Raw genomic sequence first — 70,993 nt, 5'->3', positions numbered from 1 at the left:
CTTCAACTGAGCATTCGAGAAACGTCGTTCGCTGTGGTGACATTACCGGAACTTTGTTCGGTGGCTGACAGGCACAAAGGACCCGGTCTGAGTCTCTCAGACCTGGTCATTTGCATAGAGCTTTGTTTGCGATAAAATCTCAAAGTGACTAGACAAAGCATCGCCGCGAGGTTTCTAGAACAGCGTTTTTCCGCCGGAACCCGAAGCGCTGTCAAGACGTAGTCACATTTCATTATACGCGCGTGTTCACGTGCCCGGTCATTGATCGGCCAGTCTGGCCGATGTATACACGACCACAGCTGAACGGGATTCGATAAACTACCCCAACTCCGCACTCGATGTCCCTGTTTCTGTGTTTTACGGCACATTTCTTTCCTCTCGTTCCCCTGTCAGCCACTCCAGGGCATAGCTGTGACCTCTTGCTGGGTGCCGAAAACAGGTAGCATGTATAAACAAAACACGTGTGTGCAGCGCAAAACAAATTAAAACGTATGTAGGGCAAGCAATCTAGCCAGAGACCTTTTTACAGTTTACAAAATCCCAGCCCAGCGTGCGATCTTCACAGCCCAGCACGTGCGTGTTCGTCGCTTCGGCAAGCGAGCAAAGCACGCGCTATACGCCCGAACACTAGGGATGGCACCGGCCACGAGCTCTTTTTTGGAAAGGTCTATACACCCATCCCAAAAATACGCCCTCTTCTGGCAGAGTTTGAAATACTGCACAGCTGCGTGTGCAAAAGACACCATAAAAATGGAAAGCCGATCGTTTATATATAGTTCACTTAAGAACAGCTATATACAAGTAATAGCTTTGCCACATTAATGGTATCTTTTGCGAACGTCACTGTGCAGAGTTTTCATTTCTGCCTGAAGAGGGAGTATTGGGATGGGTCTATTGCAAGTATCTCGTGTTCAGAAAAGGCTGCACGAAGAGCTCGGTCAATATTCAAAGGTCGAGTTAGGAACCGGTTCGAACCGGTTCGCACTTATTAAAACCGGTAACCGGAGTGTGCGCTACCCTAAACCGGAACTGAACCGGAACAAAATACAATGCTACTGAACCCGAACACGAACCGAACCGAAATAATGACCGGTTCGGCACTCAGATTTTAAGACAACTCCCAGTCCGAGTCGTCGTTTTACAGTGGAGTGGAATCTACGTGACGGCTGAACCAATGAACCATCGGTCTTGTTCCACGTGACTACACTGCTCGCCCGTGTAGCGTCGACTAGTGAAAGTAACTCTGCCACAGTGTTACGCTGCCGCAAGACCGACGGTTTGTGGGCCCTGCAAGCACTTAGCTTCCGCTTCACTAAACAAATTATACTTGACATATAACGCACCTAAAGGTCCTAAACTGAAGCTACAATTAAAAAGACTAAACGTGTTTTTTTTTTGTTTGTTTTTTTTAATAAAGAGGAGCTTCAATTGGGGGATATGTGGCAGGCAAATGCACAAGCTGATCACCACATTCGCAGCTGCAAGGTCCTTATTTTGTTGTCGGGTTAGTTGGAACGCCTTTAGCGTGAACAGCGCACACTGTAGCAGATAAGAGCCACTAAAGTGAGATGGGAGGGCATGCACCTGCGCCGTCTAGCGAGCCCGCCGCCGACTCCGCGTTGTTTTTGCGCCGGTGCAGAAAGTCACAAGAAGCGATTCCTTTGTATGTTCTCTTCCCCGACAGGGCGGAGATTGTGCTTGGCAAGGTGCTCAGGAAGAAGCGCTGGAGGTAGGTTTCTTGTTTTGTGTGTGTTTTGTTTGCGGCTGTCTGTCTGCCTTGAGCTCGCTCTCCCGCCCCGCTCGCCACCTCCTCGCGGTGGGCCTGGCCTCGTTCCAGGTCTTTATGCAAGCGGGAAAGTGAGGGCAACACGTTGTTCGGTGTTGGCTGAACGGAGCTGCGTCACGCTCGTTTGACGGAACGCTTTCCTCCGAAGGACGACCTCCGTGAAACGAGCGCCGGTGCGGTACATACGCGAGTGCCGTTGTTGTCTGGCGCGTAACGCTGAATCGTCTCTATTTCCGCCTCTTCGTCCGCGCAATTAGCGCGCCCGATAAAGCTCGGCCGGCTAATAAACTAAGGTGGTTAGGGGACGCACCAGTCCGTCAAATTGTTTCGAAAGACAAACAATAGACAACGGCAACGCAATACTGACGACGCATACCGTGGTTCGGGACCGAGAAGATGCGAACTATACGCGTTTGATTATGTTTACCCCCGCAAAATAGCTTCCGTTACTAGCTTCCTCGATGCCAAATGTGTCTAGCGTTTATGGTTCTGCCATTATGAAATATGATCACTCGCTCAGTGACAAAAGATTGGGCTTGCGAGATTTCCTTAGCATCGAGCAATTGCGTTGTAATAGTTACCTTACACTTATTCATTGTCAAGAATATGCTCTATCGTTTACTTGTTGCGTTTTTGACCAGGTGACTGCAATAGACCTTTGCATCGCTTATCACTCGGGCGAAAAATACTGAGTCACTGAGCTGCGGACGTATACGCATCATCTTATGTACAGGACAGCAGAGCAACAGCGCATGCGCAGAAGGCGCTCCACGGCCCAGCAGAGAAAGATGGCACCGCGCAGAAGGCGATTTTTGCGAAGGTCAATAGCAGACAGCTTTTTGTGTGTGTGTCTGTGTTTTCCTAGTTCCTCTGCATATGTTTGTATCATACTGGCCTCCCCTATGCTTAATGATTTTAGAAAGTTACAAAGCAAATTTTCCACGAGGAAGTCGAAAAAAAATTCAATCACCTAAAAACACACTATTACAAACAAAAATGCGACCAAACAAACAAAAAAAAAGATTTCATGTATAAGTGTATGTCCGTTGACGCAGACTTTTGGATAAGGGTATATTGTGCCTTTTTCGAAAACCGCGCCAATGCGTGTCCGTCTTTGCTTAATCACGTATTTAAAACATGCATTGGACACGAGGCCTGCGTCAGCGTTCGGCGATGGCTCGGATCCAATGACGCGCTTCGTGCCCAATGAATGGATGGATGGGTGCTAACGGCTGTACCCTTTATATCGGGCGGCAGCTTGCGCCATCTAGCCTAGTTTAGCGTCAACAATGTCGACTGCCAATGTTGCTCGATGCACTTTCGAAAAGAGTCTATTAATAAGGTTTCACGAAGCCTACATTTCCTCAACCGCAGACGATCTTCTTACGTAGTCACGACCAAGTTCTTCTGGGGAAACAAGTAAGTAAACTCGACCAAATCCTGGCACGCAGGCAATTGCCTAAATTAACTTATATATATATATATATATTTGCTAAATGTTCGCACATTAGGCGCAAAATCTCGCTTACACCTATAGGGAGTATTCACTGGCGGCCATAGCTGTGTGCGCGATTGCTGAGCGCGTGCTGACGGCGAGCTTCCACAGTTCTTTTTCAGCGTGCATTTTGCACCATCAAGATTGCCGGTCTTAGCAGTCTATTAATGTGACCTCGCTTTGAGCATGCGCTTTAAAGAGCACCCACAAATATGGCGTCCAGTGAATACTCCCTATACTGGTCGAAGCGAGGTCTAACAAAAATTCGTATTTATTTTATGCCAGTTACGTCGAGCACCCCAATGCGCGTACCCAAACGTTTATCTTGAAACCAGTGCATCGAATAGCGATCGTGGTGAGTGTATAGAGTCTAGACTGTATAGCTTTATTCTTCCAAGGTCCGACCCAGAACGAGGACTCTCAAGAAAAGTCATCATAGAAGGTGAGTCATTCTTTCTCAGATCCGCTGAAGACTTAAGGTCACACTGCTGATACAACAAACAAAAGACAGTTTGCAGTCATTGTCGAGTGCTGCCACACTGATCACAAAGAAACTGTCTTTAGACAGGAGCAAACACGTATTGCTTCAAACGTCCTTGGGGCGTGTCGGCAGATCTTCCTCTCATCATGTCTTCGGCGAACATAGTGTATTTTGTATGAGGTATGAACGGTTTGGCTGCGAGTTTCTAGCTTCGTTCGGACGGCTGCCTTATCGCGTTCAGAGGGAACCGAAACGGGAGCGAGGACGATGAAGTCACCCGGACAACTGCTATCGCAAAAATGAGCGTCGTCACTTTTGTTTTTGGTTGATGGAGACGCAGCCGAGGCAAATCTGTCAACTAGCCTTGTAAGGTGAAAAGGGGACGACGACTATTTATGACGCGAATCTCGAGCGTGCCTGCAGCACGACACGAGAAAAGAACGAGACTGAATGGGATAATAGCTTCCAAGACGGTCATTCGGTCGCCCGGTTTAATGTCCTTCTTCGTGACCAACGTCTTTTGTGGTGTCCTCTTGGGCAGACATTCAATCTTGGAGTTTGTTCTTAAGCTCGCCCCAGGTCACGGTGTAAGATAATACTCTTCAGGTGAGGACAGCGCGCTCCTCGCGCAGTGCAGATAAAGTTCGCTTTTCACTCTCTCTCTTTCTCTCTCTCACTATGGTTTCAAGCGGCGCCGGCACATGACTCGTCGACCCGCGGGCACGGCAAAGACGGCTCGTGCCGCCTCATGCTTCACACGCGCCGAGCTCCAGCGAGGTTGTCGCTCGTGCAGAAAGACCCCGGTGTACCCGGGTGTCCATGGCAATGAGATCATTTTTTTCGCTCTCACACAGTTTCGCCGTTTGGCTGCCGGCGACAGTGTCAGCCGCGGGCACGATGGCCGCGGAATAATTCAGTCTTCCGGATGCCCGTCGAACGAACACTATGTGATTCCTCGCGCCCCGCGTTCAGCCCCGCCGTGTCCACACCTAAAGAGTGTATCTTACACCGTGCTCCAGATGAATTATATGCTTTAATTCGCTTCATTTTAAAATTTCTGTTAATTTCGGGATGAAGAGGTATCAACACTCTGTCAAATAACTATTTTCTTTAAAATGTCCAGCCTTCTCATTTTGGTTACAGTGTTCTAGAGGGTGTAGGGGCAAGAGCGGCGCCCGCTTACAATAGGCCGCGTGAAGACGGTCGACGTAGATGGCCACGAGTGGCGCTGGAGTTCCGAGGCCACACGAACAATTTCTGGCAGAAGCCCTCGGCTTCCGAGTTGGGGACACAGGCAGGGATGCTGTGTGCTGGCCCAGTGCGGACTTAAATCGCGCTGCAGTGGCACTGCAGCCCAGCTGGAAGTGCAGCGACGCAGCCGAGAGGACTAAAAGGAGGCTGGAGGACTGGTGGCGAAGAATGCAACAGTAGTGTAATTTTTTTTCTCTCCGTTTTTATTCGGCTAGGTCTGATTTCTATTCAAACCACCCGCTTCAAAGGGAACAGCCATAAAATCATCATCATCATCATCATCATCTAGGAGAATTGGTGGCATATGGCAGATGTGCGATGAGCGAAGAAGAAGGCGAGGCTGAGGCGGTACGCTTCTCCCGAATGTAGCATTGTAGCAGTTTTCTTTGCGGTGTAGGGGTGGGGAGTTTTCACCGTTCCGTTGCCGTCTCGGTCAGGAATGCAAGGGAAAAAACGGACACACGCTGCTTTGCGCCGAGATGCAAGTCGGGCTGCCCCACTGATCTCAGAGGTCAGTGGGCTACCCGGACAACAAGGGCAGCCGGAGCACCAGCGATCGTAAGCCGTCGCTGTTTCGTGTGCCAAAGGAGAAGCCGCCCAGACTGCTGTGGGAACAAATTCTTAAACGAGAAGATAAACGCCTCGCCGAGACATGAGCGGTGTGCGCGAGACATTTGTCCATGGTACGGGCTGTTCCCTTTCCGCGGTGCCACGGCTCTCCTGAGCCAATAAAGATTACGATTACGATTACGATTTTGAACCGCTCCTTATCCTTCGAGACTCTCTGCACATCGTCAATGGCGAAGAGGTTAGGATTCTGCGTCGCAATATATTACGACTTTTTTGTAGTCCTTTTGCGTAGTATGTTGCTGGGTGTCTGTCACGTGCTTGCTGTGTAAGTCAATGAAATGTATTACCACTTTTGAGAGGTCATAAACCAGTGTGTTGAGAATAATATTTTTTTTTTCATGTTAGGGGTTGTTGAAGTTTGTGTTGATTATGTATTTTAATACTTCATATATTCCCAATCGAGGTATTTTTGTTCATAAACTGCCTTCTACAAGAGACAATTTGCTATATGCTCGCCAGTTGCAGTAGCACCTTGGCCGTTCCCAAACGCGCTCGGCCTTGCACCTTCCACAACGCTGGTCCCCGCATCAGCAACACGATGATAAAAAACAATAGACCAGTTTATTGTTCCGCTCACCATTAAAAAAGTGCGAAAGTTTTTTAGATTTATTAGTATATTTTTCCTAGCTATATGAGTGTCTTGTGGTTTCTTTCGCAGCTATTAATCCTGCAGCCCAAGTGATAGTGTTGCTGAACGATCTGTCAGTACTGGGGGGGGGTGAAGGGGAGGGGGAGGAGTGGATCATAATTAAATGATCTCCCTCAAAACATGCGAATATTTCAAGTAGAGGATGGCACACACTCTAGAGGCATTAGTCCAAAGGCAGAACTACAATTTTTGTACATTCGCAATTGTTTCGCGTCGCGAAAAGCTTTAGTCGAACCACAGTAGTGGTTCGACTGGAGCTTTTGGAGCTTTTGATTTCGTTGTGGCTGGAGCCACAACGTAATCAAAACCTCGTCTTTTGGTGAAGGTGCATTTTAATTTAGGTCACACCTACAGCTGGCCGGCGCCAAAGCAGAATAAACTATTTTCAAAAGCGCCATCCAATTATGAAATCAAAAATGTGGGCTCGCATACCGTTCTAGGAAATATCAAAATAATTCCGTGGCAGTTGGATTCTATTAGCTGTAAAACTGATCTGTCGAGTCGATTTCTTCGGAAATGTATTGAAGTTGAGTCCGGATTCTGGTAAACGCAAAACGCAGGGTCGGATCCAAGGGGGGGGGGGGGGGGGGGGGGGGGGGCGACGGGGGCGGCCGCCCCCCTTCAAACAAAGTCGACCCCCCCCCCCCTCCCCCCTTCTCGAAGGGCAATTTGCCGTGGGTGGACCTCCCGGTGCACAAGAAAGAATGGGAGAATAGTATCCTTACAAATTTTCCGCCCCCCCCCCCCCCCAAAAAAAAAAAAAAAAAACGAAGTTCTGGATCCGCCCCTGGCAGAACGTTCACATTAACAGGAGTGTTCCTTCGCAATGGGCGCTCAGGTCTGCAGGCGTCGCTTGAGAGACTACAATTGAGCCACGTGGACGTTCTCCTCATCAACAAAGCCGACCCAATGTGCCCCATGGAAGGTGCGCTCATTTCCCCTTTATATACAGTATATATTTTTTTTAATTGTTTTTGTTGTGTGCGGCAATTATTGTCGCGCCCAAACTTGAAAGGGTACGCGTGTCGCTCACGCATGCTTGAACAAAACTGGAGATTGTGGTTGTTCTTCGCACAAGATAGCCGATTTCGATGGGCTCAGCTGCACGCCCACGTTTAGAAACTAGCACGGTCCGAACTTATATCCACAAAAGTGCTATCGGAGGAAACGCGCTCGAGATGAATGTTAGGTTTTTTTTAAAATACAAATGATCTTGTATCTAACGATCACAACAAAACATATTCGATAGATCGTGATAATTTTAGGGAGCCGTGTTTCAAAAACTGCGGAACCACTTTTTTTTTTTTTTTTTTCAGAGCAAACAAAATGGCGGCCTAATTGTGGCTTGTTATGATTCGATATACATGACAAAAAACTCTAGTCCCATTTTTAAGTAATAATTACTATGAAAGCAAAAATCTTTTCTGGCTAAGGGACTGCAATGTAGTTGGTTCGGGATGAAACACAAATAGCTGCGGCAACTAAAATAACATGATGTGATCTTGTGTCCTACTCTCGCAGAAGTCGTGCGGGCGTGCACCCATTGCATCAATCAAGGCTGGGCCATGTACTGGGGCACCTGCCGATGGAGCAGCGTCGAAATAACGGCAAGGATTTACATTATTAAGGCGAAAGCCTTACTTGTCCCATTACGCGAAAAGGCGTCGGCGTTGTCCCCGAAAGATGGCCATAAAAATACGTCATCAATCCGTCGAGAAGCCGTCGTTGTTCGCCGCGCGTGCGCAGTGGGGGAGCGTGATACGTCACCGCCGCAGCGCCATGTGCGAAAGAAGGACGTGGCGCGCTGCTTGCAAGCAGTGTCTTTGGCGAGTTTTTGACTAAATGAACTGAAAAGCCCGCAAAGGGCGGTTAGCGTAAGTTTAAAGAATAAACAAACAAGGTGCTTAATTTTATGCCTTACTTGTTTAAGGTGGTGAACTGGGCCAGTTGGTTGACGTTATACATGATGGGGACAACAGCTCAGTAAGCGCGGACTACGAAGAAGAATAAACAGGACAGGACAACGCTGTTCATCATTGTCTTGTCGTGTTTATTCTTCTTCGTAGTACGCCGTTTTGTGAGCTGTTCTCCCTACCTTGCTTGTTTGTTTATTTTTTCTAGATATTTTAACCTTTTTGTTGTTGTTGTCCTTTAAGACATCGTGAACGGACCACGGGCATATCAGTGTCTAAAAGTCTACTTTATACTCTGGGACAACGTCGCACTAAAAGGTGCCGGAACTTTAGTTTCAAATTAGTGACTTTTTCTGCGTTTACATTTTTTTCTCACAAGGCAAAATCTGCAATCAGTCCGCAATAAACTCACGTGCCTGTCCCGTCACTTGATTTCCCCTGTGGAGATTCGAGTTCTAATGGCCCGAGATCATTTAACAGTTTACACACTTTGAATTAGTTCGAATTCGTAGCATTGGTATTCAGTTGCTGAGAAGACTCTATTATACGCTTATGTTTTCTCTGCAGTTATCGAGATACCTATAACTCAACCAGCAATTAGGTGTAATAAAATGACTGCAGTGTCTTTCAAAATAAAGGATTGGTTTTTCGCCCTTATATCCTACTGGGAAAAACACGTCAGCTCGGCTTCTGGTGGCTCTACAAGTTGCCTCGTCTGGCCCAAAGGAAGCAGTTTCAGAAGCATATCGGGCTTGCACGCTTCACGGGTGGCCATAACGGTTGTTCACGCAACTGGTCGTATTCAGCCAACGATAGGTTCAATGACGCTTTGAGCCGCCGGAAGGTCACAATGCCAACAACGTTGGCGTCATGTAATTTTATCTTGATTATAATCTCACAACTTCCGCTCACGTTTATCCTCCTTAGGAAGCGTACACTGTGGCGAGACAGTGCCACCTGGTGCCCCCCATTGTGGAGCAGACAGAGTACCACATGTTCCAGAGGGATAAGGTAGAGCTACAACTGCCCGAGCTCTACCATAAAATCGGTAAGTTCAGCCGCGTGTGACGTCATTGGTGCGCAATCACCTGCAGTGAATCCGCCATTATTACCCTAAGTTTTTTTTTTTCTTTTTTTTTCTTTTTTGCGCGTGTTTAACTTGGCTGGGGACAGCAAACGCACAAAGTCGACGGGCACAGCAACGATCTACGGTTGTCAGCGTTCAGACTGGTCTTGAAATTAGAACTGCCGAGAGACCAGCTCAGATTACTGATAGTGAAATCAAATGGCATGCCTACTCACCCGCTGATAAAGTACAGGGTGTCACAAAAGAAAATTTACACGGTCTTTTTTACCGCAAAAATAAACTAGGCATCGCCGAACGCTTATTCTCTGCCCAAAGGTAGAGCTAGAGGTCACAACCAGATGCCAAAGTTTCAGTCCGATCCGATAACTTAATCAAAAGTTATAAGTGATTTTCTAAAAATTTTAATGGGAAAATGGAGCCCATTTTAGCCAGTTTTCGGTTTCTGGTGCCATAGAGCCCCATGTGTTCGAAAACTCCGTCGGCCGCCATTTTCCCATTGAAATTTTCCGAAAATTACTTATAACTTTTGATTAAGTTATCGGATCGGGCTGAAACTTTGGCATCTAGTTGTGGCCTCTAGCTCTTCCTTTGGGCGGAGAATGAGCGTTCGGCGATGCCTAGTTTATTTTTGCGGTGAAAAAGACCGTGTAAATTTTCTTTTGTGACACCCTATATAATGAAAATAATCCAGAAAACCTAAGATTGAAAAATCGAAGCATTAAAACGACCACTCTGATCATGATTGTTGATGCTTGGAACTTGAAAAAAAGAGCCGCTACCAGATACCTGATTTGTTTTCAAAATACCCAGGACGTTTTGGCGAATGAAGCGATCATATAGCAGGCGGTAGGCAAATAGACAGCGTTGAAAAATATTTATTCCACCGATTGTTATGAGGGCCGATCGTGTCGGTGTCGCAGTTTCGAAGCACTGTCAGTTCAGCTCAACACCACGCTACAAAAGACGCTTTGGGGTACTGCCGGTGCTAAGTCAATTTTACAGTAGAAATAGGAATTGCATGAAGGAAAGAACCGGACAGAGACACTTGATAGAGTGGCGTAAATCCCAAACATACATCAGCGATGTCACTTTTCTCGGTTAGGGCTATCTGATTTGTCAGCGAATGAAGAACATTTTGAGAAAATAAAGAGCGGAAAATACTCCCCGTGTCAGGTTTTCTAATCACTGTCACTGGTCGATGTCGTACCGTGGTAATTTCCGGCCCTTCGAACGCACTAGCACTTTGTAGAGTCCCATTTCCAGCGATTCCGCGCCGCACACGAACAAAGGTAAACAATCAAGATGGGAGTTGTTCCCCGTGTTGTCCCCGCCGTCAGCGCGGTGTGACAGGGTTGTCGGTCAACAAATCGGGCAACACAGTTTCCGGGCGACAGCAACATGTTCCCCGACTGTCGTTGTTGCCTCGATGTGACAGGGTCGCCGGCAACACGATTTCCCCGTGTTGTCGGATAGAGTTGTCCAACTGTTGCCTCAGTGTGACAGGGCCTTTAACAATGCTGGGTTGGCCTTGTCCGATCGAATCCGCGGTCGTGTGCGTTCACGCCCGGCTTTCAGCTTTCAATCAACGCCGATAAGGCTGACGGGCCCCTTTCCCCCGCAGGGCTGGGGACAATGACGTGGTCGCCGCAGGCCTTCGGCGTCCTAACGGGGAAGTTTGACGAAGGCGTCAACCTTCTCTCCAGAGGTTCGTTTAGGGTAAGTTCGTTATTAGTTTATTACCGACGTGCCGTGAGCGGGGAAAGGCTGCAGCAAGGGTTTGTTGGCGGTGGTGCTGTTGAGCCAACTTATTCGCGATTATACTTCGTCTTACCTTAGCATGGACTATCGTTAGCCGCACATGCTGAAAGCGCGAGCTAGTTTCTTTGGATGAAGCCTCGGCGGCTGCCCGAACGCTCGCTCAGCGAGTAATCCAGTTGAGGCTAGCCACTCGCGCTTGCACAGCCTTCGCAGTTAGTCCATGCTAAGGGGAGACGAAGTAGAACCAGATAATCGCGTCTGAGGGAGGTCCATACTATTTTTCTTCTGTCATGCAACACTACGCCTTTTGTTATTATTAGTTCTTATTTCGGACGTGATTGGATGCGTGTACGTGAGCTCAGGCGCCCTCTGTGCTGTCCAGGTAGACAGGCAACGTGCGTGATCTGTATTCACATACCACTGCGCTGCGCCATCAAGCACAGCGAGATATTTATGGAGCATGGTAGTTGATTGATTGTGACGATGGAGGCAATCCAATTGACGGTACAAAATCACTACAGAATAGCGTCAGGAAAACTACTATTCACAGGTCACGTGTTGCCTGACGTGTTTTAAAAATGTTCAGTCCACCTACGAAATGAAAACCGGTATACGCACTCTTCTCTCAAAGGGAGGTATCATCTAAAGCATTACCTCCCCCACTAATGTATCACATTTGTACATGGCGTCATGCGGTGATGAACCGCTATGCACAAGGCGCGACACTTACAGGCTATAGCGCATGCGGGATTTCGGCGCCATTTCGCAATTTACTTTGAAATCTTACTGGCAGACAATCAAAATTTACCGCTTAGGTTAGTACCCCAAATAAGCACTTTCCACCACTGATGTAGTTTCGATGGGAGTCCTTTTCAATATTGAGAAACAAACAACCAGCGGTGGCTTGTTCGTGTCGAGCAGTGCACAACAAGCTGTGTGGTATTCTTTCAACATGGTGTAACGCGCCAAAACAACAGGGACAAAAAACGAAGGGAGAACTAGACAGGACGCGGCATAACTCTAAATAACAACGAAACATATTTGTTAAATTTGGCTTGTTATAAATACGATATAACTGATCAGTTCAAATGGCTAAAGAAAAATCGCTCGACGATTAGTTGTTATGTCTCACGCGTATGACTCCTGCCTAATTATGTCCAGTTCTTGTTCTTCAGCAATATATCTCGGCGGTTACCGACAAAGTGGACATACCGGAAAAGGCGGTCTGTGAGCATGGAGGCCGGGTTCCCCGGTACCAGTCCAAGCTCCAGGAGCTGTCGTACATCGCCGACAGGCTGGGCTGTACCTGCAACCAGCTCACTATAGGTGAGAAACAGTTGACTAGACGCTAATTGGGACCAAAAGCTCGTAGCGCGTACGGTAAAGGCGACCGAAATTATGCTTTTCGTAGCATGGTGCCTCAAGTGCGAGAACGTCCATACTGTCCTGGTGGGAGCGTCTTCGGTGGATCAGCTCTACGACCACCTTGCTGCCCTGCAGGTAAGCACTGTGGACCTTCGTTGTCTAGTTTGGAAATAAATGACCACTGGTCTCCAAAAACATGTCCGTTCTTGAACGGCAACTTTTCCCAAACTATGACCGAAGTCCGCGACGATGGTCAGAGACGTCCGCGCTGATTCTGAAATTGCTTTTCTGAAGATGGGCCAGACAGTGACGACAATCCACTGGATCAAAGCAGATATATTGACGACTGGTGCTCTGGGTGCCAGTTCGCTAATTTTTGCCTGAAAATGCGTTGTGAAGATATTTGTCTCCGACGTAACTTCAACTAGTTTTTTTTTTTTTTTTTTTTTTTTTTTTTTTTTTTTTGCAACATTACGTTTTCTGCGCTCGTTTCCATTAAGTCAGAGGCTAGTAACAGGGTTGTTTTTGAATCAAACTTGCGACTTAAACTTTCGTCCGTTAACTAGAACGTTAGTGGCATCATGTTCAACATGCAGACCTCAGCCTTCACACTGATCGCAAATCGCGGGTTCCAGTGATAAACATAAAACGATGTAAAATCGATGAAGATACGAACACAGACTTGTGTGGTGCCTTTGAAACTTGTACATTTGTTTGTGGTTGACACAAACATGTCAACGATGAACATACTGTTGACATAATTGTGGCGATGCACAAGAATTACTTGGCAGGGCGTGTACATGTATACTGCGTGTTAAAGAAAGTCTTATGTACTACCGCATAATCAATAGAAACAAAAGTGAAGCGAGTCTTTAGCACTGAACATGTAATGGGCACGTGTTTGGTCTTGTCTAACCAGGTGGTACCAAAGCTGACGTCTTTAGTGATGAGCGAGATCGAGAAAGTCCTGGACAACAAGCCCCGAGCCCTGCTGCCCAGGTGACAATTGCAGGAGCCCTGGCTGGGCCGGCCCATCCCCGAAAGTCCACGGACCATGTCCGAGCAACACATCGCCCTCGAATGCGACGACGTCGTCGTCGTTGCTCCGGAGGACTCCCGGACCGGAGTGCAGCGGTTCTTCAGCAGCGTCATGCGTGCCTGTGTCATCCAGTAGCCTCTGCATTGATTCGAGGAATGGTGGCCGTGCTCCAGCCGCGGCTTGGGTCTTCTTCTTGGAACTCGCAATTCGAGCCCTCGAGCTCAGTTGCAAGCGCTTATTTGGGGCCATTTCACGTGTAGTCAGAAAACATGCTACCTATTCCATTGCTGCTGTCGGAATGGTAACGTCGAGCGCGATCCCGTCTTGTTCGTGAAGCATCCATCCGCGGAAAGTTGAGGCGGTTTCGAATCAGTTCCCCAGTCGACTCGAGCCACCGCTTTATCTATAAGGCTGGTTCGCCCATTTACGTTTGGGTGCGATCAAGTGCGTTGTAACTGCTTATGACGAGTAGAGAGCCTAGATTTAAGAGAGGGAGCAACTCAAACCGTGGAGAGAGTTTGCAATTTAATGGCAACCCCGAAAGCGGACGGAGAGGCGGAGAATCTTGCAGACGATCAACGCTTTCGTCAACTCCTGGCACCTCGTATTGAAAGCGCTTCGCATAAACTACGTGACCCCAATCGAGCGCTTGGAAACACTCTGAAATCTGGGCACACTACCCAGGAGAGGACACACTGGCGCCATCTCTGGGGTAGTCCTGGGATTTTTCCCATCGGCGCATATTTCCTTTTCTTACCCACCATTCCTTCACCGTGAGCTTGAAATGAGTCTGCCAACGTTATAAGCGACCATTTCTCGTGGATAGCGCGTAGGTTTTATCTCGCAAGTGCTGCAAAACCTTCAGTCTAGTTTAAAAACATACGCAAATCGGGAGTATACCACAGGGCTACCCCATAGATGGCGCCAGTGTGTTCTCTCGACAAAAGCAGTCGCAATCGCAAATGTGTGAACGAGCCTGTAGCGTGCAAGGCCGCGTTATGGAACCGTACGACATGCGACGTAAAGTTAGCCTACCAGTACTACAGGTACTTGGTGAGCTGCGTGCGAGCACTTCTACTGCGGTGTTCCTATAATTCCCCTCCAGAGCCAACTTCGCGAGCGTTACGAAGTTCTACCCCGAAGTTTTTGTTCTTTGAGGCACTGGAGGAACCTCCCCTTGTCGTAAACGGATGACCGTTGAGAAACAACTGATTGATATTGACTGCGCAGATTAACAGCACGCAGAGATCCGACAGTCATACAGCAATCGTTCGTGTCTTAGGTCGAGAAACGAGTTTGCCGGTTATAATTTTTTTTTTTTTTATGGAGGCAATATCGAACTACGAATAAGAAAGAAACCGATTATTCCCGGAAACGCTACCGTTTGCCCGCAGGTCGGGAAAAAGGGAGTTCATAATGAAGAACAGTAAGAAGCGGAACGGCCTTGTGTGTTCAGTCTAGTTCTCTTTTACGTTTCCACCCTGGATCGGGATTTCGATCGATCATCGGGAAATTACACGATACCTGTAATACGTAGTTATATATCGTTCTGTGTAACTGAAAAGCAGCATCACTGCTGAAGTGACAGATGTATTTGTTACAAAATCCGGAGCAGAAGGCGTCACAGGCAGCGGGAGTAAGGAAGTTCAGAGCATTGGACGTTGCAGCCGCAGTTGCGATCCCTGTGGCACCGGAGTCAAGCATCAATCGAGCAATTACCGTGGGATGAAATCTTAACGTACACACCCAAAACCTCATTGAGCCATGTTCCTCTGAGAGTACCGACCAAATGGGACCGTCTTTTTGGCGGACTTGAGCAGCCATAATAGAATCAAAGTCAATCGACACTTCGTTTTTATTCAAATCGAGGCGGCACATAGCTATAAACTGCTTTCAAAGCTGGTGATTTTGGGAGTTGCATAGCTCCGCAGCTAGGTTGCACGCCCGCTAGAGCCCGGATGAAACATACGATGCAGAACACACGCGCTGAGCAGCAAAGCCATTACAATATCCACTGATGTTTCGTCAGTTTCAAGCCACGCGTTAGTACACGCAACTGTTGTGTATTACATTGCCGAAAACCGAGGGTTCCGATGTACGAGACGGTGAATAAGCCACGACAGTCAGAAAACTCGTACGTTTTATTTGGATTATCCATTGGCGCTTTCGTTAAATTCCCTTCTGGACGTCGTATATAATTATACCACCACCCACTTTCTGTCGTTTTAGCGTGCATTATGCTTGAGCGTGAGCATTTGAGGCTAGTGGTCGAGCTAATTGCGGCCATGAACAAACGGTTGCTGCCACGTGCGAGGCTACGACAGAGCGCTGACAAAAGTCGACAGCAAGAAAGGATGCGGATCATTAGGGAAAATAAATATTCACAGCGTACGCATTAACGACTTAGGCCTGGAACCTGTCCGAATTCTGGTGTCTGGTTCGGTGCAAGGTTTACAGAATGCTGAGTCTGTTGCGAGTGTTACAGTCAACGTTCAAGCCCAGTTCTTCATCACGAAGGGGAGAAAAAAACAACGAAGAAACGAACTTGCCCCAAAAGCGTCTAAACTATATGTTTCAGTCTATGCCCACATCCAGTTTTAAAGGGGCGGTGCAATGATTTTAACGCAGAACGAATGTGCAGCTTGTATTTTTTATATTGTTTACTTCGGCATAAGTAAGAGAAAAAGTGCCACCATACCCCAAAATACCTCTATTTCGCTGCGTAATCGTAAAATAAAAAACGCTTTTTTTTCCCAACCTGCGGCCACATGGTGGCCGCAGATGGAACCTGTGGTGTGACGTCATTCGGAGTGGTTTTTGTAAGTCATAGTGTTAGGCAATTGTAAGCTTGATTTAAGGTTAAGTTTTAAAAAATCTTGTTGTTTAGGCATGCAGAAACGCTTCAAAAGCCTAATATTGCCGCTAAAAGGGTATGAATTATTTATGGCGCCATCTACCGCAAGTCAACCAAACCTGCCGTCGCCGTCATCCGTCGACGCCCGAGGCGCCTACGGCGGCTACACGAGCAACCCGGACGTTTTGTCTTTCCCTCGCTCGACGGAGTGCGTTGGTCGTGGTCCGTAGTATCGTGGTATCGTTATTGTTCCTGGTGTCTCGACCTCGACTTCGACTGCCCGCCGCGTCGCAAGCATCTTGCGTTCGACGTCGCTCAGGCCGTCCGCCCATGCCGCCATGTTGGTCGGGAATCGGCGGGAGAGCGGCGAGCCTGGCGAGCCGGCGATTGCTGGGGAAACGGAAGCCAGAAGCACCCAACCGGAAACCAACGCCACTCCGAATGACGTCACAGGCGAAGCTGGTGCCGCTTCAATGTTGAGTTGAGGGGTGCCAGAGATATCAATTTTTTTCATTTTTTTTTGATGAAAACTAGGGCTAGTAGGAAACAATGGTTTTCGGTCCTTCGTTTCATATGTGGCCGGGATCAATTCCCGCAATTAATTAGCCAAAGTCCGAAAATTGTTGCACCGCCCCTTTAAACCATAATTTCTTCGCTATGCGCTTGCAAGACTTTGCAAAAAAAAAAAATATATTGTTTACCACAGTTTGATGCTCGAGAGCTTTCGGTTATGTTTATCATGCAATTAAATGCAAAGGTTATAAGGTTATACGATGCAGTGACAGAACTTCCATTCCTCGAGCGTTCCAATGAATATTATGTCGAGAATGGCAATACCATGCCTGGAAGCTCGATTGTAGAAGGTTTCAATTTTTTTTCTTCCTTGTATGTCCTGATATCTGGCAGAGACGGATTCATGTATACTTGACACATTGTCTATTACATTTTCTATTTATTGAGCAGGCATGTCAGCCCCAAGAAAGTGCGACCACACTTCAGCTAAACTTGAATCAACCGTTCATAATGATGAGTGTGTCGTTATCTGTTTGTATGAATTAACTTGAGGGCTATACAGCTGATTATGCTGTATAGCAATAGAACTGTAATGTAGGATTATCGCGATATAGATGAATTCATATGACATTGTCAAGGAAGCTATATATTTATTTTTTTGCTACAATACAATTTTTTTTTTAGAGCGCAGCTCTTAGGGGCTTGTTTCCGGCTTGAGCGGCGTCGGCGTCGCCGTCGGCGTAACCGCGCGGTGCATTATGGGTAAATTTGCCCGCTAAATCTAGCGGAAAAATTTCCCCGCTAGATTTAGCGGAAAAATTTCTCCGCTAAATCTAGCGTAAAAATTTTCCCCGCTAGATTTAGCGGAAAAAATTCCCCGCTAAATCTAGCGGAAAAAATTCCCCGCTAAATCTAGCGGGAAAAATTTCTCCGCTAAATCTAGCGGAAAAATTTCTCCGCTAAATCTAGCGGAAAAATCTAGCGGGAAAAATTCCCCGCTAAATCTAGCGGAAAAATTTCCCCGCTAAATCTAGCGGAAAATATTCCCCGCTAAATCTAGCGGAAAAATTCCCCCGCTAAATCTAGCGGAAAACTTTCCCCGCTAAATTTAGCGGAAAAATTTCCCCGCTAGATTTAGCGGAAAAAATTTCCCGCTAAATCTAGCGGAAAAATTAACCCGCTAAATCTAGCGGAAAATTTTCCCCGCTAAATCTAGCGGAAAAAATTCCGCGCTAAATCTAGCGGAAAAATTTCCCCGCTAGATTTAGCGGAAAAAATTCCCCGCGAAGTCTAGCAGAAAATTTTTCCCGTTAAACCTAGCGGAAAAATTTCCCCGCTAAATCTAGCGGAAAAATTTTTCTGGGGGGTCACGTGACCCTCCAAGGTCACATGACCCCCCCCCCCCCCCCCCCCGCCCCGAGAACAGGTAACCCTCAGTACCCTTCCCTCCTCCTCCTCAAGAGCTGCGCTCTAATGCGGTGTTACAGGGAGTTGTAAACGGCTTTTTTTCTATCTGACACTTTTTTAAGTACTAGTACGGCTCATCGAGCACTTACGTGAACCTTCCGGAGGGTAGGACAGTTCAAGCTCACGCACCGCAAGCGCCCGAGATGGGAATGTTCTACTTGTCTATATAGTAAAACACTCAAATCACAAATGTAGAAACACATTAACCTTTCTTCAAGTAATGCAAACAGAAACTTTTCATGAGAGTTATCCCATTTTCCCCTAGATCAGCTCTCCTTCCGGCCATAAGACATGTCTTCTCCTCCATCTCCGTTTAAAAATACGCATACCATCCCGAATTAAACTGCGGTTTGAACTCAATATAAGCATGATAACTACCCGCGGTAAGCGTTGAGTTCCAATATATTAAAGCACCTGGTGGTTTTCCCCAATCACGCACTGTGCGTCATGCGCAGACTGTAGCATAGCGTAGTAGTACACAATAAGGGATAGTGTATCTCACGCCGCTTACTCACTCGAGAGAGACGCTGATAATGCAGTGCGCAACATGACGTTTGCAGCACAATTATTTCCCGGCAAATGCAAAGCGAGACTATAGTATATAACGAAGAAGCACAAAACAGCTCTTAGCGCAACCCGAATGTTCGAGCAGCTGATACTCTCAGATTTTCCTAACCACAGACCCAGTGTCTCAAGAGGCGTATCTCTATAGCTCGTATACATAGTGTCGAGAGCCCGGCTGAGACTCTGCACGGGCACAACAGTTTCGTAAATCTTCCATGCTTCTGCCGTTATCAACTCGCGAACATATATAAGTAAAAGTGCCTTCCCGTAGTCATGCTTAGCTTATCCCGCCTTTTTCGAGGACCATTCCAACGCTCGCGTATCTCCGGCTTTTAGATTCAGATTATCTAACTCTCTTGCCAAAGCACTTTGGATATGGTAGATATCTCCTTCGAAGAACACGGTATGTCGGATCGGAATTATCGGCGCTTGCAAAGGGTATTTTGTCACTCACAGAGCATGCGTACGAATTCCTTATGAGATGGAAGCGAAAGTCTGCAGGATAAGTGTGCAACAAAACGAGAGTACAACTCTTCAATAATTCACGCGCTAAAAAAAGGGGGGTTTTGTTTATGCATGGTGGACAACTTGAGCTTGCACACCGCCATACTAATTAGAGCCTTTACACACAAAAATGAAATAAAAGAAGTACTGTACTATGCTTAAATGTTTATACTACAAAGTGAGTTTGAAAATCGTCTGATAAGTTCCCAATCTTGTTCTTGCGTTTCACGTGGCTTGCGCATGTTCGCCGGTTCCTTAATCGTCTTGGAAATATCCCTTTTGCAACTCTTTGATCGCGTGAAAATGATAAAGTGAAGTGCAGCTAACGGTTTTCAAGCAGAATGGCACAGTGAAATCGCTAAGGTATTAAGGCTGGACTTTGTGAAGTGTATACGTAAAGCATAGCAGTGGTCACGCATATTTATGTGAGCCTAAAATTTGATATACGGGAAGACAAAAAACACAAATAGCCGTACACTCGCGCAAAACATCTACGAGCGTACAAAACACGAAGATATGGCAAAAGTGCTTGCCGTTTGCTCTATTTAAATGTCATATGACTGTCCAACTCGTTCTGCGCGTAATCTCCTTTCTCCTTCCGTGCTTATTTGTTCTATATACATTACGTATGACCTAGTACATACCGGAAACGTCTTAAAGCCAAGCCGAGTCTTGAAGATTTTTTTTTTTTTTTAATTTAATCATCGGTGTTTTAAAGTCGGTTTGTTTCATTTTCTTAGCAATCGGCTACAGTGGTACGTGCCTTTGCGGGCAATATCTTCTTCATATAGAGCGTGTTTATCAGCTGTAGCTATACTTCGTCTCACCCTACGATGGACTAAAGGCAAAAGCTACGGACCTCCAGATCCAATCCCGAGCCACTTAGATACTAAAGTTGAGGCTTGGGCGAGTTGGTACATACTTCGGAAATTAAAAACAGCGCGGAAAGACGAGGACCAGACAAAGAAGTGACACGGACATAGCGCTGACTTACAACTGAGTTTATTGAACGCAAACTCGCAATATTTATTTGCTGGATTGAATGGGCTGAATTTTTTATGTTCTTTTGTTCGTGACACCGCAAATAAATATTGCGAGTTTGCGTTCAATAAACTCAGTTGTAAGTCAGCGCTACGTCCGTGTCACTTCTTTGTCTGGTCCTCGTCTTTCCGCGCTGTTTTTAATTTCCACTTAGATATTTCGTGCATTGCGGTTTGATGCACGTATCAGTGCCCGCGTCTCAGATCACTCATGGGGATGGGCGGACAGTGGTTAGAATTGAATAGCAGTGAATGACTCAACAATGTTAAAAAAAAGCCACGACGTACAGGCTGTTTGCAGTAGTTTGCAGTTTCGAAGCTGTAGAAATGACGCAGTGCTTTTGGATTCGGAGCATTATTCGTCCACCCCTTATCAATGTTAAGGGTGTCATAGTTTAGCGTGGAACGTGATTGGAGCTGGCGGCCCATGGCTTTGGCCTTTAGTCCATCGTAGGGTGAGACGAAGTATAGGCGGCTTTCAGATCCGCCTCATCACGCCGTGTATTCCAAACCTGGCACCTGGATGGTCTTCCGATGTTGCCTCGCCACCTTCCTCTAGGTAGTTAACCGAGGCCGTGCTGACCGTGTCCCTTTTGACACCGCACGGGGGCTGGTTCATGCACTTGCTTCTGACTACGACCGACCACGCTACAACCAGTTCTTGAGCCGTTTGTGACTGCTTACGACCGACTCAGCAGCAGCGCAGCCGGTCGCTAGCAGTGAGAAGTAGGTGAACGAGCCTTTAGTCTTAGAGACCTGCTACGGAACAATAATGTCATCAAAAGTGCTAGGCGATCGATGCTGCTCATAGCTCGTCCCTTTGGAAGCAGTACCACAAGTGCTTTTTTTTTTTTTTTTCTGTTTTGTTTTTTGTCGGTGCGTGCTGTGAACAGTATACGCCAGGAACATTCGCTGCATCATGAAAGAGTGTGCTTCGCCGCAGCGTCTGAATCATTGCAACATGTTTATTAAAAGTTAACATATCATGCCATGGATCTGATTCTGATTGTTTTATATCACGGGAGGTCAACGACCTCTGGCACGAGCTACGCACACTGATGGAGACAGAGGTAGCGTACGCACACCGAGTTCTGTAGGAGATATCCATATGGTAAACAGCTCGAGCTGAAGCAAAGTAACCTATCGTTTGCCGAATGACACCTACGAGTGGCCAGGGCGCGGCACAGTGGACACGAGGGCTGCGTAAGCGTTTTAAAGGTACATGTCTGTCTCCCTTTGTGTGCAAACAAAGCCGAAGCTACAAGCACGAGCTTGTTGCCCCGAACGATCGGTGGCAATCAGTTTGTCGTATACGTTTCATCGAGATGCTTTTACAGCGGAGCTGTTAAAGGCTATAGTTTCCCCAGTTTCGTGTCCGTGGTCAAATAAATCTCAACACAATGCTCTGGACAGCTACCGCCATCTATAAGCGACGATGGCAACCAGACAACCGGATTGCCGGTTGTCTGGTTGCCGCCGTCGCTCGTAGATGGCGGCGCATCTCCGCTGCTCGTCCTTCTTCACCAGAGTGGGAAAGCTGAAAGTTTTTCGACACTGCGACGTTTCATCGACAGGTCGTGTCACCGAAAGGTTCCCACATTCGTTTCATCGTCACCAAGCATTCATTGAAACCATCTTTGCGCGCTTCATCTCGATCGCCGGCATCCGGATGGTATAGCGTATAGCTTGCCCAACTCTTGGCGGTTTTGATAAGGCTTGGTGCAAGTTCGGGTACCGCCATAACCGACCTTCAGTGTTTGTTTCCTCGTATTACGTTTACTTTACTTCATCATCACCGCAGCAGGGCAGAGTATTGCCATCTACTTCTCATCTGGGTAAGACGAAGGTCAGCAATAGGGGCTGTAATCTGGTGCGTATTGGCACAGCGCGTAACCAATACCACGTAGGAGCACAAGGCCTGCACGTTTCCCCCTTTAAACGTCATCACTGTCGGGACTCTACTAACGTTGACGTGATGCGCAGGCTTTGTCTTCTAGGGGGTATTGCCATAGCGCGGTCTGTTAGGAATCTTAGGATTAGAGCTCGCGAATTTGTTTTTGCCCCGGAGCCGCCTGGGGTGAGTTCGCTCTAGTACCAGTGTGCTTCCAGCAAACTAAATGAAGCCAGTAATCCAATCAAAATCACTTAGAAAAAGGGAATGATGCCGAAATCGCGTGTGCGCTACGCTGATTCCTCGACGAAATGCGTTACCATTCACAGCAGGGGTTCGACTCGGCGAAGGATGGAAATATCCAACCTCGCAACGCAACGGAGTGTCTGTTCTCCCGGGCGTCGGAGGTTCTGGAGGCAGCCACCGCAGATTCCCTGTAGGGAAGCAGCGCTGGCAACAGTCTGCGGGCCGTAGGCGGCGATCGAGGCCTCGATCGGCTCCTACGGTCCGCAGACTGTTGCCTTCAAAGAGTAAATCTTTTCTCCCGGGAGTCGGCGGTTTCACGCAAACGACGTCGTCGGTGCGCTTCGGTTTTCCTTCCTCTCCCGCGGCTCGTCTTCGGAAGCGTGCGAGTAGACTCTTTCCCTCTTCCAGGGAAAATGGTCGCAACGGCCCAAGGTAGAGTTCCCTACGGGAGCCAGAGTTGCGCATTTGTTTTCCCCGCGCCGCCACGCCGCTATTCGCCGAGATCCATCACGTGAGGAGCAAAGCATCCCTTGGCGTGCAAGAAAGCCACCTTTACGGTCGCTCCGCCGACGTTTCTCTTGCCCCGGCTAGGGAGCCTTCATGTGCGCTTTGCTAGGGTGGTGCCACCCTTTGTAATACCACTCGCCGACAAACCAGCAGCCATTTTGGTCTCGGCGATAATCCGTAGGGCTTATAACCCTCCCGGAAACAAGGACCTTATCTCACAAGTTCGGAGCACCGTTGTGGAACCCACGGAGGGAGGATTAGCATTTGAACCTTCGGATGGGGGGACCGATGGACACAAAGGCCACTTTCCGGCGGACGGGAAACGCACGGTGAAACAATGAGGAACAAAATGGCGGCGGGGGAAAGGGAAACAGGCAGTTGGCATCACTCTATGCGAAGCGCACATGAAGGCACCCTAGCCCCGGCGTATGATTCCCTGCTTTCCGCCTCCTTTTCCTCCTCTCCTGTTTTCCATCCGCGGCGGTGCGCGCGGCGCCGCTATTCGCCAAATTTAGTCACGTGAGGAGCAAAGCATCCAGCTCGTGCGGGAAAGCCGGCGCTACGGCCACGCGCCGAGGCTGAATGCGCAAGTCTGCTACCGTAGGTAGCTATACAGGAACTCTAGCCCAAGGTGGGTTTAAGTTTTTTTATAATGAGCCATCCCCGGACTCCCACGACGCGGCCTGACCGGGGGGGGTGGGGCCGGGGTGGATTGACACGCACCCGTTATACACCTGCCGTCCCCCACTGCGCGGCGCCGAAATTGGCGAAGGGAGAAGTCTCCAAACACAGCTAGGTGACTGGTGCGCGACCGAAAAAATCCGCCTGGTCCGGGTATCGAACCCGGGACCTCTCCATTACAGGTGGAGCGCTCTACCAATTGAGCTAATCAGGGGTTAGACATCAGCAGAGCAAACGGGCTTTATCAGCCGCCACCAGTCTAACACCAACACGGGTGAAGCTTGCAATTTAAGGTAATGATTAAAATGCAATTAAATGCAAAGGCGCAAGCGAGCTGGACAAGAATGACGAAAAGTCGTTGGCAATCTTCGGTTGCTAGGCGTTAGGTTACGTGGGGCTGTGGCGCCATCTGTGGCGACGTTGCAAACTTTGAATACGTGTTCTCCAGTGTTGCGGAGTTGCCACTCCGGAGTTGGAATGATTCCGGAATCATTCCGAATTTTCGCGACCGTGGAATGGAATGGGAATGGAATGGCGGCAGCGTTGAAAGGAATGGGATGGGAATGGAATTAGATGCCTTTTGCCCAGAATGGAATGGGAATGGAATGGGGCTCAGTTCTTCTATTTTTTTTTTTTTTTTTTTTTTTAGTGTTTATGGTCAGCGAATTTGAGCTAGTCAGCGAGCCAGTTGCTCAGAAATAAAATGAGCGGGTGGGAAACAGCGTACCCGCGTGGAGCTCTAACAGAGTTGTACGCAAAAAATTGCAATACAAAAAAGAAGCGTCAAAGCAAAGAGCAGAGGGGGGAGGGAAGGGGGGGGGGGGGGGGGGGTGGCGCCTTTCGCGCAGGCGACGGGCTTTACTGGCGTTACAGTTCGAGGAGCGTTGTTTAGCAGGCGGCCAAACCTGCTGCCTTCCACGTTAATTTGCGCGCACTCCTTTGAAGTGAGAACTGTGGGTTTGCTTCGGCAATAAAACAAAGCAAGATTCACTTCTCTCTTCTCCTCTTGCGTTTTTTTTTTTTTTTTTGTTTTGTTTTGTTTTTTTGCTTTGACACTTGTTTCATTATTCTGCATTTTTACGTGTAAGTCCGCCTGTTACTTAGTCTTTTTTCCGATGCTTGTTTTCTGTGTTACATGTTTTACATGGGAGGCACTCACTTGATCGAATGACGTTTTAGCGAACGCCCACGTTTCATCGAACGACGCTTTAGCGAATAGTCGGACGCCGCGAAGCGGCGTTTTCGGGTGGGCCAAGTGAGTTCATATTTTTGTAATGAGTTGCCGCAGACTGTCGCCGCGAAGCGGCGTAAAGCGCAGCGCGACGGATGGGTTAACGCGCGCCCCCGTTATAGGTGGTATTCACTGAGCCTGCAGGTTCGATTTTGCCAGGGAGCGCCACCGTCGATCCGCCATCTTCGAGGTCGCGGTTTGACTGGCTGGGGTACGCTACGCGGTCGTCCGCTGCTAGTGTGTGCTAATTTCATATCGTTGAAGCTTCGTTGAACATAAGAGAGAAGAAAAGTTGGTCTCGGGGGCGGGCCGTTTTTCTTGTTGCCGCCGAGTACCGTGTGTAAAGGCTGAACCGCATGTAAGCAATTTGGCGAGCGACGGGACGAGACGAGCGACAGCGACGAGACAAGCGACGACGACCCGCTTCGCTGTCGCTCGGTCACTCGCGCGACGTGGCAAACCGCATGAAAGCGACGGGAGCAAGCGACCAAGGCGATAAGCGACCCTTTCTAGAAATCCAAAAACTGAGCGACGCGACGACCGACCGCGAGAAATCTCCGTCGCTCGTCGCCAACTCCCGTCGCTGTCGCCATCGCTCGCTAAATCGCTTACATGCGGTTCACCCTTCACTGTCACTCGTCGCGTAGCTCGGTTTTGGGATTTCTAGAAAACTAAGCGCTCATCGCCTTGGTCGAGTGCTCCCGTCGCTTTCATGCGGTTTGCCTCGTCGCGCGAGTGACCGAGCGGCAGCGAAGCGGGTCGCCGTCGCTTGTCTTCCCGCTCGCCAAATCGCTTACATGCGGTTTTTAAATCGCTTGGGCTAATGAAAAATGCGCCGCATTTTTCATAAGCTGCGCACTCTGTGAGCCGCACGGTATGTTTCTGCACAGGAACGAACACCGAAGGCACGACGTATGTACGACACAGCGGCGATGGAGCAACACGGTTACACGGCCGTAGTACAGAAAATCCGCTAAAGAAAAACGATAAAGAAACTAGCAAAAAAAAAGAGTAATCACACCGTGCTACAAAAGCACCAAAGTAGAAAAATTAGTTCTTGCAAGAGCTACCGCCGTCGGCACGGCGGGCGACACGGAGCGCTTTATGGAGCCGAGGGAGCAACGCGGCCGCGGTAAACGAGTCCGATAGCGACGAAAACGAACTAAAACACACAAAAAATACTCCCACGGCGCTTCAAAAGCACCAAAGTATAAGAATAACCCCTAGTTTCGATCAAAAAGACCCTTTAAAGTTGTAAAATCCTGCTAAACCACGCTCAAAAGGTCCGGCCAGATGGCATTCGCGATAGCAAGAGACCTCGAAGATGGCGACCGTGGTGGGCGATGCCAGCGAACCTAGCGAGTGACGTCAAGTGAATGTCACCTATTCGCTAAAACGACCATTCGCTCAAATGTCGCCGTTCGCTAAAATGTCATTCGCTCTTGTGACATGGACCCGTTTTACATTCAAGTGGGTTAGGGTTACAGCCAAGCTAGCGGATTCCCGCTCATTTCCTTCGTTTTAGACTGCCTACTTTGTTTCACCTTGTGATGGACCGCTGTGGACGCTACGAGTAACCGCAGGCAATCCAGCACCTTGGGGGGGACTACACGCACGGCGCGTTGCTGCACTCCAGGGTCACGCGACACTCAGAAGGCACTGGATTGGTTTCGATGGCTCTCGTGCTGTCTGCTGCGGTTCATCGTAAAGTGAAGTAGATTGTCGTCACAGCTCTTGTCGCGTGACCGAACTGACTAGACCTGCAGAAAGACTCTTTTGTGACATGGTCTCTCGTGCTGCGCCGTTGAGGTTGCACTCTGTCAGAGGATGTGTTCCTGCCACTGTGCATGGAGTCACTTCCAGCAGCATACTAGCCGTATTGCTGTGCAGGTATTTAAAGAATACAGAACTTAATATAGCTTATTTCTGCGCCACGCACAAACTTCTTATCAAACAAACACGCTGGCCGCGTACGTATGTCCTAGAAGACAAATGCAAAAAAAGTTTGCCCCAAAAAATTAGTGGATTTACGTTTTGGTGATTGTTGCGAGCCACGTTATCGAAAGACCGATGTTTTGAACAAGCATCGACATATCAAGGGGCTTTCTCGATGTTTACAGTATTATGTAAACAAACACTTTGTGCCACCAGCGCTCCGCGTAGTAAAATCAGTGCTTTTTTTAGGCATTTTGTATTTTGTTCCAATTGTCTATGTGTTTGATAATGTCAGCTTTATGGTGCTTATGCCAGCAACACAATGTAGCTGTCAAGAGCCAATTTTTACGTCTAGGAATTAGAGGAATGGAGTGGAACGATTCAGTCATTCCAGGAGTGGGAATGGGCCCAGTGTCCCCATTCCTAGGAGTTGAAAGGAATTGAATTATGGCAACCCCAATTCCCCGGAATGGAATTGGAATGGAATGGAGGTGCCCATTCCGCAACACTGGCTGTTCTCCAACCAGTCCATGGTCAGTGCATGTACCAGGGCACTAATGCTATCGCATTAAAAAGATGTCGTGGAAACATTGCATGAGCACGTGTCCACGGGACGAGTTTCCACGAAACGTGTCAATGAAAAGTTGTCCCCAAAACGTGTTTCAACAAAACCTTACGGACACCTGAAAGATGCATCCACTGCACGAGTGAAAAGTACAAGTCTTACGAATTTGTCAATACTGTCAAACTAAGTAAACCATACCGCACATGAAACATTCATGGGGACCAACACACTGTTGTGCTAAATTGGAAGTGTGGTGATGGCTCACACAGACAAAAACACTAAGCAAAAGTGCTCACCCTGGTTCGTAGGATGTAGCGAATGCTATATGGGCTCTACAAATGCTTTGTTATATTGCGGCAGAGGCATACTCAAAAGGTGGTAAACTACAGACAGGGTGGTGAGATATAAAAGATTCATCCCCAGTCATCTGTTGCATTGGGCCAAGCATTTGTATGGTATTTTCACTTGGAACCAGGGCAATCCAGACAATTTTGCTTGGATAATCCTCAGGCCACTCCACCGATGCCACCAAAACTAATTTGGGTTATTCAAGTTCCACCTCTGTGTAATAATTTGGGTATGTGCATCAAAACAGGATACTTGTCTATGGATGCTTGTTGTCTGCACCGTATTCACCACTTTGTTTTAAATGCTCAAAGAAGTCACTCCCACATTGTTCAAACCATTTAATGGAACTCAACAACATTAAGGTCTAACAGAACTCTCAGTGGAGTAGTTAGTATCAGTTAGTTGCTTGATCATTACATTACAGTGATGCAACCACAAAGTTGCGATGTCATGGGCAATGCAAAGACTGCATGCTACACAGCACCTCAGGGTCCTTCAAAAGAGGTAACTCTTGACAGAAGAGAGCTGGATACGTAAAAATCCACAATATGGGATAAACAGTGATGGCAAAGAGCAACATACTTGTCACTAGGCCTTTGCTACACAGTCAGTGCAAAGTCGTTAATGCGTCTTGCGCGCTTCAGCATAAACTCCAGATAGTATGCACTCTGAAGCAAAATATGAGTGCAGAAAGTTTTAAGGCATGACAACAATCCAGTCTTAGCTTTCACCCGAAAACTTCCCACTACAACTGACAAAACCAAACCCTCTATTAAAAAAATACACAATTAAAGTTACACATAAAAAATTGAGGGACGCTTAAGCTTTGCCTTTAAGAGATACGCGATAGCGTTGTCTGGCCCGCTCGCAAAACTTTCTCATTAAACCCGCTCTTGTTCCCAAGCTGTGCAAGCATGTGAGCATAGCCTAGCCATTAGCATCATGTGTTGTCACATGACATCATCTGTTTTCACTGGAATTTTCCTAGCAAATTTGGCAGAAAAATTTTACGACAAATTTAGCGGGTCACAATGTCACAGCCACGTCACACATGGCTGTGCACGTTGCATTATGGGATTTTTTGGCCCCACTGACGCCGACGCCAGATTTTTTGCAACAAGAGCTCCTAAATGCTATTGCGTCAAAATACAGAATGTGGCCCAAAGCCCTTAGCAGGTCATGAATGGTATACAAGAAACACAACTTGGAATAAAATATGTTTACTTGAAAAAAAAAAAGCCTACATGAGTGTGAACAAACTCTAGAGTAAATTCTAGTCCCATAACATCTAAAAAAAGAAGTCTGCTTGAAGCAGCAAGTGTAGATTTTTAAGCTGTTGGCCTACCTGAACTACTAGTATTCTTTTTTTTTTCTACCAAAAACATAAAAACTTGCACACCACACAAAGCCGCACCGCAACATTTCCAAATTGGGCAAACTGAACACGTGCAGTAAACATCTCGATACATGACACCAAGTTATTGAAGACAACAACACTCAAAATGAAATGGCAGTCAGAATACGGGCATAGGAAGTTATTGAAGACAACGACACTCAAAATGAAATGGAGGTTGGGATATGGGCTTGCAATACATCAAGAGTGCTTTCAACTATGCAAGGCTAACACCGACCACCCAACCTTCAGCAGTTTAAAGGGAAGAGAAAGAAGAAATAATTCCTTTCAGACAGGCCAAAATGCATCCCACGAAGAAAAAGGTGGAAAGTTCGAAACCAGGACGAAGCAAGAGAAATACCTCCAAGACATCTCTTTGTACCGTACACCAGGATCCAATTGTACGGTCTCGAGAGAGCCCGCAATACAGGTACAGAAACAACACGTCGTTGTCACCGATGGCATAGTCTCGTAGATGCCGCTGCCAGAACCAGCAGCTCCCACCACCCGTGGTGCAGGTACCAAGACTCAGAACGGGACCAATTCTCAAAAGTAGAAGACCACATCCTTGTAACCCGTGGAAACACCCACTATGCTCGGCAGTGGTCCCAACGTGCAGTGCCAGTCCCCGACTTCACCCCATTACCGCGAGACTGCCCCGGCGATACTACGTTCACCCCTAAGCTGTCGGAGAGCTAAAAGGCTTGCCGGACCAATCACCTGCCTCCCTTTCATCGCTTGATCCTGCTTTCAGCGCACGGGTCGAGGGGGGGGGCAAAACATAGACATAGGACTGCTTCAACGAGCACGTGGCTTCCAATGTATCGTTAGCTTAGGGGTGAACAGAGTATAGACCGCACAAGCATGGCGGCAGCCTCAAAACGAGCCGAGTTGCGCCACCTGCTTTACACGAGTCCACAAACAAGCACCTCATGCAAGGTCAAAAACGCACACACGAATCGTCGAGAAAATGCTAGTGAGCAGACGGCAAGTAACCAAAGGAACAAACAAAACTATTGTTGTACGTAAACAGCTGACTAGCGAATGCCGTTACGACTCCTTTCGAGCAGACGCGTCGACCGAGCCGACACAAGCCGGGCCGCTCGAAGTGCGGCCGGTCGGGGAGTCGGCGGCAACCCAAAGACGGGGGACGGGACGGGTGCCGCTGTCGCGTCGTCAATTGGCGTGGCTGTGCTGCTGGTGCTTCTTCTCCAGCCTTCGGATGAGGGTGCGGCCGCTCAGCTTGTGCCAGATGACCAGCGAGGTGGTCAGCAAGTTCCCCAGGAACAGCACGAAGAAGATGACAGCCGAGACAAACACCTGCGAGGGTGCCCGGCCCCAGAGGGAACCCGTCTTGACCTCGTCGCCGGCTGGATTACGCGCTTGCAGCTGTTCGCAACCGCGTGCCTAAGATTTCTGAGACCTCTTATGACGGGAGAACGTACTGGCACCATCTGTCAAGTAGCCACGGAACACTTGGGATTTCCATATATTCTCTTTTTTTCGCGCATACTTTTTTTTTTTTTTTTTTTGCTGAAGAATTTTTGTTAATGTTATAAACTACCTTTTCTAGTAAATGGTATGTACAGTGGCCGAATTTTTTAATAATATCAAGCGAGCGTCGACTGCCGGGACGGCCAGTGCTGTGCTGCAGGAAAATGCGGCGACACAGGAGAGATGAAGCGTTTGCGCACAAAGCTCTTTCTGTTGCGAGCGTCGTCTGCTAGGCTATTCCATGGACCGCATACAGCCCCTGTTCATTATCTGCTGGCATAGCTAGCCACCTTCAAGCAAAGATCTGAACAGTGCTTGCTTGCGTGACACTGCTCAGGCGTGGCATAAACCGCGCGTCATCTCGAGTTTAATTTACTTTTTTTGTTCATTTCATGTTTGCGTTTACTTTTGTGAACACCAACCAAAATGAAAAATACGGTGACGCGACAAACTGAACGCTATGATGCATTAAACTCTATACTGCAGACAATGCTATGAGGCATGAAAACCAATCCAGTGCTTTCACCCTGCCACGTGACATCGCGCTTCCCCGTGCAGTTGTACCCAACGGGAAGGCCACGTGACACACTTTGAGCGATGGACTGGCCCAGATAACTTGTAGCGTCGGCTGCGGTACAACACAAAGTGAAACGGAGTATAGACAGGGTTTCCGTTTGGGCTTGGTGTTTTGTATTATCAACTGCGTTCTTGCTGTCATCTAGCCTATGTAGCCGGGTAGTCACAGTTTTCTTTGACCAGCGGGCACGCGCACATTTGTATGCTTCCTCAAGGGCCCATAAAAACACGGGAAAGTGTTATCTCGATGGGCGGCATGACGCAAAGGGATATACAGTATAGACCACTTACAACGTAACCGCTTATAGTGCAGGACAGGGTATAACGCGGCTTTTTAAACCACCGGTTCGCCTCCCATAGAACTCCATGTAATTACATACCGCTTAAAATGCAGGCGCGCGAAGGGACATACCGGCTATAGTGCGGTTTCTGGAACAGGCCGCCAACCGCGCCAACACTAGATAACGGCGCTAGCCGCGAGCGGCACTCGCGTGACAAGGAGGTTGCTCGAAGAAGCGGAGAGAAGCGAAGAGAGAGACTTCAGTTGCCATAGCGACGGAGGGACGCATGCATGTGTCGTTCACGTGCGTGCGTCCCTCTGCTGCGTTGAAAACAACCGCAACGACAGACCAATCGCAGGTCGAGGAGAAGTGTTCGCGTGCATTGCATGCCGGTCGCGGGCCGGCTGCTTCTCTCTGCAAACATGGCGTCGGTTGTGATCGTCAATGTAGATGGCGTGGTTTAAGCTGATCGTTCCGCGTAGAAGCGCTATCCTTGACCGTGAATTTTCGTTGTGTGTCGCTATGATAACCCAGCACGTACTAGAAGGGAAGATCCAGCTACTCGTGCGGCGATGTTGTGGCGGCACTCTCAACACGGCAGAAACGCCCGTGTCGTCGTATTTGTTTACTTCGAATACAGTGGTGCTTTCTAAACATTTGTGTTTTCGAACATCGCCTGGATTTCTCATTTGGAGCATTTCGTGCCTGTGCTCAAGTTGAAGGTATTACTGGCGCATACCGTATAAAGGATGCGAATTTTCATGCGTTTTCATTGCCGCAGAAAAGTGATTAGGGTCAGCATTCCTGAACGCTCGCAACGTCCGTCCGCAACCCGCGACGCCGTTAAAAGGCTGCGCCAGGCAAAAGTCGCTCATTTCTTTTAAAATGTGTGGCACACTTGAGAGAGAAGTGTACTAGTCTGGTGAAATAAAGACTTTCCTCAAACTAAGCTTTATTTTTCATCTAACATAGAAATAAATTCTTTTACAAAGGTAAGTTGTCTGATAACATGTATTTTGGCCTGAAAAATTGATATTTTGGTTATAGCGCGGTACCGCTTATAGCGCGGATTTTCGCGACTCCCGCGACATACGGTTATATGCGGTCTACACTGTAGAAACAACAGTCGGGGTTACACAGGCTACCGTCAAAAGGATTGTGAACGCATTCCAAGACGAGGGGCATATCGGCGAAGCACTTCGACATTGCAAGCGCGCCCTGCCCTCCTTTGCTAAGGAGCAGGGGCTGTGTGCGATCAACGAAATAGCCTAGCATACAACGCTCCCACGAGAAAGGGCTTTGTGCGCAAGCGCTTAATCTCTCTCATGATGCCGCATTTTTCCGCAGCACAGCGCTGGCCGTCCCGGTGGTCGACACTCGCTTGATATTATTAAAAAATTGGGCCACTGTACTTTCAATCTCACAAACATACAGCAGAACCTTTGCACTAATGAAATGCAGTTTCACAGTCACCCCATAGCCAGCGTGCCGTTGCGTTCTCCTGCTACGAGAGATCGCAAGAACTCGGTCGAAAACAAACACAAGTGTGTTAACCAGCCTCTGAAGCTGCGCTCGGGTTCGAGTGTCATACGATGCATCCTGCTCGATCGTAGCCTCTCACGACGAAAAAATGCACTGACACAATCTGTCGGGTGGCCCTAGAACCCTTCCGACCAGTGTACAAATAGATCGAGGTTTTGAGGCAATTGCATTTGCAAGATGAAATGAATGCACCATTCACGACAAATGGTTTGTTACGTCATTGTCTGAATTATTTCAAGCACAAAATAAGATCTCTTTTGACAAAATGCGCCGCAAGACAGGGAGAGAGTAAGGGAGACAACACAAAGTGCTACTCTGTCGCTGTCTTGCGGCCCATTTTGTCAAAAGAGATTATGTACCAACTGGCCCATCTGTCACTATTGACACAGTAAGATCATGATGCATAAAAAATTAAAACAAAAAATATATGTCTGGATTGAAGGTATTCCAAGGGCACTCGATAGAATGATGGATGGGGATGGTTCCCTCCTCAAATGGTTACGAGCGAGCGCAATGCACTCGAACACAAATCTGTGAACCCACCTTAACAGTTGGCAAGTTTTGAGAAGAATGACACCAAATTCATTGCGACTGCTTCAAAGGGAAGCTGAAGCGCTTTTCAAAAAATCCGAGTTGGGAGCAGACTTCAGGAGCTTTTTGTCCTGTGAATTCAGTTGTTGCACTTATCTTGGACAGAAGTAAAATATAAACCGCATTTATTTTGAGAGATGTGGGCGGCGATTATTGCCCGTTATCTGTCCAAAACGCCGCAACGTCATCGTCGGCACCCCCAAGCCAGCTTAGTGGCAAGCAAGGGTCATCCGACTATGTTGATGATGTCACTTTTAGAGCCCAGCTCTTAGGCACCTGTTTCCGGCTTGAGCGGCGTCGGCGTCGCTGTCACCGTCGGCGTAACCGCGACCCCCGCCCTCGGGAGGACCTCGGGTTCATTCGGGAGGACCTCAGGAGGACCTTGGGTTCCTTCGGAAGGACCTCGGGAGGACCCCGGGTACCTTCGGTGACCTCGGGGGGTCACGTCCACCGCGGTCACGTGACCTCAGAGGTCACGTGACCACCCTCCCCGAGGTCGCCCCCTGAGGTCACGTGACCCCATCCCCGAGGTCACGTGACCCCTTGAAGTCATGTGACCTCGGGGGGGTCGCGTGACTTTAGGGGGGTCGTGTGACTTCAGGGGGGTCACATGACCTCAAAGGGGTCACGAGACCCCCCCTCCCCCCCCCCCCCCTCGAGGTTACGAGACCCCCCTGATGTAACGCGACTCCCCCCCTAAGGTCACGCGAGGTCAAGGAGTCACCTATCCCTCAGTACTCTTCCATCCTCCTCCTCAAGAGCTGCGCTCTAATCCAGCGTTACAGGGAGTTGTAAACGGCTTTCACTTTTTAGTTTTTCTCTCCACTCTCGCGCTCCCCTGCGCTCAGCACTGCAACAGGCAGGGCTATATCCCTATTTTAATTGGTGGCTACGACGCTCCTAGTAATAAAATTAAAGAAAACTTGAGACATATCATTTTTAAGGTGCCCACATTAAAGCCTTCACAGTCTTTTTTAATAGACCACTGGCTGAATCCCCCAAAGCACCCCAGCCAGCACTTGAGAAATCATGGGAACGGTGTTCCTTGGTACCCTAGTGACCGGTAATTTTAACCACTCCAATGCTTACACACTTTTGAGTGTAACCTGGAGTCGTCCTGAACAAGTGTCGCATGGAGTCCAAAGATGTCACTTTAAAAATTTCTCGTCAATGTCAGCGTTTTTGTTACCGTGCATGCAATTCACAATTCAACCTGGCAGAGTTGCAGAAATCTCAATATCATCATTCTCGTGATTGTTGTTTTAGCAGGAACTGCTCAAAAAGCAGAAAATTCACAACCAAAACCAGGATTTAGCTCGGAGTCAGCAGGGCTGTTCATAGCATTTTTAGTGCTTCTAAGTTAATATTAGTGTCTTTGAAGCTGTATGAGAATGATAATAAGTAAGAGATATCTGCAAGTCAGCCAGGTTGAAGGTTGGATGGCATGCAGAGTATCAAAAACGCTGACGTCGACGAGAAATATTAAAAGTGATAAGACTTGGACTCTACGCAACACCTGTTCAGGGCGACTACGGACTACACTTAAAAGTGTGTAAGCAACGAATTGGTGGAAATTAGCAATCACTAGGTAACTGAAGTAACACCATTCCCATGATTCCTCGAGTGTGGGCCGGGGCACTTGGGGGATTTAGCAAGTGGTCCATTCCAACAAACTCTTCAGCTTCCCTTTAATTGCATCAACAGGGGAGCCCCGTGCAACATGTATGCTTTGTTCTCAACAAGATGTGCTCTTCTGAGTCCTACTGCTATATAAGCTTCACTATGTGCCGTTTCAATTCACAGCTCGGCGCCAATCTTCACAGCCCAGCACGGAACAAAACAAAGCATGCCCTAAATAAGCTCTGTAAATGGCATCTGCCAGAGACTCTTCGGTCGAATGGTCACCAAAATATATGGAACCACAGACTGCTAACTAACTTACTCTTTCGGTCACAGATCGTCCATACAGTATGGACAGAATTAGCCCTACGAAAAGTTTAGAACCAGAAACGAGCAACTGCACACGGTTTCGCTTTCCACCCAAGGTTCAACTGGCACTATATAAATGTAAACTTCACAATTCTGCTTGACATTTTGAAATGAAATTTAGTATAGCTAAACTTCCACAAAGGAAGGTCACTGGTTGTTTTGTGCCCAATAGTATACCATATTTTCCGGACTATAGCCCGCACCGGTGTATAGTCCGCAGGGGGAAATTTGGGGTCAAAAATAAAAGATTTTGCTTAGAGAGCCCGCACCCGGTGCATAGTCCGTACCCAGTGCATAGTCCGCACCTGGTGCTTAGTCGACACGAAAATCTTCTCATAGACGGCACACGTTTACAAATGTCTGCTTTTTAGCTCACAATAAAGCCTATAATGTGCATAAATCATCATTAACATACACTTTCGTGCACAAAATTCGTCACTCTCGTCATAATAAACGATCTTGAAAAACAATTCCTGTATAGTCCGCACGCATAGATAGTCCGCACAGCCAGAAATTTCAACTTTTAAACATGTATAGTCCGCGGAATATAGCCCGGAAAATACGGTACTTTTCTCTGACAGCCTATAGGGTCATAAAAAATGCATTAATTAAGTAGTTGAGGGATGACCCCATCAAGAGATATACAAAGACTAGTGCTTATAGTCTGGTTGACTAGATAAAAAGCTGTAGCTAACCATTCTTGTGACTTGGAGGCAGGATGTACTGCTCAACTAAGAGCACAGAGATTAATAGAACCATGAAACCGAATACTAATACATGTAAAATAAAAAAACAAAACAACTAGAGGCAAGGAAGATGAATTTTGCTGACCTGCCAGTCATTGCACTCGGGCAGCTGGCTGAGGTGGTACAACGTGTAGGCATTGTACAGCTGGAACATCTGCAGAGAATGGTACCCAATGTTAAAATTGGCAATTAAATCATCCGGTCACTTAGTTTTCACTGCACACCTCTCACGTCATTTTTGTCTCGTTTACCTTTCACTATTAGAAACACTCGCTAAGGTCAGCACACTGCTAAAGAGAAAAATCTTGTCGGGCCAAGTATAGCCCCGACCACACTGATACAACACACTCACATAGGCAAAGTAGAGGAATGGGAGCAGGAAGGACAGGCCCCGCCACATCCACGAGCGAAAACCACCTGAACAGAGCAAGAAGAAAAGGGCCGTGTCATGTATGCAATCAGCAGCAAGAACAAGACTTCAAGAGCTATGCACTGATTACCGACAACTACTTGAAAAGAGCTTGGTAAAGTGCAACAAGCAACAAAAATGCCACTGCGAGTCACTGAACACAGAACTGGTTTTAGCACGGCTCGCTGCATGTTGGTCCTATACGCTTTCGTAATTTTACCCTCAAAGTTTTTTTTGAGCATCTTAGATCTGCAAAGCATAGAATAAAGAGCCAAAGTGGATTCCGTGACCAGATCGGTATACATCATCCAACTACAGCGACGCAGCTTTCTATGAAGCAAACGTTTCCAAGCAACCCAGTTCACGGACTGCACATTGCCTCATATCCATTTTTCCGCTCAAGCTTGAGTTTCACAAGGAGCAAAACGTCCAGCTTTCTGATGGTTGCCAGCCTAACAAGCCTAGAAGGTAATGAACAAGCACCTTTGGGCAAGGTGACCATAATGTACACGTGCTGAACACTCTTCACAGGAAACACTCACTGATGGTGATGTCCATGTTGTGGCTTTCACCGAGGGCACGAAGCCTGTACAGGCAGCCCTGCTGGTAGTAGAACTGCCAGAACTGGATGATGCCTGCGTGAGTGAAGGCAACGCTGTCAAAAAAACCAGCCCCCTACACAGCTGCAGAATGCCAAACCTAGGAATCCTTTTGGCGGAATAAAAGCTTATAACGAGGCTATTAACCCTCAAATAATGTATAAGAAGAAATTAGAGACCAAAACAAGAGCTGGCTTGTTTGTTTTGTTCTTATTGGCTCCTACATCACACTTTGCTGTCCCCTCACCCACAATCTCTTCCTCAACCAAGGTTTGTTACAGAGCAGTTCTGGCACCCAAGAAAATGATGTCAATGTGAGAGCAAACATTTGTAGGCACCCCTTTTCATACCTCTGTTTCACGCTTTCATACTCGAGTGTATCTCTTCTTAGAAAGAAGGAATTACTTCACATTTCAAAGCAAGCAGTTTTGCCAGAGACCCAAAATACTGGAGTTTGTAGCAAGCCTTGGGACACGACTATACAAGAAATGTGGCAGAATTAACTGCAAGTGTGGAAGAATGCAAGACAAAGGGCACTTACTGATGAAAAAGACGTACCACGTGAACTGCCGCCGGAACTTGCCATAGACGACGCCGTCCGGCCTGCAAGGCAACATTATAGGGGGAAAAAAAATTTATTATTTGTTTTCTTTAAACGCGAGATCCATTTTACGTTAATACAGGTCAAAGTGTTTCTCAGCAAAAAAAATGTATTGTGCAGGGCAAGCATCCTTCTCAAAGTGAAAAAAGTTACTGCCCTGTTTCTAATTTGGATCTGAATTACTGACCATGCTCATGTTGCATACACAACTGAGTGGACGCATTTATAGTCACAGACATGCCCAGCATGACACAAAATGTGCTGCTGTGGTTTTAATTATGCATGTAGAGTCGAGTCACCATACTGAGGGTAGAAAGCTAATGCTGAAGCTAAAATGCCCCAGGCCAAGGTGTCTGATGAAGGAAAGCTTTGCCCATAGCCAGATGTGGAGAAGTTCCGGTCTGAAACGGTAAGGTATAAAACACCATAGAGGTATCCATTGGAGCTTACCACACAATGATGATCCCAGCCTGTGCAGTGGTGATAAAGTGGTGTAACCGCCACCAACCCTTGATCCTTGAGGCAAAAGCAGAAATGAAAAGGAAACTTTTTTGGGGGTCTTACCATTAATTTTGAACTATGCAAGAACTAGATCTCTGCTGAACATCAAGACTTCTCCGTTTGTTGCTCTGACTGGAAGAATTAGTGAAAAATAGAAGTTTAGCTATGTATGCATCAACTTAAAGACCATATAGTAACCAGTGTTGGGAAGAATTTAAGGTGCTGTGTGCTTACAGTAGTATTTCAAATACATTTTGAGTGCTTTTAGTATTTCACTTTCGGCAGGTCCCAAGCATGTGTACTTGTACTTTACTTGAAGCACATTTCTCTGGTACTTTCTTCAGAAAGTATAATAGTAGTTCACCTCTGAATACATTCTTCAAAGATGTCATTCAAAGATGTATAAGAGTGCTTAATTAACCATCAGACTAGCCATCACAAGGCATTGCTTTTCAAACAAAATGCAGAGTACTTTTTACTAAGCAAGCTGAAATCGTGGCATGGCCTTGTCAGGCATTTGTTTTCCTTCATTGTATCCTTCCAAGACGACGCTTGGCTCGAATAATTTGTTTTGACTAATGAATAAACAGACTCAATCTCTATTGCACAGATATCTGTTTTATTCACGAAATGTTTTGCCAAAAAAGGGAAGCTTCAGAGAGAGATAGTGTTGTAAAAGTATTTGTACTTTGCTTTCAAAGCAGATTGAGTATATTTTAACCAATGCACTCTCAACCTTATAATAAAGCCTCGTCTGATCAGCAATCAAGGATTCAATAGTGCCTACATGTAAAACGACTTCTTGCGCGTTGCCTACCAAGATTGTGTCCCTTGCGACGAAACGTAAATGTGTGGCTTACTTGGATCCGTTAACAGCAAGGATGCTCTCCCGTATTGTAAGTGTGCAGTAGTACCAGACCAGAAGGAAATGCAAAATGGCATCATTAACCCTGCAGAGAGGCAGAAAACAAAGGGTAAGCGCACTATCAATCTCACCCAAACAAGACAAACAACAAAAACAAAGAGTTTTCAGTACTGTTTTCAGTACCATTAGTATGAAAAAGCAATTGCCAGTTTCTTCTCTCTTTCCCCCAGATTCAGACGGTTCCCATTAAAAAAAACTGCTAGTGTGGTGGAGAGTGGCCATTCAGGGCACCAATGTGAGCGGCCGAGTTTGATGCTCGACCGCTTAATGCGGTCGAGCATCTAACATTGAAACTGATGTGGTGTCTGCCCTGTGCCGTGCAGTGTACATCAGTACCGGCACACGGAACCACTGCCTCCAAACGAGCCGACGTACACCGAGTGAGAAATCTTACCCCCCGGTGGTGCGTGGCTCCGATTTCCCTAAAAACAATACTCTGACGACCAAAGGCCGGTTCACACATCTGCATTTGGCAGTGCCGAGTGTGTTGGGATCTCTCGCAACCGCTGGCACACTGGCGCTATATATCGGGTAGGCCTGGAACGCTCTTTAACGCGTCTATAACTAGACTGAAGGTTTTGCAGTGCACTATTCATGAGAAACAGACGCTCGTATCATTGCCAGGATTATTTCAAGCCTGCGGTAATAGTTACGAGTAAAGAATTATAAAAACATATATGGAGGTCAGAAGTGATCCAAGGCTACATGACAGATCAGTGTGCCAGCGGTTACAAGAGGTCATGACACGCTCGGCACAGTCAAACGCAGATGCGTGAACCGGCCTTTAGATTACATGGATAAAAAGTAAGACAAGTTTTATTTTGACCATAAAGTTGGAGAGATATAAGAGGTATCCTTGTTGGATCCCGTACATGGTAAACACGGCGTTACTACAATCAAGGACATAAGAAGAGAAGGGACAGGACTAAGCACCACCTAACAACTAAAGTTCCATAGTTTCTATAAAAAAAAAAAAAAACTTTTTCTGACCTACGCAGCTTCTAAAATATCTGAGCGCTTCTGAAAACGCTACTGAAAACCCTGATAGTAGGACCAATTTCTACTTCGAAAAGAATGCTCGATTGTGCCTCCCAAAGGTCAAAGAACAAGAGCCCAAGAACAAAGAAAACCATGTAGAGTACAAGGAGATCACAGATGGGTGTATTCCCGAGGGAGTTGGCATCAGCACACTAGTAAGTTACACAGTCCGAAATAAATCGCTCCTAGGCTGTCTTTATCTAAAGGGCCCGCACCAAAAAGGAGGTTTTATTGCTCCAATTGCATAAGTGGGAACATTCAGAACCATAGAGTAAATAATTTATTGGACAAGTTTGGTGTCATCAGTTATAAGGTCATTAGTACGCCCTATAAATATGCGCATCAGCAATAGAGCACTTATCGGTAAAAAAAAATCGTAGCAATTTGGCACCCTATCACGAGAGCCAGCTGCAGTGCACAAATATCCGATCTATCGAAAGGAACACAAACTTTTACAAACAAACCCGTTTATATTGAACTCGCAAAAAACCGTCTACCAGTTCGATATAACAGGTAATTCGATATAAAATTTTTAATGAATTTGACAACAAATAAGCTTACCACACTTACAAAAGTTCTTTACTCTCAAAGGAGCGTCTGTACGTCATGAGGGATGTGCCACGCGGCTATTCAGCGGCCGCTTCTTCGTTTTTCAAGGTCCCACCACGTCACCCTCTCCCCACTTTCTTTTGGGCGATCAACGCGACCGTTTGAAAGAAAAAAGAAATGCTGTTTTTTCCCCAACGCATGCACCCGAATCAGGGGAAAGCCAGCTTGCAGAACAAAACGGCGCTCTTGGTAGTTTGATATATGGGGAGACGCTGCAATTTTCGTTCGATGTAACCACATTTTTCGCTATGCATTTTCATTGCAGTTACTAGCCTGCTCAAAAATAGTTCTATATAAGGGATAGTTCGAACTAACCGGGTTCGATATAATCGGGTTCGACTGTAGTACATGCCTTGGTAGGCCACAGCTACTTTTATAATCAGACAATGTATTCCAAATCCGTAAAAAATGTAAAAAAAAAATATATATATATATATATATTTTGGCTGGCACAGCATTTGTAATAAAAATGTGTGGCGCCCCCCCTCCCCCCCCCCCCCCTTCCTCCCAAATGAGTCATACTGCTGGCAACTAAAGAAAACTACTTCCCCCATTGTACAACTTAGGATGGAGCACTCCGCTTGCGAGAGGCTTGCTGGTACAAACAGGCACTGACCTGTAGTTCATGACAATGCAGAGAATGGACATGACGAGGATGAACATGGTGACCTTCAGCTTGAACCTCTCATACTCGTCTTTGTAGCGATACCTAAGAGAAAAAACCAGCGACGTAAATGCAAATCCCAAAGGAAGGAAAGCAAAAGACAGAAGGAAGAATGGGCACACTCGTACTCACTTTTCTGCGTCCCGGAACGACAGGTTGACACTGCCCAGTACAATCTGCAGGTAGAGGCTGTAGAAACGCAAAAGAGGCATCACTTTAGTGCCGTGATCATCCATTCTTGGGTGAAGGCAATAGAGCTAGCATAAAAGAACAAACAGATGCAAGCAAATGACAGGAGTGGAATGCCACAAAAACTTGACTTTAAAGGTCCTAGTAGAAGCTGAGCGTGGAGGTAGCGATTAAATGTTACTATAATTATACTTTCAGTAACATCTAAAGATCCTAGTTATTGGCATATAGGGTTGATACACACAAAGGCAAACAACGAAAAGCATTATTGTCTTGCAGCCTATTGAGTTTGTCCTTCCTATTGGAGTTCCTTAAAAAAACAATACTGAATAACTAATGTGATACCGTAGTTGCAAATATTAGAGTAGCATTACTACAAGTGAAGGTAAAGGAAACAAGCATTAAGTGAGAGTTGTTTGAGCTGGGAAGGAAAGAGTAGTTGCTGGTTATAGTAGCATACAGGGTGCGGAGTGCAAGGACAAAGCAAGCTGGGCACATACTAGCATAAAAAGAGACTGCAAAACTTGTCTAGCTGTCCAGAGTGCATGAGCATTTCAATATACAGAGCATTTCATAGTATGCCGATGCCAGTGAATACTTTTTGACCACTCCCATATGCCGGCAATGGACCGGTATTTGCGGCACACAAAGAATATTCTATATGTACCTGAAATACTGGAATACGGCCCCTCTATAAATTCTGAAACATGGAAGGTTTCTTACAGCTTGGTGTTATCCACAGATGGCATTCATTATTTTAGTTTGAGTAACGTAGTGTCTGGAGTACATTTTGAGGTTTCTTTTGTGTAATTTTCGTCGATGCACCTTCTATAACGGCGCGACTTATATGCATTTTTCATTTTCTATAAGTATAGACTCTAAAGGGGCCAAGCAACAATCTTGGGTAGGAATATTTCTCGCTTTACACATGCTTACTTGCACTAATGGAACCCAAGAGTACTTTAACACAACATTACTGAGCAAGAAGCGTCTTGGTAGAGATGGAGTTCCAAGGGTTAAAGGGGACCTTTTCTTTCAGTGTTTCCTACGCAAAACTTGATATGACGATTCGCAAAACTTGATGACGATGTCGTGGGACAACGCCAACAATGCGATCCCCGGGATCTTGTCATCAAGCTTTACAATCTCTGCTGCGATGATATGTAAATGCGGTTCATATGGTAGACACGAGGAATGCATGGGCGTTCAATTTGGGCTCGTCACAATCAACGCCTCGACATGCATTCGGGTAGTGGCCCGTGCCCGATTGCTGCGACGGCGGGAATAGCCAAACCTTAACAATCCGTGGAACTCAATGCACGCCCTGTGCTTTGCCAACCTCAGCGCATGAATATGGTAAACATTGGCTCCATTTAATCGGCACCAAGTCACATGGCCACTTGTTCCGGCTGCGAGGGGGGTAAATGGTCCTTTTTCTTAAATTTCTTCTGCGACTGGTTTTGCGTGAAGAAAAAAAATTATAATGCGTGTTTCATAAATTATGAATGTCAAAGAAGGTTGCATTTACTGGAAGTAAAAATGTTGTTGCTTCGCCCCTTTAACTATGCAAACTTTCCGGGGGTTGTATTGCTTGTTCGATTCATTGGCTCCCACTTGTGTACATATTGCGATCATGATATACACAAGCGCTGACCGTACAAGTCTGTGAATGCGACTTATACGAGGGCACGACTTGTACACCAGAAAATACAGTATTAAGTTGCAGAAAGCCAACACCTTCTTTCTAAGTAAAGGCACCGTCTTGATGCCAGCGCATTGGTCAATGCCCTCGGGCCCGACTATCAGCGAGAGAGAGAACCCTTTAGCAGACATCTGGGTCGCGCATCAAAAAGCGAACCAAGGTCAGACGCAAAGAGCAACATTTTAGTTTGCGCTGCTGTTGCTGTTACCACCGAAGCAAAAGAAAAAAAGAGGGGGCTGCAAACTAGACAAGCCATATAAGGCCGCAAGATCAATGCCCAAAGCCGAGGTTCGCAAACCTCCTAGTCTGCCCACTTTTCGTCGAGCAAGTGTCTAGCATTTCTTGCTTATACTATCGATATCACAGTCACGTGCAATCCTGAAGCTTCACTTGGCACAGATGCCAAGCTCTCCGTGTGGGGTAAATGTACGACTTATTTGATCTACTTGTGCAGATACGCCAGGGCCCACTGGCTTTAAATAAGAGCGAGCGGACCAATGAAGGGTAAACTGCCATCGATAAAAGCAGCATATCCATGCCAGAAATAGTACTGCAAGCAGTGCCAATAAGCGTTCCCTCATTCATGCACACTATCACCTGCCAGGTTGTTGAAGTGTGTTTACTTATCACTTGACAGTGACTGCACAGATTGCCTGATATGGGGCTAATCTGGAAGCCTCGGGGCCCTTCCTGTAATGAAGAGTCATTCTACTTATGTGCATCATGCAGACGGACCTCGGACCAAAGGTCCACGAAACGTTATCCGATTCTTGCGACCCCACGCAACAAATGGCCAATCCAACAGACAAAAGGCCACACTTGGACAGACTACATTTCTCACTGACTCTCCATACAGTACTACTCCGGCTGATATGCACCAATTAAAATCCATCCACCAAACTTGATGGATGAACATTTCATATTCTTAAGACCATTTCAGATGGACATGTGCATGACACCAAATAAAAACCACTCAACTTTTTTTTTTATTGTGGTACTAATCTAAATGTATTACCACTTATGTTTCTATAAAGAGAAAACTTGCTTAAAAGGGCACTTATAAATGGCTGAAGTGCCCACTACCTCAAATGAAGTTCTCCACATACTTCTGGCAGGAACTACAACTGAGAACCAGGACCCCAAACAGTCATCTGTGCAACCAAACAGGCTGTCCAGGCTAAACTCCTAAAGAAGTCTCAGATTGGTGAAGCCCAAAGCTTTGTCAGCCAGACTCTGGTATGGAGGGGTACAAATCTACAGAATACAAATTTCACAGCTCCCCGCTCTTCCTTGCCGCCCTGAACCACGGTGCAAGATATGTATAGGTGAGTACACACAGCACAGCAAACGCTGCGACGCGATCGACCAGATAAGGTCCCCATGGCCATGGCCATGGCCATCCAGACGACACAAACAAGGAAAAAATAAACACGCAAAATCAAAACGAATGTCTCATTCCCATGGCACCAGGGCTTGTGCTGTCTCTGCTCAGAGTGTCTGCCCCAACCTTTACGGACGCTGCCTTGAACACCGCGCCACAGAGCTCATCGCATTCATAAAACTGTAATTGCCGCCGTTGAGACATGAAACTAGGGTCAATGACTAAGCAGTGTCTAAGCAACACGCCTAGCGCAATTGCCAAATTCCACAAGGGCTGCGACAGGCTGCCATTAGCCACATATCAAAGAGCTCTCGGGTGGCACCGCTTGCAATGAAGGCGGGGAGAGGACTTTATCTGGCAGCTGCAAGGTGCACAATGTCCACACCTATATATATATCTCATACCGTGACAGGAACTCATTGCCCATGCACACTGTCCAAGCCAATAATAATCAAAAAAAAATATTGTGCCATGTGTAAATTATTTTTGTGAAGTGTGTATAGTGTTTGTTTAACTATATTTACTTTTGTTTACTTGTGTGTGTAGTTTCTTCTCCTACTTATCTGAAGTGTTTTTTCGGAGCACCTTTGAGGAATATAAAACTGAACAAAGGGCATCCTCTAGAGCACACCTTTATGAGTGTGCCTAGTGCACCTGAGCGCACTGGAGTATACCAGAGTGCACTGGAACACACCAGAGTGCACTGGAGGACACTGGGGTGTGCTGACGTGACCCAACGAGCTCCTACACACCCATTGGAATGGGGCAGATCCTGTCCGATGTCATCCAAGTGCAGCCTCTTGGCCTCAAGTTTCTGAGCGAGCTCATCCTTCTGCCTCCTCTGCTCCTCGCTCGACGGCACCACCTTCTTCAGGGACTCGGCAATGAGAGAAGACCGGTAGCGGTGGTGGCGCAGGCCCTTCAGGCACTCGTCCTGGGACCGCTGCACCTCCCCGGTCAGCTGCAGGTACTGCCTGTAGGACTTCTGCGCAAAAGCACAAACAACCCACAAGGGAGGTGAAGTCGTGTACTTTTTTTCGGCTCTCTTTAGCTTATCTGTTGGCTTGGCTCTTTGAAACCACCCAGACCACTTTTAACCACTTTTAAAAGTGAGGAAAAAATAATGAGTAAACTGGAACACACTCGCGGTCAAGCTGGCTGGGCCAAATGAGATATTCCGTGTGTCAATGTCGAGAGACAAATGTGACGACATTAGGCTCATGTTTACTCTGCACACCACTTCCAACTCTGTGTAAGATTCGGGAAAAGCAAACAGTCGGTACACGCTCCGTATTATGTTGGTGTATGCACTACATAAATATACTCTACACCAGTGGCAGTAAAAGAGTCTACTGCAAATCTCTTTGCTGTGCTCCAGTCTTTATTACACGAGTTTGCTGCAAACAGATAGTACAGCAATTAGTGGCAGCCAGCCTTCATGGGCACTTTCAACACTTTTTAAGCGAAAATACAACAAAGTGCAGCACAAAAGGAGTAGAAGCTGGAAGAAAAAACTTGAAAAAGAATGTCCTGGAAACCTCGAAAGTGGCAGACAACTTTGCACTAAGCTTCTTCAACTACAGTCAACAGCAGTAAGCGAATGTTCGGAGACACCAAGCTCTACCAACACCACCTAGACAGAAGGCCTCCGCATGGTTTCCTCTTCTTCTATGAAACGTCATCACAGTCAGATCGCGCTCGGTCGGCTATTGGACCCGAGCCCGACCTTCGACGCGCTGGTTGGCCACGAGCCGCAGCCGAACACTGACGCAGCACTCGTGCCCAATCTCTCGCCTCGATCGATCTGACTATGATGACGCGTGTGGAGGCCTTCTGTCTAGGTGGTGTTGGCTCTACTCACTGAATGGCTTCACCAAGCTCATACCATATTAACTAGAGCCCTGCATATCCGCGGATTATCTGCGGATCTTTGCAGAAAACGGGGGGATGCGGATAAAAATTAGGCAAATTTTGCCGGATTGCGGATCGCATGTGGATGTCGGGGGCTGCGGATGAGGATATCCGCGGATCCGGATCTAAGTTTTTGCCCCGTGGCATTCAGTTTGTTGACTGACGTTTCATCTACAGATTGTTTCTTCGACATGCGACGTTTGATCGAAAGGCTTCTTGCGTTCGTCTCATCGAAAAACCTGAGACACGTTTCGTCGCACACAACCCTACTATTTTAGAACAAACTTTTTTGTGTCTCGCCTGGATTACATGGCGGAGGGGGGTATGGTTTGGTTAAGCTCGCCTTAGTGAATCGCGCGCTAGCTTTTAGCGGCTTAGTGAAGAAATGCATTGTCAACAAAACGTTGCAGGGGCATGTGCTCACAAAACGTACAGCGTCGACGAACCGTGTGTCCATGAAATATATGTTCATGAAAAGTTGTCGACGAAACATATTTCCACAAAACGCGTTTCGAAGAAACAATAGGGATCCTAAGAAGGATTTGATTCTCACTGAAGATCGCTTCAGTTACAGCATTGCCTCTCGTCAAAAATGCTATCTATAAAAAAATTAAAGATTGCGGGGCACCAATCGTCCCGAGAGAGCTAGTACATTGGCAGGGAAAGAGCGGAAACTTTCTCCGGGCAAAGGAAACCTAAAACTAAAAGACACAAGAAAGCAGAAGAAACGTCCCCATCTCCACAAAGAGTAGTGTGGTCATGATTCCAAAAAACAAGAGAAGTCCCTCGACATCCTTTTTGTGCACTTCTTCAGGGCAAAGTGTTGCCGACTACTTGGACAATCACATAACTGAGATAATATTTCCTTCAACGCGCAGCGACTTGGGAAGGCTGATCGCTTTTAATATAAATACGATGAAACTAATAATGATAAAATGAATTCCCCTATGAATGGTGACCCGAAGATTTCTTTGTAGAAAGATAAGGAAACAGCTTAAAAAGTGATTTTCGTATTTTTATTTTTTTTCATTCTCGGTTGACGGTATGATATACAATGAATGCCTGGATTGTGAGTCTGATCTGGTTCCACATTTTGTGGATGCAGTTCGAATACGGATACAAAGTATGCGGATGCGGATCGGATACAATAATGTAAAAAGTTTGCCGATGCGGTTCGGATGCGGATACAAAGCCTGCGGATGCGGATCGGATGCGGATAATCAAAGTGTTATCCGCGCAGGGCTCAATTAATAACCATGCTCACTCAGCACCTTTAATATGTCCATTCATTCTCAGTGTCAATGTCACTGCTGCATCAAAAGCTTCAAGTAACAATGTGATGTTAATAGGGAGTTTTCATAGATTGTTCACGCCATCCCGCAACACTCTCCGCAACTCGCTACGATACTGGATCTCTACAGTCAAGGCCATCGACGCACAGGCGCAGTAGCTGTTGCTTCGTTGCAGAGGGCTTAGCGGAGGGGGAAACGCAGTCTACGAAAACTCAGTAATGACTTACTAGTTTCTCTAACCAATCTGAATGACAAGGGCACTTATCCAAAAATAAAAATAAAGGGGTACTTGGCTACACAGTGCACATGAAAAGGTAATGCTAACCCTCAATACAGGGTGAACCCCTCAATGATTTTCATCCAACCAGCCTGTACAAGACAGAACAAAGCATGTCCCCCCTCCCCCCCCCCCGACAGGTCCTTCCTCAGTACAGATACTTTGGCAACTCGACAAGTCAAACGAAGGAAGTGTTTTTGAAGCTGCCATTGTCATTCTCCTCTTGCTTTTGTCTTTTTTTAATGTGAAACATTCTTTGGCTAGTTGCTCCGGATTTCATGAAGCCGCATTTCGTGAAGTTGTGGCCTGTGACGTCGCATGACACGTCACATAAACTATCCAGTTTCCCCGCTAAATTCAGTGGGGAAATTGACCTCACGTGACATATACATAAGATTCTGCGTTTTCGGAGTTGGTTTTTTTGCAAAATTCGGAGGAAGTTTTTTGGAGTTCATTTTTCGCTGGAGAATCTGAGTTTATTCTTATTCGATTCCCAGCTCTTAGAAATTCAAAGTTTAATTTTACTCTGTTTCTACATATTTTTTTTTTCAAAATAAATTTAATTTTTTAACAAGAACATTCACCAAATACATAAAAAAGCACCGCTACCAAAAGATATTTCTGCAGCTGCATTTGGCATTGGCACCTTTATGATTGGCAGTACTAACTGTCCCACAACAAATCTTGAAAACAAGTCGGTGCTTTGAAATGTGCAAAGTCCTGGACGCACAAAAACTTCAGCTGCCCTCCACATCCTATAAAGCTACAAGTTCACATTTTTTTGTTGTTATAAAAACAGAACCCCTCCTCTTTCTAAGAAGCACAAATAGTATGGTCCAAACTGGAAACTGGAACAGTAACTTCAGTCGTAGTTCAGAAGTACATTGGCCCATTGTACTGAACAAACCTTGACAAGATAAATGGAAAACACCCCTTTGTAAATAACCAAAAAAAAATATCTGGCATTTTTGTAGGACTATTAGTTTTGTGCCTTGACGAACTTGATTCATAAAATATTGTCTTCTATGGATTGTTATTTTGCCATTCGATCTAGAAATTAAGTTTTTTTGATAAATTTGAACTCTTAAAAATTTTACCAGCGAGTGTTTTAAGAGTTTATCTGATTTATCCGAAAACACAAAACCCTCTGTTCCGTGTTTCTCCACAACAGCTGCTCCCCTTCCTTCTATAATCGTAGCTTTCAGTGCTACAAAAACATTTCCCTGCCATCTTCTAAGAAATCCAAACTAAAATGTAGAACAGTGGCTTTTGCCATGACCAAAAATAACCATGACCCGTCGTTCCGAACAAAACTTGTCAAGAAAAACGGTGAACAGCTCTTGGTGATGGTCCGAGATTTGAAAGGAAACTGGAGAAGCCTCTCCTCAGGATCACTGACACTGCGCTCTGGCCAAGCTTTTTTGTAGAATATTGTGTTTTTTTTTCGCCATGCTGGTATCAAAATTCTGAGTTTCTAGAAGTTTTGGCGAACTGAAGTAACGAAAATTTTGCCAAGGAGTGTTTTCCGGATTTTATCAGATTTATCTGAAAACACAGAATCCTACCTGTACACCAATTCAATTTCCCTGCTAAATTTAGCGGGAAAATTGATGCCACGTGCCCTACACAGCAATTCAGTTTCGCCAGCTAAATTTAGCGTGGAAATTGAGGTCGCGTGACCTGATGTCATGTTACCTATACCGTATGTTCCGGTGTATAGTCTGTCGACTATACATGTGTAAAAAACAAAATTTTACCCGGTGCAGACTATAGAAAGATTTGCTTTTTCTAGATTGTTCACTGTGACAAGACATGAAAGATTTTATGACTAACGGAGTATATTAATATCGATTTATGTACAATTCAAGCTTTTCTGTGAGCTAATACAGCAGCCATTTGTCAAGGTGTGCAGTGTATGATCATTTTTACGTTCGGACCAGGCACTAGGTGTGGACTGTGCACAGCACACGGACTATGCACCAGGTGTAAAATATCTATAAGCAAAAACTTTTGACCATAAATTTGCCCTTGCGAACTATAGTTCGGAAACTATGGTACACCTATTCAACTTCCTTGCCAAACCAATTCAGTTTCCCTGCCAACTTTAGCGGGAAATTTACATTACGTGACACTGACTGCACACCGGTGCAGCTGCTCCTGGTAGACAAATTTGAATAGCAAATTCAAATTCAAATTCAATTTGAATAGCGTTGCTCGCTCACCCCAAAGAAGCAGCGACGAGCCTGTCTAGGAACAACTATGATCTGTGCACATGCCACACGTTAAATCATCTGATGAAGATTGCCGTGAACACAGCATCTGGAAAGTATAGCTATAAGTTTCAGATGCGAGAATGTTTCACGTATCCAACACAATTAACTAGCAATTTGCCCTACAATTTATTTTTCCTTAACATCCATAAAACAAGTTTCTTTGCCTCTCGCCCTTCCAAGCCTAAAATAAATGTGAAAAGTCCCCGTACGCATGCACACTGCTCAAAGAATAAAATTTCACATACCATATTTTCCGGTGTATAAGACACACTTTTTTTCAGAAATTTTGTGCATCTTATCAACATCTTATCAACAGGTGCGTCTTATATACTAATTTTTACTTAGAAACTTGCAAAAAGTGGGGGGTGCGTCATGTGCAACGATGCATCTCATACATAAGACACTTTTTTTCCATAATTTTCGGCGGTGCATCTTATATACTAATTTTTACTTAGAAACTTGTGAAAAGTAGGGGTGCATCCTATACACAGGTGCATCTTACACACCAGAAAATATTGTCTTTGGTAGAAACAATGAAGCAGTAATAAAATTTAAAAAAGCAGCAGTGTTTGTTTGTTTTTTTCATTCCCATAATATAGAAGGATTTTCAATAAAAGCCTCCAAATGTTTACATTTGTGATGACAGGTCTTGTAATTATTGCCGTATCCTTCAATGGGAAGTGAAAGCACCTTTCCAGATTGGAGCGGGGAAAACTCGTGAAGAAAGGAGACAAAGTTTCAAAGAGTTCAGACACACTCTCATGGCAGTATATTTTTTCAAACATAAGTTCAGAGAGAGTGTCAAGAAAATACTGTGTCAAGCCTGGAGACATGAAAGAAAAACTTCTGGACAAAACGTAGATGAAATAGCAGAAACAGCATAGGTTAGAGTTCAGGCATTATATGACACAAGGTCTAAAAGTTGTCTGTAAATTCTGAAAAATATAAATATTTATAATCTTCAACATCTCAAGAGACACCATGTCTGTAAACTATTGTACCCGTGAATAAAACTGCTAAAGATCCTCACAATTATCATAAAGCTAAAGAACCATGCCCAGATATCTTTTGAGCAGGTCCACACAGAAAAAAAAAAGTTTATAAATATAAATATTTTAAACTAAAAAAATTGCTTTTGTAAACTTCTAACATTTGACGTTCATATGCAAAGCTAATGTTGATGAGCTCAGGATTTTGCCTCTGTAATAAGGCTGATCGACCCCGCTGAAAGATTTAAAGCACACTTTTATGCCCCTGCACGAAAAGAGAGAGAGAAAAAAAACGCATTGCACGAGAGAGTGTTGTAGTAAAACTAAACAGGATTACAACATAAAAGGCATTAAAGAAGTGACTCATTAATAACTCAGAAATGCCCCGTCTCCGAGTGAACTCTGTTCAGGCTGTGCATAATGTCTCAAGGTCTTAACTGCCTACACACTCCAGAAAACGCAGCATGCACGGTATTGTTGTCTAAAGAGGAAATACCTCCACCATCTAACGCAAAACAAATACACACTGTGTTCACACGTAGCCTTCAACCGGAAGAGAACAGGCCAGCCATAGATAAACACACAAGCATTCTAATGACATTCTGCCGAGGCAGTAAACACTGAAAGGATGTCATTGTCTCGAGGTCATTGTCCTCTTGAGTTTTTAGTGTTCCAGCTTCATAGAGTCATTGCACTTCCAAGGATACACCTAACGCTCATTATAGTCAGTGCATCCGTTTGTTATACAAACAAGCGCAATAGTCACTAAGAAGGTCAAAAGGGCGACTGTTTCGAATGCCCGAACTCCAGCACACACACTCGCTGACTTTCACTGTGCTTTGGCTGTGCATGCAGCATACTTAGGTCCTAATTCAATCACAGTAATTGAATTACTGTAATTGAATTACTTTCCTTGGTAATTTGCAATTGTAAATAATTACTTTTGGCTAAAAGGAATTGTAATTGTAAGTTAACAACTTTCTAGCATTAGTAATTGCACAATTTCAGGCCCAATTACAAGTACTTTTGCAAAACGTTTCGGCGCCGACAGAACCTCTCGCAATGCTTCAGCGCTCGCACAAGCGGCCTAGCTCTCGGTGAAACACTTGCACACACAGACACAACATATATAGCGTCGCATTGTTTTTTCGTTGCTTTTTTTCTTACATCACGGGCTGAGAGACAATTTCCTTTAAAGCCTACCTCAACGGCGCCATGTGGCACCATCTGTGGCGCAAGCAGAAAAAAAATACTGTAAACATGCCAAGATATTGAAAGAACAAAATTGAGCTTCAGCTTTCAGCCGGGGTTGGGAATTTTAATTGTCTACGAAGTTGTTTTCTTTTTTTCGTTTTTGCCAGTTTTTTACGTCCCTCTTCCAGTACTGTCGGATATTTGTATCTTTTATTATTTTCAAGTTTATTTCCTATTGGTTTTACTATTGATATTATTTGCATAAGCATTTTGGAGACTGACCTCACACCTGTGAAAATTGTCACCAATGATTCAGGAGCTCCGAATCGGTTCTCGATGTAAATAATTTACAATACCATGTTTGTATAAGAATGTGGTTGTACTAGCGGGCGTGGATTTAAGTTTCATATTAACACTTGTAAAATATTCATATATTACTAACTGCCACATTTTTATTTGTCTGGCTAACAAAAGTCCGTCAACCCAATTTTTTTTCAGCGATCTAACGCTTTCCAGCATATGAACTAGTTTATTATTATTTATTAAAAACATAATAAGAATGTAGTACTTCAGTGCCCCAAACTATTAAGTTCAATCATGAATTTAACAAAATTCATAAAAGGAAAGTACAATAAATTACATTTATGCAGCGATGCTTAAGCTTCCTCAGACATTGGCACACAGAATGAACAAATACATTGCATTCTATAAACTAGTTTGAGGTTATACGGCCCAAGTCGGGTCGCTTTCCGACATAAGTAATTGTAAAATAATTGTAATTAATTACTTTTCATATAGCAGTAATTGTAATTATAGTTAAACTACTTTTGAAGCAAAGTCATTGTAATTGTACTTAAATTACATTTTGGAAGTAATTTACCCATGTATGGCGTGCAGGCTTGAAGCTCGAGAGACGCCCAAGTGTTATCGAAGGTAGAAAGTGTGCACAGGAGGCGGAACCAAGCCTCTCTTTGCAGTTCTCGTCATATCAGTTACTATGACAGTCCAAGGGTGTCGGATTTCATACTGACAACAGATAGCACGCTATTCTGAATTTTGGTAAAATTAGTGATAAGCGTTAACAGTTGTGAGAGGATCCTAAGACATTCAGTAAGTAAAACTTCTATCACCAGTTTCAATTACAACATTCAACCCACAAAACATAATTTGACGAAAATAAGTGTGCCCTTTTTGCAACAATGATAAAAGTTTAGCGCTCAATTTGCTGCAATGTTTTCAGCAACAAGAGGGTTTACATGCTCAGTTTCTTGCACTTTTTGCACCAGTAATGAAAGGCCATATGCTCATTAACAGTGGGTTCCAAGATGAGCCTACATTGAGCCAGATCAAACAGGCTGTAACGACTCATCAGCCATGTTGCAAGATGACTCAACAGTTTCTGCAGCTCAAGAAAAAATACACTGCCCCTCACAAACAGATACACCTTAAGAACCTACTACAATCTGTGTAAAGCAAGTACACAACTGCAAACATCTCAGCTCTGGTTTCCAGCAATCACCACCTTGACAGAGTAATCTCAGAGTTAAAGAGTTGCATGCTTGCTCCATGTGGCACGCATACAAGTACTGATTCAGAAAAAGCACAACAGCTTAGCTAACTAGATTCTCATATATACATATATAAAAGGTACTTAAACATTACTGGATGCAAAGTCAGCATATCCAGTCTCCTAGTCTAGGATTGCAGCTGTTTCCGTAAACCTATGCCTTTGGTCGTAGGTTTGCAGGAGCCTAGCATGGCGAACTGTTCAGAGTTTCCTAGTTCGTAGGATCCAACAAGACATTGCTGCTACTTTGTTAGCTTGCAATGCTGTCTTGTCTGGCCAGCTTTGGCTGGACTGGGACCCCCGAGTTCTTGCAAAGGCAAGCTGGTCATACCACCTCAATGACGTCGCACCACACCACGCTTTTAAGCTCCTTGGCCCGCACTATCAGTTTCCCGAGAGGTAGTGCCTTCACGCCGGGTCAGACAAGTTTGAGGAGACGCAGGTTCGGGAACAGGCGATAAAAACAGCGATAACGAGAGCTGCGCGCTGCCCGTTTAAAAAAAAAAAGAAAATAAATAAATTAAAAAAAAAAAAAACAGTCGTTTGCCCCTACTCTATTGTACCAGCACTGCATTCTGTAGAGCGAAGCTATTTTTGTTCCCAAGGTGAATCCCACGTCACAATTGAGTGGATTTCTATAGTCCACGCGCCTTTCTGAATGTCGCGTGCAAGCGACATGAACACACGCGTGAGCGCTTGGCTGAGGTGGCAAGCAAAAAGCTCCGGCTCAAGTCAAGCTTGAGGCGTATTGAAATAGGCGTCTGGGATGTCTGAATGTCGAGGAAAAGGCAGCGTTGATCGTGAGGTAAAGAAGAGAACAAGTCGTCGAGGAATTGTCCTTGATCGTGGAATCACTCACACCCTTTCCACGATGAGATTCAACGAGGCTCAAAAGAAAAAATAATAATAGAAAACGGCGACTGAATAAACTCTTCCTCATCGAAAATCAGCGCTGGCACGCGTTCAAAAAATGACCTGCCAATGCACTTGATTAGGGAGAAGTCTAGTGCTTGCGAATTTGTGTCCTTTTTGCTTTTTCCTTATCTCTTCTCGTGCCATCAAAATTAGTTAGTTTTTACGTCGAACACTGGTCATTCCGTTCACTGTTTTACGTGTCGAAATTTCGAAAAAGAAGAAGAGTGAAAAACGAAAACACAGTCCGACTCGAATCGGCCACAGTACCTCCAAGGTGTCTAGACGCTAGTCACAAGTGCGCGCGATATTTCTTTTGTTCTTTTTTTAGACACTTTTAAAGGGAGGCAAACGAGAAAACGAGAGGGGTGGACTCACCTCTAGGTCACAATATTCCTTTTCGAGCTGGTCCCACTCCTCGACGCACGAATTCAACTCCGGTGAGTCAATCATTCCGTCTGGTTTTTCAGCTGGGCTGCGACAAGCTAGGAAAGTTCAACGCGCACGAGATCCATAAACACGGCACGGAAGTGCCAGCGGGCAGCTGCAGCTGGAATTCTGGAAGATTTAAGAGATCGCAGACGATGAAACACCCCACTTCGCAGCCGACGCGTATATCACTGCAGCTTGGATTGAACTGGCTTATTGCATAGATTGCGACGAGGATTGTGCTTGTTATATGAATAGAATAAAAGTAATAACCGAACACTTTCGAACGGGCGGTGGCTTGCGTCACCTAGCGTGAACACGTCAAAACTCTTTTTTTAATACTTTTTTGCAAGTAGAGCGCGCTGTTTCCAAACAACAAACAAGCCTTCACGAGACGTGGGCAAACCAACCGGCGGACACTTCGAGCGCCTTCCGGTTAGCTATTTCAGCGCCATCTCTTATCCGTTGGTATTCTATTAAGTTTTTCCGGTTTACGCCGGGAAGTTTATTTAATAGAATGAGATACATATTATTGTTGCTACTTACAAATTTCAAAAATGATCCTGGTAAGATGAAACAAATATCTTGGTTAGCTAAAGTTTCGCCCTCATACTTTGCTCTCATTGGCCGGTTGTTTTTTTGTATTTTGACCGTTGAGAACAGTTGCGCGTCGGCTGCCGCGCTCGCGGATGCGTCGGCTGCTCGGCGGCGCCTGTGCCAGCGGTACGGTGGTGGTTTTCGTTTGCGGCAGCGGGCAGTGGCGTTGACCTATTGGTTATCGGTCTATTTCTGCTACCAGTACACAGAGCAAACGAAACCTTGTTCATTGCTCGACTCAGTGGTGCTCTAATTCCAGTGGCAACAGCTCTGCCAAGTTCTTTGGGTTCCCGATCGAGTGACGAAAGGTAAAGACGGGCTGCTATACTTTTGGTTATACAGTTTCGGATTGCCGAAAACTTGCTGGTGCATGTTTCTTTATGGAAGAGTTATTGTAAAGGGTCACAAGGGACAGCGCATGTATCTTAAAATGAGCGGTGTGGGCGGTATCGGTGTTAGAGCACCGCAGCTCGGTAGCTCGTGCGTGGAGCAGCTCGCTGCAGAAGGAACCTGCGAGAAACCCCGGCGATCGAATCACTGTCGCTAACTACCGCAAAGTTAAATGTGTGATTGCAGGTCTGTGAATACTTGAATAGTAGTTTCGTGTAGATTTTGTTACTTTGTTGTGCTGTGCAGTGAACGTTTTTTTTTTTTTTTTCTTTGTATAACGAGCGTGCCTAATAAAAAGAGAACTTGCAAAAGAAGTTTGGACTTGTGCTCAGACTGGCGATGTGCGCCCATCTTAAGCCGCTAAACAGCAGCGGCTGGGCATGCTTTGCATTCATTCATTGACAATTTTATGAGAACTGGCTGTCACTGAACATGCACTGTTGCTAAGCCGATCTCAATCGAGCGAGGCAAAGTCAAGTGCAATTGTTTCGGAAGCGTCGGACATTCGCAAAAAAAGGTAAACACACTTTTTTTGTTCTAAAAAAGATTACATTGTATTGTAGAAGAACGAGACGGCGGCAATGGGAGCAGTTCCCTCTTCTCTCAACATCAGCGACAATAAGATGCAAATTCGTTCGGAGTTTGGAGGCTGCTCCGAACTCCGAACGAACTCGCATCTTTTTGTCGCCGAGGGTGAGAGAGAGGGAGAGGAGGGAACACACTTCTCTCGCCCTCTCCCATAACCAAGCGGTTGCCATGACGACGGTGCGCGTATTGTTTTGTCTATTTGTTATTTCTTTTGGAGAAACCCAACGCCCGTTAGGGGAGATTTGGCGCTGCCGTCTGCAATTGGAGTCCCAATGGGAGGTATACGAAGAGTCCGCCGGTTGGGCAAACGCGCAGTTTCCGCACGAGGTGTGGGCACCGCTGCGCGTGGAGTGGAGCGTCTGCTCATGCACCCTGTAGGGTGCCTACATGTCTGTCTGTCTCAGGGTGAAGACATCCATTGTTGCCCTGAATGTGCCAGCGCGTGACGCTCTCGCGCACTTGGTGCGTGACTTGGGCGGTAAAATGGCGTCTATGCATTAGCCAAAGCTACGCGCTCGTGCTGACTGATACCGGATTGCGCGCAGTTCAAAATGCATAGAAAGAACGATTGGGCGGAAAAATGGCCGAGATGTCACCACTCAAGCAAAAGCGCGCGTGTGTATGAAGGCACTCTAGCACCCTGCCAATAGCAGCGCCACCGCAGCGGCATGACGTCAGCGCCGCGACACAAAACAATAGGCTCCTTGTTGCACTGACGTCATATCGCATACTTTTGAACACCAAGTAAAAAGAGGAGAGGGAAGCTGCTTTTGTAATAATTTTGAGTGACAAGTTAATCTTCTATAATCTTCTGGGAGGAGAATAGCAACGCCTGTGCAAGTCCGGTAGATACAAAGGAGGATCCTGATAAGAAGGGAGCTCCTTCTTCCCCTTTTCTCTGGAGGTCATCGGAAATGACATCATGTGCAAGCCACGTATAGGGAGTATTCACTTGACGCCACATTTGTGGTTGCTGTTTAGAGCGCATGCTCAGAACGAGCTCACATTAATAGGCTGCCAAGATTGGCACTCTCGATGGTGCAGAATGCACGTTGCAAAAGAACTGTGGAAGCTCGCCTTCAGCATGCGCTCAGCATTCGCGCACACAGCTCTGGCCGCCAGTGAATACTCCCTATAGGAGAGAGAAAATTAAAGAATAAACAGGTAAAACAATAACGACAGAACTTCTACTCTTTCGGGTTGCGGTGACTTCAGAACGACGCCGAGTTTCGATTGGTAGACTTCAAGATGCCTTGAAGTCTACCCGCATTATTTTTTTCAATCAGCCAATAAGAGTTCATCAGAACTTGCAGCGCGACTGGGACAAGGACGGACAGAGGAGAAAACACTTACCAACTTACCAACTTACCAACTCGCCCGATTGTCCATTTTGCAGCTATTCGTGTAAAACTAGCACAAAGTGTCTGATTGCTTAATTGTCCTATTCAAATTCCCTGAAAAGAAATGTCACAAATTTTATAAAACATTGTTTTCCTTTTATTTTTCATTTGAGAAACCTCTTGCTAGAGCTGTTGCGAACTGCCCTAGAACACATTACAGAATTCAGACAACACCATACCCAACCGTTAAAAAGTAAAACATTTTTCTTGAACGGTTAACATCCAAGGAGCTTCGAGCCCGACAGATGAACTATACCAACAAACCTATTGACGAAGACATTATGCAGCAGCAAACACGAGCGACTCTCATGTGTCATCATCTTTCAAGAAGTTGGTGACCAGCTCTAGAAATTCTGCGGGTTTGTCGGCTTGGACCCAATGGCCTGCGTTTTCCACGTACACGATGTCGGCTTTCGGAAACCGTTCCCTGATTGGACCGTGATGCTCTTCCCTGAAAACAAAGTTGATAAAAACTGTGTTGCAAAAGCTAAGGCCACACAGCAAATACATACAGCACACTGGGAAAGATATTTGCCTATCAGGATGATGCCAAAGTTTAGCTTTTGTGCTTCCCTTCACTGGCCTTCTTTCTTCCTCGCTTTCCCTTCTAAGATATTCGGCTTCCTGGTCTTTAATTTAGATGACAAAACAAATCAATGAAATGCTTTTTATAGAATTTTCTGGTATAGCTTCAATATATTGCATATGATGCTTGATATGCAATTTGCAAGCGTTAAATTGGAAAATTACAGATGTTGATAGCTTGAACAAAATTTAATTGATCCGATTTTCCCATAATTTTGACGTAGGGTATGCTTGGCACGGATGCCTACATCTACATGGTCTAAGCTGGTTTTGCCACGACTTCTGTCAGAGATTCAGCAAGTCATGAGAAAACTAATTAAACCCTGAAACGCACATTTTTTTTCGACAAGTTTTCCCACATGTGTTTCATGACCCTTTCAACTCTTTTTGTCCCCATCATTTTTAACTCACTTGCTGCATTGCTTGTTGCGACTCCACTGCTGCATGCATGTTGGAGATGCTGAAATTGCATGTATCTTAGAGTTACAAACAAAGTCACAAACACGCCCACTCCTTTGCTTGTTGCGACTCCAATGCTGCTTGCACGCCGGAGGTGCATGCAAACTTGCATGCATTTCAGAGTAACTACAACATTGCATGCGCCTTGCCACAGCTCACGAAGTTGCATGCAACTCCAACGGCTGGTCCAGGCCTCACCTGACGAAGATCGAGTTGCGTCCGCAGATGAAGAGTACCCTACCATCGTAGGTCAGACCCTTCAGCTCCGGCATCTGGGTGATGTTGCGCATGCACGACTCCAGCGTCTCGGCGTTGAACTGCCACTCGTAACTGTGCTCCCCCTTGCGAAGGTTGGTCAGGAGAAATTGCAGTACGCCATACTCCTGAAAGAGTGCACCACCAGCCCAGTGAGCCTGTAGAAGGGGGAGGCTAGAGCCGCCGAATAAGCCACGCCTCAGAGTATCGACGCTACATTCCCCGGGTGTTTCGTGGACGCCGCCATTTTGTTGCCTCGTGCAAAGCGGGCTCAGTTGGCTATTGGGGGCGTACGACACCCAAAGGGGGTGCGCCGCTTTGCCTCGGCAGCTGGTTTGCAGTGCTGCCACCGACAGTATCTGCATTACACCGCATAGTGAAGCGCCGCCCGCTCCGACTTCTTCTAACGCGACTGCAACGTCTTCGCCGCATCTGCGCCTTTCTGCGGCCGTGTTTCTCGATCTTGCTTCGGAGGAAAGCTAATTGGCACCTCGACATTCGAAAACATATCCATGTCCAGCGTTGCTCTGCGTGTGTTCCTGTATCGCTCGACCTGCAGGAGTTTATCGGAGCTCGAATTGAATTGTGTATGCCACAGTTGTAAGCGACAACGATGGCAGCACACTGTGTTTTTCGTTTATCTGCGCCGGAATAAGCCTTTGTGAAGCGCCTATGAGATTCGATGATCCGAAAATCGCTACAAGACGACATTCACCAGTGCCAGTACGTCGATAGAATCTATGCAAAAGGTATTTTTCGCTCCACCTATTATCAGATTGCACCACGCTTGCGGGCGGATCAAGTGGACGTACTGGGATCGAGATGATTGCGGCAGTTTTCGACAGCGCACCGAGGGGATCTGTGTTCTCAATTTACGGGTTTTGCAGTGTGCCTAGCAAATTATTACTTTGAAATTCAGTGACTTTTCTATGTTTTCCCTGACAATTTCAGGTGAAATTCCCAGGCCACTGTAGAGGCGGTTAAATGTGTAAGACCATTACAACACAAGTCATTGAGCATTGAGCACTGCGAGGATCATTTTACACGGGCTTAATCCAACTTGCATATTTCGAAATATTCGGGTTTGTCCAGTCCGGACTAAACGAGCACTTTCTTGCCGCCAACGTCGTCAGTGAAGAGGCCGCTACCAGAAACACAATGAAAACACGACGCTCAACCACACACGTCAATAACCGAATGGCAGCATGGCCGCCAGATGCACAATTTTGGATACTTTTGGCTTGGATTGGATCGGGGTCTCACCTTTTCTATTTGTTACTACATCTAGTAGCTCTAATTGGATCTAGCCTAATGTCGCAAACTCAATCTAAGGCTGGTACTGGATTTGTCGGCTGTTTAATTTGCATCGAGTAGCACACTCTACATCGGGTGAGCAGAGCCCACACTTTGCTTTGAGCAGAATTTATAGCCTAGTTGTTTTTTTCTGCCCCCCAGGGCTCGCGGCAATCGATGGCGTTTCCGCCTCATTTTCCCTGACTAGGCTCACTTTTTGACAATATCCCTGACAATTCCCAGTTTTCCCGGTTTTCCCGGTCACTAGACACCCTGTTTTGTGCAAAAACTGTTTGTGCCAACTGCAGCCCCGAACGTTTCGTAAAGCACTGTGCCAAGGTAAGCCGACATAGATTGGAAACTATGGTCTTCCGTTACGCGGGATGTTTATGCGAAATGCTTCCACAAAAAGTCGCACCGTGGCGCTGCCGTCGTGTTGCACGCTTTCAGTAGTTGCAATCCGAAAATTTCACTTATTGGTCTTTAGACACTGTGTCAGGAAGCTCAGGCAATGCCATTTTGCTGTATTGCAGACTGTTAGAAGAGTTCTGGGGGTACAAAAAAGGGTTTCCTGCGGCATCGGAAAAAGTTTCAGGCAACTGGCAACATTGATTTTAAGCAACAGTACAGGGTAGTTGCTCCGAATCATGTTTTATTCGACAGCCCTAGGAAGGGCGACGCACCAGGAGAGGGCAGTGGATAGAGGCACTATGCGAAGCTACCTCGAGACAACCTCGCTACGACCCACCTGGACGACGCTACCCAGGTGTCTCTCGGCTTCCTTGCGTGCGGCTGGAGAGCTCATCTCGGGGGAGATGTGCTTCAGCGTTTCCCTCATGGCCCTGAGGTAGGTGAGCACCTCACCGTCGACGGTGGTGGGCATGAAGGTCGGTGCCACGTCCACCACCACCAGGCGCTCCACCATGGAGGGCTGCGCACAGAGAGAACCGGTACACCGTTAGCAAGGGTTAAAACAGCAAAGAACTTCTGTAGAGTATCCCTCCGCTCATTAAAACGGTGACTTTATAAAAAAAAACATTAAGTGCTGGAGAAATCATAAAAAGAATGGCAGGGTCTTGCTTCCAAAAGAATTTCAATCTTGGTTTCAAATACTTTTAGTATTGTCCGAGTATGCACTTGTACTTAAAGTTCTGGTAATTTTGAAACAAAGCACAACTCCATACATTAAAGTAGATTCAACAAATACAATCTTGTAAAATTTGAATCACAAAATGATGCTTTGCCAACTCTGAAGAAATACTGGGATGGATATTCTACCTACTCTCACCAGAAATGCAAGCAGCCAACGAATCACTCCGCTTGCACTGGGGGCGGCTTTCCCGCAGCACTTCAAACTCTCACTCGGTTGCAGAGGCAAAGAGGTTAAAAATATTAGGAGAGGACACTCCTCCACGAGAAGATTGCTTGCGGAAGCTATGGGGCTGATGTCACGCTCTCCCCTAGTATGTTTAAAAGGGCACTGACAGGGTATTTCTCCATGCCAAGGTTTTTCTTTGTACATTACATATGAGAGCCACACTGCCCAGAACACATTTTGCGGCTCAAAATTTGTTTTCTTTTCACCCGAAAACCACCGATCAAGAATTGGCCGGCTTGAGTCGTGCTCACTCTCTTCTTTGTGGTCACCTGTTGTTTTCTATAGCTTAGACACAACCACCAAATTTAATCAAAGTCGTAGGTCATCCAAGACACACACACAATATTAAAAAATAGAAAAGAAATATGATACCCATTTTTCGTGATTTCTAAGAAGTTGCAAATGCGTTGTTTGGCAAAAAAAAGAGTAACACGGCCACATGACTTCTGGTGTCAGTGCTCCTTGGCTGTAAGCCAGTTCAAGTGGCACCAAACTAAAAAGTCGGAGGGACTTCTGAATTTGGAGCCATTTCCGAAAATAAGTACTCTGTGGCCACTTGGCTTAATCCAATATTCGCCGCCATTTCCGAAAACGATTGATGCATCCTTGATTACCCTTGGGGCAATGCATACCAATTTTAAAAGAAACGCTGTATAGGGGAATGAAAAGGCATCATAAAAGCTGGGGTTAAGAAGTACTTGTACCTTAAAGGGCAACTCCGCTTCATTTTTGGTTATGAAAAAACAATGCGGTCCTCTTCAGTATCGCCTAGGAAGACCACACGTGAAATGTTACGACGCAGTTCTGTCTAAATGTTTCTTAAACGGTCCGGCAAACTTTGCAGCTCGCCAAGTTGCCGAAATCGGCTGACTTGAGCAGGCGAATTCAGGCACAACCAACAGCGCAGTCAAGGCTACGGCATGGGCGGAGCCAACATTCAGCTAAACGTCATTATCATGGCCCCCTTTTGCTTGTTTTCACTTCTCCGGGCGAGCGTAGCACATGACGTCAGCAACGTTGCCTCTCGGCGCTCAGCGGTGTCCACGTGATTGGTGTAACGCACCTGCGCAGCGCGTTTCTTGGGAGCCGTCCGGCCGCCCGCCGTGGTCCCACCATTACCGCCGTCTTTCGCGTCACAACCGCCGTCGTCGTCTCACTGATTGTGATTATTCGTACACACTACGGACGCCACATGCGCAGACTTATCCCGCAGTAGTGCAGACGTCGTCGAATGCCGTAGACACCAAAACATGGCGAAGAGTGCGGTGCAGACGACACTCGCGCCTGCCACACGCCCGCCCCAATCCCGCCCGTCGTTGGGCCGAGGATCACGTGACATCTCGTACCACGTAATGGCCATGTACTTGGCGACCCAAGGCCAATGTTGCCGGGCGGAGCCGAAGTTTCGGTTTCGATTTCCGCTCGTGTTTAAAATTAGATTTAAAAATATATATCCCATTTTTCGCGAAGCAAACGACGTAGTGCGTTTTACTAGGGCTTTATAATTCGAAATCAATCATTATCCCGAAATCTTCGGAATTGAGCGGAGTTGCGCTTTAAGGTCCGTTCACACTCTTGCGACCAACTTCGAACGAAAGAGACCAGACCGGTTTTTAAGCCTCTTGCGACTTCTTAAAACCAGCTCCGCTGCATCGCATCCGGTCCTAAGAAGTCGCAAAAGGCTTAAAAACCGGTCTGGTCTCTCTCGGTCGAAGTCGGTCGCAAGAGTGTGAACGGGCCTTTACTTGAAAGTACATTTGTGGCACTTTAAGTACATTATCCCCAGAGCACTTACTACTTTCCTTGAACTACATAACCTCTCATTTACTTTGTACTTTAAGTAATTTTAGATGCACTTTACCAAATATTGCTATAATACACACGTTGCTGAATGCCTCTGAAGGCCATGCAACACTAACACGGCCTTAGATTGGCTTTGATGGCTTGTAGTGTCCCCTGTGGACCATCGCAAAATGAAACGAAGTATAGATCCTTTTTATAAAAATGATCCAAGAAGCCGCTGCTGAACTTTACGTCCCCGCGACCTTCCAATCAAACGTGGAAGGAAACAATCCCCACCACAAAACTGCTCTTTGCAGCGCCCATAAAATATTTTTCAAAATGGAAGCTTAGGAAAAAATCAAATTTGAGAGTTTTACGTGCCAAACCGTTGACGGGCATCTGGCACAACCCAGTGGAGGACTAATGATTAATTTCGACCACCTGTGGATCTTTTGACGTGCCACCGAAAGCTCGGTTAGATGGCGCCTTCTCCGCAATAAGCCTCCGTCGGATTGCGGGCACCTCGGCCAGGATTGGAACCCGCCACCTGGGGATCCGTAGGCCGGCGCCTTGCCACGAAGCCACTGAGGCGGCTATGGAAGCTTCGGCAGTTTGGTAAGGCACAATGATCAAACCATACACCACACAAAGACAGTAAAAGAAGAAAGAGGACACATTCGCTGATTAGCGACTGTATGTCCTCTTTCTTCTGTCCGGTCTTTGCGCACTGTATGTCTTAATCATCATGAAATATTTCACCACCAATTCTCCAGGTGCTTCGCTAAAGAACCGGTTAGCGAGCGATTTGTTGAAGAGTTTCAGCTAGTCCTATAAGACAGCCGATCACTTGGAATATGTTTAATAACGCAGAAGAAGGACCTTTCTAAATTTCCAACTTTGTCGTTTCTATAGCACTTAAAAGGTCCCCGAAATCATGGCATAAACAAGCTCAGAACGCTTAACGAAACAAAGCAATCAGAAGCCGCTTGGGCACAAGAGACGGCTGGTAATTGTGAACACAAAAAGTGTCTACAATGGCTCCTCTCCTCGCCTTGCTGTGGTGCTGCGACTGCTATGCATGACTATCTCCGAAGCACACGTGCTGCGTACGTCTGCACCGCGACAAAGCTTCCAGCAGTCCTCACTCGCGTCAGCGCAAAGGTCATGGCCACCCTGCCTCCCATGCTGTGTCCCAGGATGGCCGCCTCCTGCAGGCCCCTTTCCTTGCAGAAGAGCTCCAGGTCCGTGGCCATCAGCAGGTAGTCCATGTCCTCTGTGTGGGGGCTGTCGCCGTGGTTCCTCGTGTCCAGGGCGTACACCTGGGCGTGAAACGGTGCAAATTATTCGATCGTACAGGTGGATAGATGGATATGTCCTAAAGGATGTACCCTTTACAACAGGCAGTAGACTGCGCCACCTAGCCCAGAAAGCAAAAGTATTATTCCTCCCCTCGCACATGAGCCAATTTGCTTCCTATCCGCATTTTTTCAACAGTCAGCAACAAGTGTGGGATATCGCCAGGATGACTTAGGAGGAATCGGGCAGATTTCCCTAGTGAGCCCCTTTTATGGTCAATTTCACCTTACAACGGACCGCAGCAGACGCCACGAGCCATCGGAGCCAACCCAATGACGTGTGAGTGTCATGTCACCTTCGGCCCAGTCACGTTGTACGTCCACAGCACTGGATTGGCTGGGATGGCTCATAGCGTCTGCTGCAGTCCACTGTAAAAAAATGAAGTCCAAATGTCGGCTGGCCGACATCAATCAAAGCTGAGCTGAGGCTTCCGAGGTTTCCTTCTAATCTGCTACGTTCACACTCTATTGGGACTTTGTTTTCTAGTATGTGTTTGCAGTTAATTGTTTGAGGGTGCAGCAAGTAGGTTGGTAATTAGGCAAGAAATGCTTTTGCGGGATGCATTTGTTCGAGCGTAACTGGATAACAGAAATGCCAATGAGCCCTGAAACGTGCCGAAAAGAGTATGTGTTTAGACGGAGACACTTTTATAGCAGTGTGATAATAAAAAGAAACCAAGTTTCTGTGTGCCACTTGCAAGTGTGTGTGTTGCCTAATGCTTGTGCAACACGGACTTGCAGAGTCTGCGGTGCTTTAGTACCAATGTAACATCGTCGGTAGTTGCTTGGTTTAGGCCCAAAATGTCCAATCCACTACACCAGTGTCATCTAATCCTCAGATATAATGCTGGGCATACACTCTCCCCGTCACCACGGGTGTCATCGGTGCTCCTAAAGTTTACTGCTATAAATTACTGGAAAAACTCGGAATCTTGCAATCGCTACTACACCAGAGACATGCAGTGTCACTAAAGAAAGCTTGCTTGCCTTGCGTCCAGTTGTCCTAACCATGGATTTCGATATGCTCTTCCAGTTGTTCTTGCTACCGAAAAGACCGTGCAATATGACAACAGGTGCTCTTGAACACTCGGTGCTCGTCGATTCGTAGGATGCGTACGACAACGACACTCCTTTTGGCCTGTAGACAGTAAAGAAACAAAATTAAACTTCGCGTGTTGCGTCAGTATGTCGTCTGCTGCTTCGCTGAGCGACGCGACAGGTGTCCCAGCAGCGATGAACATACCCGGAATGCGTGCTGTAGTTAGAGCTGGAGATCCTTAACCTTACATTCGATAAATTGGCCCTATCTAAATGGCACATACAACTTGGAAACACTTTTATAAAGTTTACAGAACTTCGCACTGCCTGCAGCAACATCTTAGAACTTAGATTGGATTGGATTGGATGGACTTCATTGACTATTATTTTCGAAAGTATTTAGAACAAGTGGCATCATTAAATTTTAAAATTTAATGCCTGTAGGGGTTTTAATTTAATATTTGTGTGTGTATGTTTTATATCGGGATTCAAATATTATTTTTCACTCAGCTTATGATATTTGCGTGTTTATTGTAGTCCAGTCATGTCATGCGGTGAAGACCAACGTTGTGGTCGAGAAGACCGCTGGTCAACGTTGCCACTGGTGAAGACCGCCGGCAAAATTTATCCAGTGCCTTAGGTTACTCAACCTGCCTCTGCTCGTATTCAACTCATTCGACTTGATTCGACGCAGATTTCTGAACGCGCGACTCCAGCATTAGGAGGGGGCACGTTGCAATATTGGTGAAGCCTAGTCATAAAAAGTTTAAACGATTTTGTGCCCAGCGTGACCGCAGATCTCTCTGGCGATTGGTGCGCGTGACATGTCACGTGTGAGATGGATGGTTGATTGGTAGAAGGACTCCTTGCAGGCTTGCGCGTGCTCCGTCCGGTAGGTTTTATCAGATCGAAGTCTAGACTGTGGTGTATTCTAGTACTCCATAGCAAGACGAAGGCGAGCTACGGTCGTCACGTGATGTGGTCACGTTGGCATGGTAGGTGAGGAGAGTAAGGAGGAAAATGAGAAAGAGCCGAGGCGTCAAGGGAGCATGGCTTGTGAAGGCTACGCGGCCGACGTCATGCCCTCTCCTACCCTTCTATTCTCCATGCCAGCAATGGAAGGATGAATACGGCTGAGCTCTTTGGATCGGGCGGTAGCTTACGCCACCTAGCCATTTTGTTTTACCATTTAAGCTTAGAATATTTAAATGTGAAATCTATATTCACTCCGCAGTGCAAAGAAAGTGAGGCTACGAAACCCCCTTGCCATCAGTGAATAAGAAAATACCTAGTTTTCTCTCGATTTCTGCCACCATTGACTTAATCTTTGCTTGGTAATCTCTACAGTCTTGAAATCCACTCTCCCTTCACTGGATTAGTGTCGTGATGTAGGCGAGTTGGTTCATGGTAACGGAAATAAACAGCGTGCAAAAAATACACAAGGGCGAAAGGAAGGTCTGAACGACACAAGCACTTGTGTCGTTCACACCTTCCTTTCTTCCTTGTGTATTTTTTGCGCGTTGTTTATTTCCGTTCCCTTCACTGTCTCTACTTTATTAAATCTATGTTGTCTTCGGTAGGCATAGGGTGAAGCCCTTTACAGTAGAGTATCAAGTGCTCAGCCGTCTTGTCCTCCTCTCCACAAGCAGTGCACACTGTATCCATTTCCTGGTACTTCACTCTGTATGTTCTGGTTCGCAGAACACCCGTCCTCGCCTCAAACAACAATGAGCTTCCCCTAGAATTGTCATAAATGCTTTCTTTGGCAATAACTGTTTTGTTTAATCTATAGCTTTCCAGAGCCGTCTTTGTCTGCATTTCCTCTAGCCACCGATCTCTTTCTGTGGCCTTAACTTTCTTCTTAACTGAGACTTGCTCTTCCGTATCTTCGCTATAGCCCAAAAACTTTCCTCTTAATTTCCTAATGCGCTGTCTCCACTTTGTGTCTACACTCATGTATAAATAGCTGAAAACCTTTCGTGCACATTGCTCCCCATCCATTTGCCTCAACCTATCCTCAAATTCTATCTTGCTCACCGCTTCCCTGCTCTCGAAAGACGCCGATCCTATGTCTCCTTGTACTCCCTGGTTTGGCGTCTTGCAATGTGCCCCCAAAGCCAGTCTACCTACTCCGCGCTGTTTTATTTCTAGTCTCGCATGCACTTCGGATTTCATGCATAGCACTGCGTTTCCAAAAGTCAAGCCAGGCACCATGACCCCTTTCCAAATCTCTCTCACCACCTCATACCTGTTGTAATTCCAAAGTGCTCTATTTTTCATTACAGCTGCATTTCTGTTGCCCTTACCTATTATATACTTTTCATGCTCTCCGAGATATTATGCACCATCACATATCCATACTCCTAGATACTTGTATTTACTAGCTCTCTCAACTGTAATAATCTGTATCTTCAGCGTCTCAACTTCATCCTCGTTAAAAATCATGACTGTTGATTTTTTGCTACTGAATTCTAAACCTAGTTCCTCTCCTTCCATACCACAGATGCTCATTAATTCCTGCAACTCTGTCCTGTTGTTAGCCATTAGTACAATATCATCCGCATACATCAATCCCGGTAAGGATTGCTGAATTTTTTGGCCTAGCTTACTGTAAGAAAGGTTGAATCCAAGCCCACTCTTCTCTAGTCTATCCTCCAATCCTCTCAGATACAACATAAACAGCAAAGGCGATAACGGGCACCCCGGCCTAAGGCCTCGTCTTATCTCTATTTTCCCCGTCACCTTTCCTTCCCATATGTTATAATCACCTTGTTATCTTTGTAAATGTTCCTTAATAGTGCTGTTAGTCCTTCATCTAGGTTTAAGCTCTCCATTATGTCCCACAGGTTCCTTTGGTTCACATTGTCATAGGCACCCTTGATATCCAGAAATGCCAGCCAGAGCTGTCTGTTTTCTTTTTGCGCTATTTCTATACACTGTGTTAAAGAAAATAAATTGTCCTCCAACCTTCTTTGTTTCCGAAACCCGTTCTGTAACTCGCCCAGTATGCCCTCGCAATCTACCCATTCCTCCAGTCCGTTCTTTATAATCTGCATTACCAACCTGTAAATAACCGGTGTCACGGTTATAGGACGATAATTCCTAATATCAGACTTATCTCCCTTTCCCTTATATATCATACTCATCCTACTAAGCCTCCATTCATCTGGAATATTTCCTTTTGTTATCATGGTACTCACTACCTCCCTTAGTTTTGCCTTAGATTTAGGACCCAAATTCTTCACCAGCTTGATAGGGATACCATCTGTGCCTGTCGACGTGCCACTAGGGACTCTTCGTTCCGCCTTTTCCCATTCTCTTTGTCCAAAACGGACGCCACCAAGCGGGAAAACTGGGAACCAGCCGGAACAGGTCGCTTTGCGCAGTCTATGCGCCTCCGCGCTTGTCTCCGCATCTCTGGTGGCGCTGGTGGCTTTCGCGGATACTAGCGGATACGTGTTGTAGGCGTGGTAGCGAACAAGTAATTTGAAGAAGGTCCGAAAATTTCTTAAGTTTGCTTGAGTGTTCACTAGTGTGATGAAGCCTCAGTAGATTGTTTCCTTCCATCACGTGTTTGAAAGCCTCTTTAACTCCACAACACACGGTCGCGTGCTTTCGATTTCTTGGATGGGGAGGAATCACGGAAAAATGTTTGATTGCTTGTCTGTCTCGAATTACATTCAAAGTGACGACTACTTGGTAACTGATAAGTGATGTAGAACAGTGCACTGAGGACGACAGACGAGGTGTTTCACTGGAGGGAACACCAATGTTGCAGTCAAGTGAATGGGAAGGTTTTTTTCTCGAGTTTGGTTGTGATCGATTAGCCTCAAGTTTGAGCCACCCACGCCGGTCGGTGCGTTGGCTAATCATCTTGGCTGCTTCTCGCCGAAAAAGCCTATGGACCACCGAAGGAGTTGGGCTGATTTCGCAATTACTCGGTTCTGGAAAACCTGCTGGTTGCATACGATTAATGGGGGAAATTATCTGCTTTCAAAA

The 70,993-nt window shown here is 46.2% G+C and overlaps 3 protein-coding genes across 5 annotated transcripts in view; 1 reads left to right on the top strand and 2 right to left on the bottom strand.

Moving 5' to 3' along the window:
* Positions 1-13,467, top strand: part of LOC8024566 (voltage-gated potassium channel subunit beta-2) — a 22,042-nt gene extending 8,575 nt beyond the window's left edge. Inside the window, exons 6-15 of the mRNA XM_029977993.4 lie at positions 1,685-1,729; positions 3,161-3,205; positions 3,680-3,723; positions 7,131-7,217; positions 7,814-7,899; positions 9,133-9,253; positions 10,914-11,008; positions 12,226-12,376; positions 12,462-12,550; positions 13,335-13,467. Coding sequence (XP_029833853.2) covers positions 1,685-1,729; positions 3,161-3,205; positions 3,680-3,723; positions 7,131-7,217; positions 7,814-7,899; positions 9,133-9,253; positions 10,914-11,008; positions 12,226-12,376; positions 12,462-12,550; positions 13,335-13,418 — 847 coding nt within the window. The 3' untranslated portion in view covers positions 13,419-13,467. The remainder of the gene's footprint in view (positions 1-1,684; positions 1,730-3,160; positions 3,206-3,679; positions 3,724-7,130; positions 7,218-7,813; positions 7,900-9,132; positions 9,254-10,913; positions 11,009-12,225; positions 12,377-12,461; positions 12,551-13,334) is intronic.
* Positions 13,468-28,123: 14,656 nt separating this feature from the next.
* LOC115321848 (ion channel TACAN) lies at positions 28,124-56,176 on the bottom strand. The gene is made up of 11 exons (XM_029982124.4): positions 55,824-56,176; positions 45,783-46,015; positions 41,891-41,947; positions 41,711-41,803; positions 39,383-39,472; positions 38,472-38,537; positions 37,962-38,023; positions 37,364-37,456; positions 36,765-36,829; positions 36,498-36,566; positions 28,124-30,513 (listed from the first exon to the last, which is right to left on the bottom strand). The coding sequence occupies exons 1-11, from the start codon at positions 55,896-55,898 to the stop codon at positions 30,370-30,372; spliced, it is 1,047 nt and encodes a 348-aa protein (XP_029837984.2). The 5' UTR covers positions 55,899-56,176; the 3' UTR covers positions 28,124-30,369.
* Positions 56,177-59,035: 2,859 nt separating this feature from the next.
* LOC8031096 (protein ABHD11) lies at positions 59,036-67,363 on the bottom strand. Of its 3 annotated transcripts, XM_029977985.2 has the most exons (7): positions 67,200-67,363; positions 66,944-67,094; positions 65,747-65,920; positions 62,190-62,372; positions 60,092-60,276; positions 59,846-59,894; positions 59,036-59,300 (listed from the first exon to the last, which is right to left on the bottom strand). In XM_029977985.2, exons 1-7 carry the CDS (start codon positions 67,331-67,333, stop codon positions 59,166-59,168), a joined length of 1,011 nt encoding a protein of 336 aa, XP_029833845.2. In that variant the 5' UTR covers positions 67,334-67,363; the 3' UTR covers positions 59,036-59,165. The 3 variants fall into 3 exon arrangements, with proteins under 3 accessions (XP_029833845.2, XP_029833846.2, XP_042146570.1); XM_029977986.2 differs by lacking the exon at positions 59,846-59,894; XM_042290636.1 differs by lacking the exons at positions 65,747-65,920; positions 66,944-67,094; positions 67,200-67,363 and adding an exon at positions 62,730-63,017.
* Between the last annotated feature and the right edge of the window lie 3,630 nt (positions 67,364-70,993).

This window comes from Ixodes scapularis, unplaced genomic scaffold (genome assembly GCF_016920785.2).
Source record: "Ixodes scapularis isolate PalLabHiFi unplaced genomic scaffold, ASM1692078v2 PGA_scaffold1__304_contigs__length_218370807, whole genome shotgun sequence".
Taxonomy (NCBI): Eukaryota; Metazoa; Arthropoda; class Arachnida; order Ixodida; family Ixodidae; genus Ixodes; species Ixodes scapularis.
This window is presented reverse-complemented; position numbering and strand designations above follow the sequence as displayed.

Coding starts and splice junctions, on each gene's coding strand:
- LOC8031096 (XM_029977985.2), bottom strand. CDS start 67,333: ATGTTGCTGCAGGCAGTGCGAAGTTCTGTAAACTTTATAAAAGTGTTT. Junction 67,095..67,199: donor AACTACAGCACGCATTCCGG/GTATGTTCATCG, acceptor TACTGTCTACAG/GCCAAAAGGAGTGTCGTTGT. Junction 62,373..65,746: donor TGACCTTTGCGCTGACGCGA/GTGAGGACTGCT, acceptor CTCTGTGCGCAG/CCCTCCATGGTGGAGCGCCT.
- LOC115321848 (XM_029982124.4), bottom strand. CDS start 55,898: ATGATTGACTCACCGGAGTTGAATTCGTGCGTCGAGGAGTGGGACCAG. Junction 37,457..37,961: donor GTGGTACGTCTTTTTCATCA/GTAAGTGCCCTT, acceptor TCACTCACGCAG/GCATCATCCAGTTCTGGCAG. Junction 36,567..36,764: donor CATTCCTCTACTTTGCCTAT/GTGAGTGTGTTG, acceptor CATTCTCTGCAG/ATGTTCCAGCTGTACAATGC.